The following is a 72,089-nucleotide window of genomic DNA, read 5'->3' on the forward strand; positions in this document are numbered from 1 at the left end:
CTACACTCGTCTTCTTATTTTTAATTTATTTCACGTATTTGTAGAGAGAAATGGCACTGTACATTTACATTTTCACATAACGGTAAGAAATCATCGTAATCTCCAGTCAGAACTGTGGTTTCCGAACCTTGTAGCCATGTTGTTTTTCCAGAAGAATTTTCCTGCAAATGAATAGTGCAGGCACAAGACAGAACAGTTGACCCACTCCTAATTAACCATCTTTCTTACACTTGACGGTAGATAATAAAAGAAAAAACATTTCTTTAATACAATTTAATCGAAAAGACTCACCAAATCTTAAACTGGTCGAACCATCCACTTACCTGCCCCTACTTACCCCTACTTGTTCTTCATACTATTTCAATCTTTTGTCACACCAAATAGTGATTACTTATTATTTTAACTCTTCATTCTTATGAAATTTTTCATGCATGGTTTAAGATCTTCCAAACAAACCAAACCATAAGCCTAAATAAATGATAAAGATTCTTTGACAGCGAAAATATTTGTACAGCTAGACTGTCGTACCACCGAGTCATTAACATGTTTCATCATTTCGGATTACACTACAAGCCTTGCAAATTATAACTTTCCTCTATTACACTCAAAACAACCTCATCCTCCATGGCCCCGCTGTTATGTCAGCTACCTCAGCAGTTACATTTTCCTGTTAAGTTTCACTCACAGACTCAACAATGCTGAATCAACCAAATCTATATGATCAACTTCAGAAAATGCTTACAAGCGCGGAAAATATGCATCCAATTTCAAGCTATAAACTAATTCACACCCTTTAGAGCATGAAAAATATGTGTTCTTATTCTTGCTTAAACATCCAGAGTTACACTTTCTAGATAACTTGGTGATGTAACGAAATTACTGTTCATAGTAAGATAAAACGGTAACTAATCTTTCCTTTATTGAGATCACAGTGTAGCATTGATATCCTTCACACTCTTTCCAACAACAACAAGAATCATGATGTGAATTTGGAACTGAATTTACGTGGGATAATAACAAAGAAGACAGAAGGAAAGCAATTACCTCACAGTGGTGGTAGGTTCTGTTGAGTGACAGAGAAAGAGGAGCAAGGGAGGGTGAGGAAGTCGTGTTGGAGAAGGGGAGCACGTGCAAATTGGTTCCATGGCGTTTAGGAGAGTCAAGAATTGCACACTTGCACGTGCCCTGCTTCTCCAACAAGGAGCTTCTCACCCAGTGAACGAAAATCACTGCACACCTTGAGTGAGTATGAAAGGGTGGTGGTGGAGGCTCGGTATTTATAAGTAGCAACTTGAGTGCATGTGTGTGTGTGTGTGTGAGAGAGAGAGAGAGAGGGGGGGGGGGGGGGGGGGGGAGACAGAAGAGGTTTATGTATGCAACGTGGCAGGAGCAACAAGGGAATGTGAAAGACATAAGAAGGTGATTCAATCCTACTTTGGACGTAACATAGCATTACATGTTTATAGTCGTACTTAATATTCATGTGACATGTGAATGAAAATTTTGAATTTGTACGAAAGAACTGACAACATTTTTCTGTGGAAAAGTAAAAGCTTTGTATTATTGCATGTTATGAAAAGATTAGTAGTAGTGATTATGACAGAAGTGAATGTGATTTGGAGTGGAGATGAAAATGAGGAAAAAGAAAAACAAGTGTGGCAGTGTATACACAGAAATTCAAAGAAGGGGATATCGAAGGAAAGGCCATTGGAGTGTTGTCTGCCTTGATTTCATAAAAAAGTGAGGAACCCCTTTGTTCATTTGAGGTTCACTGGAGCAGAGAGAGTGGTGGGGCCCACATGCATCCATAAGGGGCACCCCCATGTAGGGTTACCCTTTTGGTTTGCAAAGAAGGGAGATAGAGAAGAATAATGTATGAGTGCACGTAGGCTTTGCGTGTTGGCCGCAAGTTTTTGAGTATGGCATGGCATGGCATGTGTGAGTTTTAGAGAAAGTTCGGAGCTTCCCTAGCTTCGTATCATTCCCTACACCTAATAGACTCTTACCTTTTCTTCCCTAAGTTCTTAGCTCTTTAATTAACACACCCTACACTCCAACAATTTCAAAGCCTAACATTAACTACCCATCAAGGACATCAAATTCACAACTTATTCATTAGCCTCTGTGCCCGACTCACAAAACTCCTACTCAACTTCCTTATCTGATAATAACCTTGCATTCAGCAACAATCAGTCCTGATACTACTTCAAATTCTTCTTATACATTGTTTAGAGTCAAGTCGGACTCAATTTAAATACAATTTTCTTCTTTTTACATTTTGAGACGTTTTTCATTGACAAAATCGGCTTTTGATCTTTTGGGGGAAGAGTGTGTAATGAAACATTGCAAAGTCTAACGAATAGCATGCGAGAAGCTTGGCGTGCGGCAATGGTTTAAATCCTAGTTGAGTTTCTCCATAGGTCACACTTACGCAGTTCATCATTACTCTTTGGTGTTGGGTTGAGTGCAGGGTGAAATGAATTAATTATGCAGAATGGTTGAAGGGAAAAATGAAAGAGGATTTCTAAAATTTGCATGTACCATGTCTGATGCATTGAATAAGCAATGAAGTGGTTGTAGGGGGAGGGTGATGTATTGAATATGGATCGGAGCAGTTATGGGTTAAGAAATTGGCCATGCTTTTATCTATATATCTTGTGGGAGAAGAACATAGATTCTGGATGAGGTCATTATCAAATCTAAGGACTTTAATATTGGCGTGTGCACTCTGCACTTGGTATGTGGTAAATGCTTTATTTGGTGAGGCACTGCCACTGTTCAAAGGTTTTTGAAACTCAATCATGCTCCCGAGCTGCTAAAATTCTACTGCACTTGATGTATGTCTTTGACTATGCTTCGGAAAAAGGAACAGCAACATAACAAAACAAGCCATTCCTTCTTTACCCCTTATGTTTCGGACATCATCAAATGTTTCAACCTTTGCATTCACCACTCACGTGGGACTGAAACACCTTCTTTCAATAATTTGCAGGTATGGAACAAATACCTACACTACTACTCATCATAGGTAAGGTTTCATAGTTTTTTTTATCGTTTAAGGAGGGTTATGTATTAATAACTAAGATTTTGGTCTATCTTATCAGTTCCAAGACAGAACACAAAAACAAAACTCTTTCAGAAGGTTTCATTCTTACCAAAACCAACTAGGGAAAAACATCATAAATGAATAGAAACATATAAATAAGAAATGGGAATTTTTTCTGCATTCAGATTCTTCACTAATCAGGCAATTAGATGTATATTAAATACCCTTTTCTGGGAGTCTTTTCATTTTTGTTTTTCAATAGTAATTTTAGTTTAGATCAAATTTTTATGAACAAAACAAAATGATATAACTTTTTATATAAGCAAATGACTACGGAGAGTGCTATGGCAAACAAAGAGTGCAGTTTTTGTATATGAGATGATGGGAGGAACAGAAACTATTTATCTTTACACTCTCTTTGGATCAATGGAAGGAAAGGCGCAGTTGTGCGGAGAGAAAGATCGAAGAATGTGAAAAATAAAATAAAATAAACGTGAAAATTAAGAATAAAAAGTCACGTAACTCTCTTTTATGTGAGAGCAAAGATTTTCGTTTGATTATGTTTTTACGATAATTAATGATGTATTATTATAATATAATCAGTTATGTTGATTATATTTTTATATCTACATTATATATTAAGATATAATTGATTATATTTTTAAATTATGTGTTTTTTTTTATTAATATTCACATATTTATTTATTATAATAAAATAATAATTAATAGAATATTATAAAAAAATAGTCATCTCATCTAATATAAATTTTCCAATAAAATGTTAATCAATCTCATTTTCTCATCTTTATTTTCCTTTTCAATCCAAACATTTTCTCATTTAAAAAATTCAAAATAATTATTTCACTTTTTTTGCCAATATAGTAAATGAGTGTAAGCATATTAACACAAAGATAGACGCAGAATTTCTGGATAGAAGTACCAAACTTACCAAAATTTCCAAGTATCACACGATGTTATGTTTCACCCCAGCTAAACTAGTAAAGTTTTTCAAACAGGATTCAATAAAAAAAAAATCATGTTAAACTCTTAATTTTATTACTAATATTTTTATTTCTTTTAACAAAAAACACCCTAATTTAGTCCAATTTAGTTTCTCTTTTGAAACTTTAGTCCAATATAGTCCTCTAATTTTATAAATATTTAGATTTATTCCTTTTAACCAAATTTTGTTGAATTTATTTAACGTTTCAAACAATTTTCCATATAATAATTGAATTGTTAACATTGTTTGACATATTTTCGTTTCAATATTAACTAATAAATTATCATGAAATACGTTTGAAACATCAGATAAATTTAACAAAATTTGGTTAGAATAACTAAATTCACACATATCTAAAGTTGGAGAACTAAATTAGACTAAAGTTTTGAAGAGAGACTAATTCTAATTTTCACTAAAATTCAAGGGACAAAAAACATATTAAACCCTTGATTACGAGTCTGATTTCTCTGCTGAAGTTTATTGTGTTGTCCTTTACTGAACATTAAAAACATACTGTGTTGGTACTTTAAAGATAATTTTAGTATATTTTAAAATTGTAAAATTAATTATCATCCGTGTATTTTCCAAAGAAAACCAGTAAAAAATCCAATTACCTATGTGATTTTAATGCTTTGAATTACTCTCGTTCCCCCAACCCTATATGCATTAATGTCATTAAGAAAAATGTTCTTGAATTAAAAATGGTTCATGATTGTGGGCCATTTGGCCAACCAGGGGTCCATGCTGAAACTAATCATAAGGTATGAATTTCCTGAATACTAGACAATCAGGGTATGTAGCCAATGTAGTTGAATGTTCTCATTGGTACATTAAAAAGGTTTCTAATAAATTTTACAATATCAAAATCGATGTCCAATGTATTATAAAGATAAAGTAGATGAACAAGACAAAAGATTTAAAAGAGAATTCTAATTCTTATTCACTCTTCCAAACTCACACTATTTCTGATCAAATTGATTTTAGTAGTAGAACTTAACTGCAATTCCATTTAAAACATGTATCTTCTTGATGATAAAAAATTATTTTTTATACTGTAAGTTGCTTTTTTCCTTTTATATCAATTATTTATAGAATGATAGTGTATAAAATTATAAAAGTACTTCACATTAATATGCAAATTATAAGTGGAAAAATAGATTGCCGTGACAATTACGAGAGTTACAATCAACTTCACATCTTTAAATAATAAAATTAATAGATAATGAATTAAACAAAATAACTGTAACAAAGATTTGAGTAAACTAGAGAAAAAGTGGCATCCGAAAAATTGGAAAAAAGTTATTTGAGTGATGATGCTTATAATAACTAAATAATAAGATGATTATAAACATATCTTAATTAGAAAAAGACGAATGGGTTGTATATTTTATGTCAGGAGATAAAGAAAAAGTATAATGAAAATTTAATCGATGGATTTCTTATACGAATCATAAGGCAGGTCGTATATTTCAAAAAGTAATAAGGATTATGAACGGAAAATAAAAAAGTATTAATTAAATAATTAATAAACAAATGACATAATTGTGAGACCCTTAAAATAAAAGCCTCTTATTGTAGTAGGCAAAATTATAAATAGGTTTTCTGTTAAAAAAAGTTAGTATACACAGTTGTCCATCTTTTTAGAAAACGTATTTTATAATTTTTTTATCTTATCTTTAAAATATCTCACTCGTATCTTATTTGTTCTTCGATCAGAGTCTATTTTTAAAATTATCATAGAGAATTCTACAATTATACTTTGTTAAAATCGTGAATAGAGTAAGTTTCCTTCTACCTCCTTTTCTAGAGTTAAATATGTGTTTTTATGTTATCTAAGGTTTGTCGAGTTGCATGTAACACAACTATGATCCAAGAGATCATTTACATGTTGATGATTCCAATGGTGTACTTAGGTCATTAATCCAATCTCCCTATGTGTAGATAGGTTTTTTGTGGAAGGATGTTGTGGAGTAGTGTTGTGGAGCTTAAGAGTAGTCATTAAGGTGAGGGAAGCTATATTCTAATTACTTGCATGTTGTTTCCCATTAAATTGTTGGTTGTATCTTTGATTTTGTGATTTTTGAGTCAAGAAGTGAAATTTTCGTGTGAAATTGAGTGGTTTGGTTATATGTAAGATTTGTTGAGTATGGAAGTTGTAAAATGTGTTGAACTTGATGTTGGATATGCATCTTATAATAAATTGTGAATTTGATTCCCTTTTGGGATGAATTTAGTGTTTCAATCTATTTTGGGTATGGTATTGAGTTCCTTGGAGAATGTTGTGAACTATATTATGGCTGGTATTGTCTCAAATTGCAGGATTTTGATGTTTGCATTATGCAGACTTACTAGACGAGTTCCTTTCCCATTGAGCGACTACCTAATTTTGAATTTGGCCGAGAGATAGGAGAAGTCTACTCACTGGACAAGTAGACCCTCCTGAGTGAATGCTAAATTCAAGTTTGATAGAGAGTCAGAGGAATGAGAACTCGTTGAGTGAGCTTGTTCTCGTTAGGCAAATTTTCATGAAATTTATTCCAGTGCTGAGCTCGCGTGATGAGACCAATAGTCATTGAGCGAGTGAAACTCCAAGTGTTGAGTATGTGATCTCACTAGGTGAGTCTGTATTTTCTTGAAGTCTTCTATTGAGAAGGAATTTTCTAAGAATTTAGGAAGGAAATGTGATATTGGTTATAATGAGATGGTTATGAAGTAAATGGAATGGTATGTGATGTTAGAATATTGTGATTTGTTATATGATTGTGTCTTCCCTGAGGAGGAAGGGTATAATAAGTTAGTTCTAGTGTTATGCATTAACTAGGAATACCTTTTGAAGTTATCCTTATACTCTACTAGCATCACAAACTCATGTAGAGGGTGATGTTTAAGTGATGAAGAGTGAAGTAAGTTCCTAGTGCTGATTTTGAGGTCAAGGACCTCTTTTCTTTAAAGCTATAAAAAATTTGTCATCTTATATAGAAAAACCAGAATACAACACTTTAATAACTTTTCTCAATGTTACATTGCAATATAGAATATAAATGATAATTAATTATAACATGCGCCAAAATCTACTATAAATATAAGAACCCAAACTGGTAGGGATATTACCCAAATACCCATACTTAATTTCTTGACAGTTGTCCAAATAGATGGGTTTTAAGTCATTTCCATTTTTATTGTTCCGTTTATACCCATTATCTTATTTGACCAGTTGTCCTCACTCATGGTCTTTTCGTCATTGTATTGGTGGCATTGTTGCTTTACTAATGTACCCCCTGCTTTAGTTTTGAAGATGTGCATCTTTAATGGCAATTTTGTCTTTTCCAGAGTTTTGTGATATGACGCAGAAGTAGAGACTGCAGTTGATAGACGTACTTGGGCTCTCAATTCAAATGTATGAGAAAAGGGTTTCAAATGCAAATGGTTCATTCTCGCTCCTTTCCCCATTATTTCTTCTCTCTGTTTTGTGGCCTTGTACTTCCCTTTTTTTTCTTTCTTCTCTACCAGAATCTAGATGAAAAACTTGATGAACAACCATCTATACTTCCTAAAATTTACGAGGTTTCCAATCAAAGATTTAGAGGTCACGAAACGGTTTGATGTTTCTTAACCCCATTTCTTCCAACACTATCATGGTTTTTCGATTATTTGCTTTTTTATTATGGTTTTTCGATTGTGGTTTTACTTGGTGTTTATATTTTCGATTATAGTTTTACTTTGTGTTTACATTTTCGATTATGGTTTTATTTGGTGTTTATCGTCTTAGGGTTTGTGGTTTTGTTGGTATATTTTTTAGGGTTTTAATCTATTATATATTCTACATTCTTCTTCTGCTCCTATTTTACATATTTTGTTTTGTGTCTGTGACATTCTGTAAGTTTTTTGTTACATTTTTTGTGGTGCAGGGCTTTATTCATCCAAGAATGATACAATGGTATGGTGTAACCGAAAAAGATATTTTTTTTAGCATTTGAGGTTTTATTTTCTTAATTTTTCTTATGCTTTTAATTTTTATTGTCACTTTTAGTTGGTATGTGGTATATACTCACAATTTTGAAGGGTTTACAAATCACAAGCTGCGAAAATAAGTTCAGACATTCGCCATTGAAGCATTCGCAGTTGACAAGCTGAGATTATAAGGTTAAATGTTCTTTTAACCCCATTTACTTGAACCACTATCATGGTTTTTTTTATTATGATCTCTGGATTAGTTGTGATTTATGGTTGAAATGCTAAATAAATATTAGTTTTTGGTATTTTTGTTGTTACATTTGAGTTGGTGTTTTTCTACTTTTTGGTTTGTGGTCTTTTGATATGTATTTCATAGTTTAGGGTTTGTTAAGGTTCCTTAACATCATTTTTTTAACCTTTCGATCATTTGTGCTTTGTGGTTGTATGCTTGATAAAGCTTTTTTTTTTTTTTGTATTTTGGTTCTTATGATAGGAGTTGAATATTGATTACCTAAAACAAGTTAAATTGTTTTTTTATAATGTTTGTTATTGTGTCATTATTTGTTGGGATTCTGTTTGTGATTTTTTGGGATTTTGTTTTAAGTTGTGGCAAAAACTATATATCTTTAACTATTTTTGATTGAGAGATTGTTTTCTTACTGTACGAATCAGTTGATTATTCATTAAAAAGATGTTTTTATTTTTTTCTGATTATCAACTATATGTATTTTATTCTAACTTTTTATTCTTGCACTACTTTGCATTTGGTTGATTATAACTTTTTTAAAATAAGTTTATTTTATTTTAAGTATATGTCAATCAAATAGTTACGTTGTTGTTGTTACCTTTATTATGACTTTTATGGTAACATCTATATTAATAAAATTTTGTCATTCAAAGACATAATAATATCTCTATTATTAAGGGATATAACAAGATTGCTATTATTAAGATCTATAATAAGATTGTTATTATTTAGGATATAATCATATTCATATTATCCAAGAATATAATTAGATTCCAATGATTTAGGGATATTTTTGTTATACAATAATGATAATATATTAAATATGAAATAATAAATTTTGTGTTCCATACCAAGTTTTAGAGATTGATAAGATTTTGTAATTTGGAAACTATGATTTTGTATTTTGGAAACTATCATTATTACGAGTTGGTATTGTATTATTTTTCTAGGTTGTTTAAGTTTTTTTTTGTTTAAATTGTTTGTTCTAACTATCTTTGAGTGTATTTTTCAATTATTTTTGTTGTAGTTTGTTCTTCTGTTATTATATTCATAATATTTGGGTATTTGGTTATGTTTCTTGATTATTTATGTTTATTTACCATTTATCTTTTTTAGGGGTCTCTAAGTAGCAAGGGAGCCTACAATCATTAATTTGATTGTTAGAGAGTTAAAGCCATATTTTCATATGTTGGTGCAATCCTTTTGAAATATCGGTGCAAAAATGTTATCTTTACATTTGTAAGGTAACACTTCTAAGGCTTCATGTTTTATCCTGGTGAAAAAATAGTCGTGGGGTATACCTTAATGTATATGATTGTGACTTTTGAATTGTATTACTTACCTATTAAAGTATTTGTTGGATATGTTGTTGTAGATCCAACCATTACATCTCAATTCTTTTGCTATTAATAGTAGATTTATCGTGTGTGTTTGTATTATTTACAATTTTCTTTCAAATCATACATACAATGACAGTGTAGACCCCTCATCATGTGAAATTCATGACTGATTAGTGAGGATGTTGGAGTTGGATTTAATGTCTAAAAATTAAGGCTCTTCTTTCTAAGGTACAATTTTTTAGCCATCACATGGTTTACTAATTAGGCTTCAAATGATTGTAAATGGTATTTACATGAACTTGGTTTTTTTCTGCTATTATATGTATTAGGTTGTTTATCATTTTCGTAAGATTGGTTTATTCTTATCACACTATACTAAATTATGATATGTTTATTGTATAACACTTCTACAATTGTCTATTTCACGAGACCAATGCCATTTATAGCAATCTTCAGGTGTTATTCAGGGAAGGTGTACTAATTTTTGTATTTCATATTTTCATGAATAATAATTTTATTATCTTATGAATAACTGATATTTGCATTTCCATGTAAAACAATATAAATTAATGAAGACTATATTTTTGTCATTGATGCATTTTAGGCATTTGATGAATTCTATATTCAAAGACAGCAAAAGGTAAACGTCAAGAAGGTGAATGTAGAAATTTGTTCCAACAGTTTATTGATCAGGTGAGCTATTGTCACACTAAAGGTGTCTTCCACAGGGATCTCAAGCAGGGGCGGACCTTGCATGTGACTACAGGGAGCCCCCAAGCTTTTTAATTTTTATTTTTATATATATTTATTTGTTTTTAAATTTAAATTTATATATTTATGTATTATTTTTATAGTTATATATATATATATATTATTTATATATTTTTTAAAAATTAAATAAAAATTAATTTGATGGACCTTGATTAATAAAAGATTAAGGTTTTGTATCTGATTATAAAGTTTTTTTCAGAACAAACTATTAATAAAATATAAATGTAAAAAGAAAGATAGATTGAGAATTGGAGATGGGAGAACAAAGAGATCAAAGAACTCATATTCACAAGATCTCCTAAATTAGTATCTTGGTATCCTAGTATGATTTATGTAGGTTAGATTTATGATTCTTCCATGATATTTCTTCTAAATTAAGTTTTCCCTAAATTAGTATGGAAAATAACTTGATTTTAGGGATTATTTTTTGAAATTGACATGATCACTAATTATATTTTTCACAAATTAGTATAACCCTACATTATAAAATGTCGTGATTTTATGTTTTCTAGTGCATAGAATGAATTAGTTGAATAATCTTGAATTGGACTAGAAATTAGAATATCCATTTTGCGTGAATTCAATCAATTAGAAAGATTAAAAATTGAGAAGTGTGAATTGTAATATGAAAATGTTTTAAGTAAAAGAAATATTTTTTTTAATTAATAAACTGTATATAAAAAATTTAAATTGGCACCCCTAAATTTTTTGTCCAAGTTCCGCCACTGATCTCAAGGTTCTTTTTCTCCCTTTTCAAGTTCAAATTGCACCACATAGTTATCTTTGGTCTTGCGTTTGTTTTTCACACAGATGCTATTATGTCCTTGCAGCTTGAGAATGTACTGGTGGATCATGAAAAAAAACTTGAAAATAATTTATTTTGGACTTAGTGTTTTACCCCTAACATCTTAAGGTAAGATGTAATATGCTTTCAACTACTTTAGATAAACCATATGATTTTTCTTATTGGCTTCACCATGTGAAAATTTCTAGGCAGATAAATTGTTGCATACAACTTGTGGAAGTCATAATAAGGTCTATGATGTTGTAACATTAGATGCATGGTTATGTTGTGTTTTATTGTATACAATCCTGACTAGATGTTTACCTTTTATACGACAAAGATATGCTAAGTTTGTGAAGGTTTGTTCATGTTTGATGGTTTCTGATTAAAGTTTTGTAATAGGTTTGATGGTTTGTGGTTAAAGGTTTGTTCTTTTTTCACGATTTATGGTTAAAGGTTTGAGATGAGTTTCCTTAACAAATGCATTTGATTTCTCTATGTATCTCCAAACCTGAAAGAAACATTTTTTCTTTCTTTGGCATGATCTTGATCATTTGTTAAATTTTCATAATTTGCTTATTCTTATACTGATTTTGATCTGTATGACGTAGATCAGTGATGGATTTGTTGAAGGCAAAGATTTGGTTGTGTCTCTTATATCTCCTATGTATGGGAGAGGAGCATATGTGTACTTAAGGACATTGGTCCCAAGTAATAGTTTCATGTCAGATTAATGGAGGAAAGTTGAAGTTGTAATTGAGATTATATAGTATTTATTTCTTTTTTTCTCCTATACAGGGGTTTTATTTGCCAAATCAGCAAAAACTTATGTCATTCTTACAAGATGTGATCAAAATTGGATGGCTTTACTTGCCTCATATTCATGTTATGTTTTCTTTACTTGTATTGAATTTATTTGGATAAAAATTTATACAAAAAATAAATGTAAGAAGTTTCCGTCTAAATAATCTTGGAGTAGTAACATAAGAGAAATCTTACAAATTGGACAATCTTTACGAACTTCATTTATCTTATTTTCTTTTTCTACATGTGATTATATTAAGATATCTATTTCAATCTGATGAAGAGAAGACAAAACATTATCTCAATTTTATCAAGAACTAGTCTCTAAAATTTTTTAATTTTATTTAGGAAAAATGATATAATTCAACTTATTTTGAATAAATAAATTTTGAATGTGTTAACAATAATATATAGGTAGGATAAAGAAGTAAAAGACATGGTAATATTATTGTTCAAAAATATTTTAAAGAAAAATAATTTGACGCTATAAACATTCTGCATAAGAAAAATAAAAATGGAGATTGATGTTTTAGTTTAATAAAAGCAATTTGCTCTTTTAGTTCAAATTGGATTGATTGCAAAGATATTGTTCCTTCCACTTTTAGGAGCTCTTGTCATTCATATTGCCAAACTGATAAAACTATAATCGGTTATTCTATTTTAAATTTGTATAAATTTAACCTTTTCAAAATAATAATTATTTTATTTTAAAATATGATTGAGAATAATTTTAAAGGATTAAATATTTTTAAAATTAATACTTAAATAATTTATTTCTAAATATTTTTTTATTAATTGACTAATTAATTCTATTAATTGTTCAGTTATTTGTATTAATTATTTTTAATTTTTTAATTATGAATGAGTTGTTTTTTAATCATACCTTTTGAAATCTTTTAAATTTATTACAATTTTATTATTTTTATTTATAAGGTCAGTTTCAATATTTATTTATTTTTATAATTATGGTGGAGAGAAATTATCTTATTTATAGTAATTATATTTGATTTTGAAAAAAAAAATCAAAGAATCAATTTACATTCTCTTCCTTAATTCTATATTTATCATTACTATTGATATTATACTTTTATTTCATAATTATATTTCCTTTTGAGTATTTGTGTTCTATTATTAACGTTATTTTTACTATTATTAATTGTATTTATAATTATAATTAGCTGCTTTATTTTATTTTGTTTTATTTACTAATTTATTAATAGTACTATTTTACTACTCGATGGAGGATGATTTGTATTTATTGGAAGTTAAAAATATTTTTTACATTTTATTATTTTTATTTAAGAGGTTAGTAATAATATTTATATATATTTTTAATTACAATGGAGACAAATTATTTTAATAACAATTATATTATTGGTATTAATATTGATATTATTATTATTATTATTATTTTATAATAATAATAATAATAATTATTATTATTATAAGTAAGTGATCAACTCCTAATAATATAATATAATATATATTTTCAATTTAAAAGATATATCATCATAAATTTATATCGTAATTTTACGATTTATATATCTCACAATAAATAACAAGGTTATTTTTAAAATGATATAGATTAATATAAAAAATAATGTCACTTTAAATAATATAGATTAATATAGATTATCTCTTTTTTAAATTTTATACAACTATTATTATTTTTTAAATATTGTTTTAAGTTCAACCTTAATTTCATGTTTTATTTATTTTGTACGAGTTCCATAATACATAAGGTACCTATATTTTATATTAACAATAATTGATATTTTACGTAAAAGGTATAAATTTTAGTTATATAAGAATATTACTGATATTATATTATTATTATTTTACTATTAGTATTAATATGATTAGTATTGATAAATATTTAGTATAAGTAGAAATATTACTATTATTTTATTATTATTATTATCGTCATTATTAATGTTATTATTATTATAATTGTTTTGTATGAATTCCATAATTAATGTATAATATATTTACATTTTATTTTAACAATAACATGTTTATAGACATTTTATGTTATTTTATTTTGTTTAAAAAAATTATATATATATATATATATATATATATATATATCACGAGAGATATCGTCAATAGGCAATTTCGTAAACTGATGTTGTCTTTTTAAAAATTTTAAATTTAAATCATATTTATAGTCAGTTTGAAACTGACGGTAAATGAGATATTTAATTTTTGGTTAAATTATACTTTTAGTTTCCATTTTCGTAACAAAATTTGATTTTGGTCCCTTAATTGTTTTTTATCTCAATCTAGTTCTTATTTTGAGAAATTTGATCCAACCAAGTCCTTTCCGTTAGTGGTGTAGTAACAGTGTTAAATGAGGTGCCACGTGTCAGCTTATGGATTTTTTGAATTTTTTTTATTTTTTTGAATTTTTTTGAATTTTTTAAAATTTTTTAAGAAAATTAAAAATTTTGCCACCTATCAAGCTGACATCGTGCCACGTGGCAGTGACAGTGCCACGTGTCACTATTATGGGAGGTGTCATTTTCTCATTTTCAATTTGCTCCCTGTATTTTAATTTTTTTCTCAATTTAGTCCCAATTTTTGTAAAAATTGTGCAATTTTGTCCCTCTCCTAATTGAAACCAAATTTAATTTCTATATAAATATGCACAAATATTTCTATCAAAATTGATATTTCAAGTAAATATTTTTAACAAGATTAAGTTTATTTTAATTTATATTTTACATTAAAATTTATTTAAAATTGTTTTAAAATTGTTAATAGAAAATAATGATAATAAAAAAATTCATGAATTATATTGATATTTTATTACATTATACTTTAATATTGTTTTTTAATTGAATTTATATTTTAAATAATTGCATATTTTTAAAATGTGTAAAATTCAATAATTTCTATACAAATGTTTTATAGTATAAAAATAACAATTATATAATTTAAGAAAAATTAACTAGTTTATGTAACAATAAAAAACAAATAAATTTAAAATTTGAAAACAATTTTAAGTAAAATTTAATGTGAAACAAATTTAAATAAACTTGATTTTATTGAAAATATATAATAAAAATATCAATTTGAATAAAAAAATCAAATTTAATAAAAATATTTGTATAATATTTTATAATTTTTGTTTCAATTTGGAGGGGGACGAAATTGCATAATTTTTACAAAAATTGGGACTAAATTGAGACAAAAAATAAAATACAGGAACCAAATTGAGAATGAGAAAATGACACCTCCCAAATAGTGACACGTGGCACCGTCACTGCCACGTGGCACGATGTCAGCTTGACACATGGTAACATTTTTAATTTTTTTAAAAATTTTAAAAAAATTAATAAAAAATTCAAAAAAATAAAAATAAAAATTCAAAAAATCTAAAAGCTGACACGTGACACCCCATTTAACACCGTTACTCTATCACTAACGGAAAAGATTTGATTGTGTCGAATTTCCCAAAATAAGGACCAGATTAAAATAAAAATAATTAAGGGACCAAATTCAAATCTTATTACGAAAATGGGGACTAAAAGTATAATTTAACCTTAATTTTTCTTTTTTTTTACTTTATTTTTCTTGCCGCTAACCATTCCTCTGTCTTTCTATTTGAATACGACACACGCGAACTCATTTCTTCTCCCATGGCAGATAAGACGTTTCTTTCTCATTGCAAGTTTTCCACATTTTTAGTTTCTTTATCATTTCTTACTGCAGAATGCTCATTCTCTCCGCACATGAGCCATCATTTTGTTCTTCATGAAAATCCTTTCGTAAGTGTTTTCCCGTTTATAGTAACTAATTTTTTTCTTTGTTTGCTTTTCTTGTTACTGTAATTTTTTCATTTCATCTCGTTATAACCCTAACTTTTTGTTTTGAACCCTAACTTGAATTTATGTGTTTTGGTGATAAATCATTACCTGTTAGTATTGATTCATGGTTTCATACTCTTTTTTATTCTAGATTGTGTTATTTATGAGCCTAGAGAATGTAAAAACCTAGGTCCAAGTTAGTTGTGTTTGTATCGAATATTAGTTTCGATGTGAAGGTTTGTGTAGTTTAGCGATGAATGAGAGGGATACTTTGTTATGTGGCACCAGAATATGACAAAGAGAAGCAATATTAATGAAATAATGGGTACTTTTTTCTCTCCAAAGAAAACACTCGTCCAAGTACAAAGTGAAGGGAACCAGGGGGAGAGAAGGGAGGGAACAAAAAACTTGGTTGTGAGAATGAGGAGTAAGACGAGAAACCTTTATATAAGGGTTGGAAATGGTGAGGGATGTAGCGTGGTGGATTCTTTAGAATTTAAAAAGCAATATTACATTATTGTGATCATTATCATCATCAGAAGAGAAAATAATTCCATAAGCCAACACCTTGAAGTATACTTCTCTGTATAGAAATGTTAAGATGTTACCTCAAAAGTTTATACTTTAAAAGAAATGTTCTCATGGAGCTGATCATCTCTCTGTCTCATCTACCTTAGGTTGTTTCAAGTTCGAGGGAAGCTTTATGACTTGAATCAGGAACATCAGATGCGTCTTGGACAGAAATCAATCTTTCACATTGAAGGTATCATAGATTGCATTCTTAAAACATTGGATATGATTGAAAATTAAATATCTCATTTTAACTAGAGTGTCTACCAGTTGAGGACAATTTAAGTACAGTGGTTGCTATATGATATGTCTTTATACTTATGAGAGGGAACTGTCTGTTAATGTTGATGAACTTAGGAATGAAGCTCTGGAATATTCTAAAAAGTTAAACTTGAATGAGATGACCGTGTTACAATAGGATGTGTAATCCTATAAATTTAGGATACCATTTCTCTCTTTGCTTGTTAAATTTTTCTCAATTCTCTTGGTTAGTATGTTACTTTGACTTATAATTGCTCTACAACATCATATTGTTGTCTCTGATCTTGATTATTTTTGCTTTGCTTTGCACATTGCAGTTTGATATGTCATAAGGATAATAAGCAGATCGATTTATCCGGATTTCCTTGCTGATAGATGTTAATGGGGCGCGTAATGAAGCAATTTTCATGCCCAGTGATGGATCATAACCCGTTGAAACAGGAACACAACTAACAGATCATGAGGTTCTTGAAACTCATTATAGTCAATTGCAGTCTTTCCAACTTCTTGCATTTAAAAAGATGGAAAAGGTTAGAGCTTAGATATAATTTAATCTAAATGAACATAATATCCTAAAATCCTACTATAATATGTATTACTTTAATATCATGTCATTCTTCATTCTACCTTCCCTTAATTTCATGTTTGTGTACAAGATTTCTTAATTTTTTTTCTGGTTGTAGCTGCAGGAACTTGCTTTGACTAACATTGGTTCTATTCACAAACGTGCTAATTTGTCCAAGAAATTGTCTGTTCTTTCTGCAGAGGAGTTAATGCAAGCTAATTTTTAACTTATGCATGAATAATTTACTTACAAGGGTGTTGACTGTTGAGACTGGAATATGAGTCATTGACTTTTGTTCACCTTTTTGTGATTGAGGTTTATTCTTATGTAGTTATATTTTCTTTTCTAATGTTCTTTCCTCCCTTCTTTCTTTGATTTGTGTGCACTGCCTATAGGTATGTGCAAGTAGTGGTTGATGAGATTGTCTTCAATAATATTGATCCAATGAAGGTGGTTCAGCTTTTCCTCTAGCATTTTGCATATTTCTTATCCACCCATTCCTTTAATCTATTGTTTTGAATGGATTTTATAGCATCCAGGTAGCTGGGGTTTGAGTAAGCTCTTGAAAGAGTTCGTGACTATTGGTGGAAAGCTGTTGCATGGTAAGTTTGTTTGCTACAACTAAGCCCTTTCACGTAAACAAATATATCAACCTCTTTAACTTTCCGTGTTTGGCTAAATCAACTTTAACTTTTTCTAATGACACGCTCAAATGGTTTTTGGCATAATCTTTTGTAGGAATTAGTGATCACACTTTGCTAAATTCACTTGGGCTACTAAATGATGTGAGCTCAGTTGATATTGTAAACTTTTCCCTTCCAAATTTGCCAGTGCCTCCAAATGCCTTCACTAGCATAATGTAGGAATGGGAAGTATCAAACCACTTGTAATCTTCTTCGCAAGTATCTTGGAGATTTTTTAATTGCTTCATATTTAAATGTTGTTGAAGAGTCTGGTTATGATGAGAGACATGCAAAGGAAATTGAGGTAAGATATTCTATTCAACTATTTTTTCTTGTAATTGAACATTTTGTTGCCTGCCGTATATTTACTAATGTAAATAATAGCTACAATCGTGCAGAAATTTGTGACGTGCATAATATTCTATTCAACTATTAATAAAAAGAATTAATTCAGTTGATTTTGTTGAATTTTTAAAACAATGTACCAAATTTACTCTTATTATGGATAACTTTTAAAATTTCTTTCTCATTCGTTATTAATAAAACAACAAATTCTCAATATTTATTAGGGACAAAGATAGAAAAGAAATTTAATGCTTCATAGTTACATAAAATGCCTTGTAAAAGGAATTATCAATTTCTTTTAAACAATGCCTTAAACTTTTATATTAAGGATCAATGGGAGTATGTTCTATGTTAGGATTAACCATAAATAATGCCTTAAACTTTTTCTAGTGTTTCTCCAACATCTGATTTTTAACTTATGCATAATTTAAGCTTTTGGTAAAACCCCATATTCTTTGCCATATGAATTTTGTGCATGTCCATAAATTTTGGTTATTACAGCCCAATGAAAGTCCTAACATGGAGACTCAGTTGCTTGGTTAAATTCATGTACTAGACTTTCTGGCAGTTATAATTGTTGTTATTTTTTTTAAATGTTTAGATTTACTGGCGGTTATAACTGCCGCTAATTGTTTTTAAATGTTTAGATTTACTGGTGGTTATAACTACCACTAAATTTTTTAAATGTCCAGATTTATTGGTGGTTACAACGTTTTAAATTTTTTAGATTTACTGGTGGTTATAACTGCCACCAAATTTTTTATATTTTAATTCGTAGATTTACTGGTGGTTATAATTGCCACCAAATTTTTTTAATTCATAGATTTACTGGTGGTTACAATTGTCGCTAAGTATGTAATATAATTTTAAAACAAATTTAGAGGCGGTTAAAATCGATTTTAATAATTTTATTCCGACGGTTATAATAAACCGACTATATAAGGGTTTTATGGCGCTAAATTTTGTGACAATTAATTAAAATTTTAGTAGTGATATATATATATATATATATATATATATAAAAGGTTTAGAATAACATAAAATATATACAGATTACCACTAAAATAAAATGTAGGCACATTATGTGTTATGGATCTGAACAATAATAATAATAATAATAATAATAAATATTCATTAACAATATTAATAATTTAAGTAATAATAATAGTAATTATAATAGTACTACTAATACCAACAATAATAATAAATATTTATTAATAATAATCATATTAATAATAATAATAGTCAAAATTTATAATTAAACTTTTGAATTATATATAAAATTAAAATAAAATACAAATACAGAATCATTGTTTAGATAAAATGTGAAAAAATTTTGCATTATAGATTTCGTACAAACAAAAATACAAAACAAAGTTTATGTCAAAATTTGTTAATAGAAGTGTAGATATAAATACTTTAAACAATATTTAAAATAAATTGACCATATAGAATTATAAAAGTATGAAGTTAAATATAAATTATTTTAAGCAAAAGTCACAAACACACATATGGCCAATTTATTTTAAATATTGGTTAAAATTTTCATATCCATATTTCTGTCAACAAATTGTAATATAATCTTGGTTTTATATTTTTGTTTTATACGGGATTTATAATGCACAATATTTCTACATTTTATTTAGACAATGATTATGTATATGCATTTATTTTAATTTTATATATAATTCAAATGTTTAATTACAATTTTTGACTATTTTTATTATTAATATGATTAGTATTAATAAATATTTATTATTATTACTCTTATTACTTGTACTGTTATTATTGTTATTATATTATTATTATTTCAATTATGATTATTAATAAAGAATATTTAATATTATTATTATTACTGTTATTGTTGTTTTGTGGTAGATTCATAACACATCTACATTTTATTTTAGCGATAATCTGTGTAAATGCATTTTATGATATTCTAAACCTTTTAAATATATATATATATATATATATATATATATATATATATATATATCGATTAATATTGGTTCCATATGGTTAATTAATTTTAAATATTGGTTTAATTATTTATATTTTTATGATTCCATTCACAAATCTTGACATCCTCAATTCCGTTTGTTATTTTGATTTTGTATATAATCTGCAATACACCATATACCAACATCTTATTTTGATAATAATCCGTGTATACGTATTTTATTTTATATAATATATAATTCCCAAGTTTAACTATAAATTTTAATCATACAACAATATTGTTTTAATATTAAATATTATTATGATAATTATGAAGAGTAGAACTATTATTAATATAATCTAATATTATTATCATTTTATAAATATTATAAATATTATATATATATATATACAAAATTATAAAAATTAAATATAATAGAATAAATAAATTATTTAGTTCAAAATAATAATTATAATAATTATTTTAATCTAAGGTTAAAAGAAAACATAACAAAATTGACCAAAGCAATAATCTGTTTATACACATTTCATGTTATTTTATTCTTTTTTAATGAGAATTATATATATATATATATATATATATATATATTTATTTATTTATTTATTTATTTATGACTCTTGCTTATATAATTTATATTTAATTTGATATTTTTATGATTTCGTATCTCCAAGTTATTTTAAGTATGAGTTAAAGTTTTTATATCTATACTTCTCTTAACAAATTATGACATAAACTTGGTTTGATATTTTTATTTTATACAAAATTCCTAATGCACAATATTTTTACATTTTATTTAGACAATAATTATGTATATGCATTTTATTTTAATTTTATATTCAACTTAAAAGTTTAATTATAAATTTTGACTATATTTATTATTGATATGATTAGAATTAATAAATATTTATTATTATTGTCGTTAGTAATAGTACTGTTATTATTATTATTAATGAATATTTGGAATTATTATTGTTGTTTTGTACGGGATCCATATGTGCCTACATTTTATTTTAGCTATAATTCATGTATACACATTTTGTGTTATTCTAAACCTTTATATATATATATATATATATATATATATATATATATATATATATATATTTAACATCATCAACTTTTTTTTGTATTTTGATCTTGTACATAATGTATAATATACCAACATCTTATTTAAATATTTGTTAAAGTTTTTATGATTTATATTTAACTTCATATTCTTATGATCTTGACATAAACTTAATAAACATGGTTTTATATTTTTGTTTTGCACGGGATCAATTACATACAATATTCTTACATATATCTTTTTAATTTATACGTAACTCAAAAGTTGAATTATAAATTATTATTATTATTATTATTAATATGATTAGTATTAATTAATATTTATTATTATTATTATTATTATTTTGTACGGAATCCATAATACATAATACATTACGTGTCAACATTTTTTAGCTATAATCCGTGTATACACATTTTATTCATGATCAACAATATACCTACACTATTCTATTATTATTATTATTATTATTTAAATTAATATTACTGTTATTTTTATTAATATTAATAAATATTTTGTATTATTATTATTATTATATTATTATTATTGTTATTATATTATTATTATTTTGCATTATTAGTATTCTTAGTAATAATAATAATAAAATTATTATTTCTATTATTATTATTATTATTATTATTATTATTATTATTGTTTTATACGGAATTTATAATCAATATGCCTATATTTTATTTTAACTATAGCCTGTGTACACAGATTTGAAGTAATTCTAAATCTTTTAAATATATATATATATATATATATATATATATTTTATTAATCGTTCTATATGGCCAATTCATTTTAAATATTTATTTAAGTTTTTATGTTTGTGCTTCTCTTAACAAATTTTAATGCTTTTATATTTTTATTTTGTACGAGATCCATCATGAATAATATATCTACATTTTATTTTAACAATAATATGTGTATATACATTTTATTTTAATATAATATATAATTTAAAATTTTAATTATAAATTTTAATCATAGAACAGTATTGTTTTAATATTGGTATCATTAGTATTAATAGTAGACTTATTATTAGTATAATAAAAATATATTATCATTTTTTAAATATTATATATATATATATATTTATATTTATATAAATATAATTATAAATAATTGTAACACTTAAATATTATAATGTAAATAAATTATTTATTTAAAATTAAAAATAATTATAATAAATTTCTTAATCTAAGTTTAAAAGAAAACAGAAAAAAAAATCGACCCATGTCATAATTGTTGACAAAAAGGAGAAGATGAACATCTTCCTCCAATAAGGAGTTTTGATGATGATGATGACTTATGAAGAAGTATGGAAGACTTGATGATGATGCATGGAAAATGTTGAAGACTTAAAAGAATGCTTCGATTCAAGAGATTAATTGAAGACTTAAAAGTTTAGTTGTTTAAAGTGTTGTAATATGTGTACATTATTTAAGATAGTTAAAATAGTTGGTCAAGAGTCAAAAGGCAGAACCCAAACAACAGAGCACTGAGAGAAATTCTTATTTTTACAAAACGCACTGTGATAATCGATTATCACTTATGATAATCGATTATCATAAGTTATCTTTTAAATTTTTCAGAAACTGCTCTGAAATAATCGATTATTTCAGAGGATAATCGATTATCTGTACAAAACAATGTTTTTCAGAAACTGCTCTGGAATAATCGATTATCACTTATGATAATCGATTATCTATGGCAGTTGTGACTTAACCTTTCATATTCTTAACCTAATTTCTAAATAGGCTTCTATAAATAGAGTGGTAGGCTTCCATTGTAATATACAGAAGTTAGAGAAGTTTGAGTACTTGAGAACTCTCTGTGGAAAGGCTTTGAAAAACCTAGTGTGGGTAGAGCGATAACTTTCATCAAGTGGGATCTTGAGTGATTGAGTGCTGCTGCTGTTGCTAGGAGAAGCCGATCATCCTTTGTGGGATTCAAAGGAGGTGTTCATTCCTTGTGTGATTCAAGGAAGGTGTTTTCATCCCTTGTGGATTTCAAGGGAGGTGTCTTCATCTCTTGTGTGATTCAAGAGAGGTGTTTTCTAAACCCTAATCTTTCTTATCATTGATTATAAGTTTGGTTTATTTTAGTGATTTAGTTAATCTCTTTTTTAAAAGATTAACAACTGGACGTAGGGTCTTTTGATCCGAACCAGTATAAATACTTTGTGCAATTTTCTCTTCTCTGCTCTCTTTATTTTATTGTGTTTATTAGAAAATAAAGGAAAGAATTTTAATTGATCTTTGATATTAAAAGGAAAAATATTAAAAGCACAATTTTTATTAAGAACCCAATTCACCCTCCTCTTGATTTTTGACCATTGTTTAGTCATTCCGCTGCGCGATACCAACAATAATACCTTAGCAAAAACATTTTTTATTTAATGTTGGTCTACTAAATAATAATAACTAAAGAATAATAATTCAATTTTAACCATACAATAATAACTAATTAAAAATAATCTAAATACTAAAATATTTAAACATTTCAACTTCTACCTTCCCATCAATTAATATTATTCTTATTAATATAAAATAAATCGACAAAGTACTTTAAATGACTATTAAGATCAATATGATCTACTACATTAATTTTAATAAATCAATAATAAAAAATATTACTTATTTATAGTTAAATGATTATTATTATAAAATTATACACAAAATTTAAAAATTGTAACTTTATCATGTAATTCTTTACTTAAGTATTATATTTAAAATTTCACAATAGGTTTTAGAAAATATTTTTACACACTATATTCACAAATAAAATTTTACACAATCCAAAAAGTTTATTCTGACATCTAAAAAGACATTCTGCATCAACTGATACAGAGATATTTTATATTTTATTTTCAAAACAATAAATCAATACTAAAATGATAATTAAATAACAAAATTACTTAACAATCAAATATTAATTCATTAAATAATTATATATGAATATTATGTCTAAATAAAAAAAAAATCAAAAATCCGTGCGTATGCACGGGTCTAGTTATTTATTAAAACAAAACAAATGAATTTAGAATAATAAAAATATTAATTGACAGTGTAACTTTGTTGAACGTTCGCGGAAGTAGTTGCAATTAAAAGATGTTTACATATCTTAAAATGTTATTCATACGTTTATCTGTTTATTTGTTTTGTTAAATAATAATAATAATAAAAATAATAATCAAATATATAAGCTGATTGATAGTAACTCTATATTAACATGGTTCCCAGAAAGAAAAAAAAAATGGAGAAAAAATACACTATCAATTTCACCCTTTGAAAAACTACATATTAAATAAGTTTTGAAAATAAAAGCAATTATTAGTCTTTTAATTTTTAGCTTGCTTATGTAGTATCCTAAAAAAGGTCTTTTATAGGATTAAATTAATATCTTTTATTTATGTAGTGTTATTGATATAGTACAAAAATATGTTAACATAAAATGCCATATGTAGCATATAATATAAATGTGGCAGAAATATTGTATAGGTGAGGATAAAAAAATAGTAAGAGTAGAAAGTTCTTGCACATAGTAAAAGAAAAGAAAGTAGAAAGGAGCAAAGCATGTATTTTTATGACAGAAAAAGAGATGTACATCATCACCGAATAAATAGCGTATCATTATTTATAAAAAGAATACGACAGCTAAAACTAACAAAGAAATTGAAGAATCAAAACCAAATGTCGCTCTATTTAGTGATTTTATTTGTAGCCCTTACCTTTCTTAGTTTTGCCATCCTAATTTCCATTTGATTCTTTTGGCTTAAAATATTACTAAAGATAAGAACGAAACCAGCAATTATCCTTTGACTCACATGGTAAAAATATTTTACATCGATAATTATTGTTAGGAAATGATAAAATACACAAATAACATGGTAATAATTTAGCCGCTACCTTCTATTCTTAAAATTGAAATTTACGTGAACAATATATCGCATCCTAATCTGCTCCACATTATAAACAATGTATTCATTGTACAGTAGTTCGCTCTGCAATACAAAGTGATAGAGAATAAATAGGAAGTATAAAATCATGACAATCATCAACAAACTTCCCTGCTAATAAAAAACTAATTTTTTCATATTAAAATGCATACCTTGAGGCATAAATTTTTTTCAGGCTTTCCTAGGGGAACTACGAGCCCATCCTCAAGTTCCCGTGCTTTTGAGGGATCAGGAGCAGTAGCTCCTAATCCTTTTGTGCTGCAGTATGAGATTGCCAAGTATATAAATTAACTTGTAAAGCAAAATGTAGTACATTTATTGGGTGGGGTCAAATGGGATCTAGGATAGCTGGAAACTTGTTATGCTAACTGAACTTACATGAAGGCATAAATATTCATTTTATTTTGGTTAACTACATCAGCCAATTGATCAATATAGATTTTGTCATTGAATTACAATGAAAAATGTGTTACACACTATCATTGATTGAAATCCATGCCACACTCATTGAAAATAGTGGGTACCGCTACCTCTTTAGCTGCTCTTATAATCAATTTAGTTTATTTTAAACTAAATTTAACAAATAATAATGAATGTGCCTGTATGAAGAGAGTAATGAGAGTTGCAAAATTGGAGAACAAACCTCAGTTTTCCTTCAGGCAACTGATCAGCATCATAGCAGGCATTTAGAAGCCCAGCCATCTCTCCCAGTGCAACCTAAAAAATAAAGTAAATAAAGAATGTTTACTAGATAATTGGTTCAATATTGACATATTGGACAATAAAGAAGATAATATAAATCAAACTTTTTGAAGAGATGTTTATCAATGGTAAATAAGTATAATTAGTAATTAGGTGCATATATTTGTTTTTTACTCAACTGAGTATTTATTAAATAGAGTTATTGTGATCACTTTCATTAAATTGGCATTAACATTGTTCACATGTCAGTCCAATAAAAGCTTAACTAATAATTTTTATTCCTATAATTTTCTTATAACTCAATTATGTTCCTATATTTTTTTACACGAAGACAATGTGATCTTTTTTTAACCGCATTGTCCTCCATGGATCTTAGAAACAAATCCAAAAACCACAACTAGGTTAATGCGTCTATTTTCAACTAGGTTCATGTGTCCAAAAATTACAACTTGGATCTGAAATAGGTGATCTCAGTGAAATTGTGTCGCCAGAGAAGAGTTAGGGAGGAAGAAGAGGATTTCCACTCACATATGATCACCTCCTAACAATGTTAATGTTGATTTTACATAATTGACCACGTTATCTCTATTTAAATAATATAAGGACTCAATTGAATCAAAAATATTTATGGAAACAAATAAATCATAGGTCTAAATATAGAAACAAAATTACTAATTAAATCTAGATTGACATATGGTCACCTTCCAAACAATATTAACACCAATTTAACGGAAAATACCATCCTGACTCTATTTAACAAATATTGAGAATCAATTGAATAAAAAACAAATGTAGAGACTAAAACAAATATAAGAGCCAAATTACTAATTAAGCCATGAAAAATATATCGTAAGATTGATCTTCTAAATAGAATCTTGCATATATTCTCATTATATTCCAGAAACATAAGGTAACAAAAGTGAAAATTTCTCAAACTCGGGCTGTTATAATTGTCAAATAATGTTTGACATGTACCACCAATTGGTTAAATTGATAATTGGTGTTTCAGTCCTCATTTCTGAGAGCACATATATTAGTAATGTAGCAATGCTTTCATTAAACAAGAAACAACCTCACATAAAAGGAGCACCCCATCTTTAGCAGTACCCGTAGCATAGCAATAATTTGCACTTTTTGAGAACATGTCAGCAAAGTACACCCCCTTTCCAAACATGTAGCCAGTTACAGGTGCCTCGGGAGGGGCTATGCGTAAACCTGACAATGGTATCTCCATCTCAGACTCAGATAATGGTGCATCAAAAAATATAATATCTATACTCCATTTGCACATGCTCGCAAACCAAAAAACTACTGATAAAAGAAGAAACGACCTTGAGATAAAATTCCAGCCCAGTTTGTGAGCCGAGAACCATGCCACAAAAGCATCCTATTTTTTGTACTAGCGAACTGTCACAGTCAAAAAGCAATTTCCTCAATGCAAAAGGTCAAAATATATACGTTATATCATAAACCGAAACAAACTTTTAATTAAAAAAATATATTCCTAGTAGAACAAAATTTGAGAAAGATCCATAACTAATCATGCATTAGCCACAGTGTTACCTTTCTGTACCGTTCAGCCTCGCCTTCCCTTTGTGCCCTAAATATTTGAACAATTTCCACAGTATAGTTTGAATGTGTTTCTGCATGAGTATTCTTCATATACTCTTCAATCTGGTGACATCAAAAGGGACAAGATGATATTGTCAGGACCAAAGAACTAAAGCGCCAGCAACAGGTCAAATTTAAGGACTGAAGTAAGCAATATTGGAGCACGATTTTTATGCTTAGGAACAAAAAAATTTTTCATGTCAGATGGAAAGAATGATATCACCATTTAGAATTCACTTTTCCTTTCTTAGCATTTTTCTATCATAGTAATAACCTTTTAATTTTAAAACAAAACCCTAAATACGGCATAGTTGTTTACCATGGAGAATTCAGCGCAACCAAATTCCACAGGTACCAGTTCACAATGAAGGCGTTGATAATGAGCATACAGGGGATCTCCCTACAGCAAATCCAGAATTACAATAATGAGCCTAAACCGGTGGCTATTTAAAATTGAAGGAAATACTTACCACAATCAAAACAACAATGCATTTCATTCATTGGTGAAGTGGATATTATTATCAAAAGGGCACTTCCTGGATATACAGAACTGTGCTAAATAATACATTACATCTATAAATTCATTAAATGGATGCAAAACTACAAATACATATTTTCCAGAGAAAGCAAATCCATTTAGGTTGTTTGTGATAAATATTGGACACCGGTCCACCAAACCTAAAAATACAACTACAAAATATCTTGTTCAAAATGTGGTATCAAGGACAAATCAAATATATCCTAATGATACTTTGTAAATTAGTTTAATCTTTAATGTTAAAGAATTAGAATTTCCATCATAATTTCAGCACCCATTATAGCCCTTGAACTCTTTTGTTTGAATACTTGGAATTACCTAAGAAAATTCTTCTCAGCAGTACACATTTATGTTTTGATTCTGATTACAATATAATGATAAATAATAACTACTATTTTTTAGGAAAAAAGATGAGTCTATTATCTACGATAACTAAACTTCAGTTACAGCCTATATCATAAGCATCAAGCTTCATTACATATTTAATTTATCCTTGTAGCTTAAAGTGACACGGATATTGTAACTGTAATAACTAACATAAGCATCCCAGGAAAAACACTGAAAAGACTTAAAAAATTCCAGATATGGACATACCTGCACTTCTGCATCATCTTTCAAAAGCTTTGTGGCAACCTCAATCTCACTAAGAGCTTCAACCTTTGATTAAGGAGACAATTAATGTCAATGGTTAAACAAACAAAGTTATAAGTTTCTTTTTCTAGAAAAATTGTAAGAAGATGATGGAAGTTGATCATAAGAGGACAAGAGGAAGGTACCAATAATGTCATAAATGGAAGTACATAAATTATGTATATAACAATCCTTGTAAGAGAATCCACCATCCAAAATGTAAGAAAATAATTATCATAATCTATGGACAACCAAAATAACTAGATCAACAAATGCATCTGGGAAAAAAGGATTACCATTTCTAACTTGCGTTTTAACTTCTGAGGGGTGTCGATTACAAAAACAGCTGCCATATTCATATTTTCATATTAGTATTCCTCTAAAAAAAGAGAGTGCATAGCCACCAAGAGGATTTTTTTATGATTTAGCAACATTATGAAATAAACCTTTGCATGTGTTCTTTAGACGAATGAGAAGGAGAGAGACAGCTTACACATCTTTTTGAATCCAAAATCATGTGGAATTACAGTGTAGAATTCTCTGCAACAAGCAAATAAACCAATCATAAAATTAGTTTTCCAATATCTTTAAAGCAAGAAATTCCATCCTCAAATGACAGAAAATGATTTATAACATAGGTAAACAGCACACATCTCGTTCAAAAGTAAATAAAAAAGGCAAGCATCCAAAAGAAAAGTAAAGCATAGGACGAGGAAAATAAAAACGAACATCAAATTCCGTACCCACTTAATTGCTCCATCACTTTCCTGTCTCCTTTATCAATCACATTAGCAAGTCTTTTCAGAACTTCATAGCCCTTAATAGTTCACAAAATATACAGTTAACCTCTCAACAAGACAAGATATGAAAGTTGAAATGCTATAGCAGTTCGCAGAAAGATGAAAACAACCAAATCTCCATCCAAGAGAACTTTTGCACTATGATCAAGGCTAAATGACCATGTGTTTTGTAAGTTCTTTGTTTTTATTAGTTTCTAAAAAGCAAAAGAGAAGTGGATTGAAGTCAAAAGGATTTTTAATAAAAATATATGAAAATTGAGGCTCGTTGTACAAATGAATGAATCTTTCTATTCTCACACACAGGAACACAGACAATACATTGAATTACACAAATATAAAAGGAAAAATAACAAAAGCTCAATGATATTAACAAATATTTGGCCTACCTTTAAAATTGTTGATTTGCTAAGTTTTCCAAGGGGCAACTTGTTTGCATTGTACCCTAAAGTAAAGATCTCACAGTTAATGCACGTCAAGAATATCGAATGAGGCTATATCACAATTCTAGAATGAGGAATTCAAATGCATGATAATGACTGTTGACTACTGTCAATTGTTTAACACATCTAAGGAAAACATATCGTTGCTTTAAATTAATCAACAGAATATATCAAACATGCTTTTGAATCATATGGCGTAACTCATCCTACATGAGGGAAAAGAAGCAATAATTAACTAACCTATTTCCATCATTTGCTGATTCATCATGCTCACGTTGCAAATAAGAGATATAAATTTTGCAACGCGTGGTTCAAGTTTAGATTCCTGAGGCTGCTTTCCTAAAGCACGATCAGGATTTTCTGTAACCTAAAAACAAGATCCAAGTGTTTAAAATGTCGGATCGAATTATTTTCTCCTCCTTTTGCTCCCCATCCACCAGTAACACTCCAAGTAAAACAAAATACTAAGTAAAATTTACCATAGAATGAGAAAAAGGGAAATTTAGTCTATACAAATGTCTTTATGCAAAAGAGACGGTGAACTAACTTCACAATTAGTAGCAAGTGGACCCCATTTAATTGCAAAATGCACATCAAGTTATATGAAGCAAAAGAAAATACAGCAAGAGGAATAGAGTCGCATAACTCACAGTGGATTCATTTTCCTTGCCACTGTAGTCCATTTCCAGCCACGCATAACTTTTAGGATAGCTAACAAAACTATCCCTATCGGACCAAGCATTATTGGTCTTGGCTAAAAACTTTTGTTCAAACTCCTGAATGGCTCTCTCACATGATTTGTAAGGACCATGTATCTTGTCTTGGCCCTTTACACCTACCCTTCCCCATCTATTGTAAACAAGGAATTCACCGCCACTATCCGATTCTGAAAAAATAAATTGATATAGGCAGTCAGAAAAACCAGTGCAATAAACAGAAAAGGTTGCTTTTTAAGCATTATGCAAAGCAAGTCTTCTACAACTCAAGCAACAAATTTTCGTAACTAGTTGAGTTGGAGATAACTTATATCAAACTTTCATATCTCTCTCAAGTAATCATCTGATATTATAAAATGAAAGATAAAAAGCAACCCCACAATTGTGGGGGATAGAGAAGCTCCTCCAAACTATTGTTAGGCTTTGTTAGGATAAACTTTTTTGTTAGCACTTGCACTGGAAGAGAATAAGAAATAAAATGAACTGAACTGTTGCATAAGCTAAAATCAAATAACGTACTTAACTTTCATAAAAGCATTTTCATTTAACTTTTGAAAAGATAAGGTTCCTAAATAGATTTTAGTCCATGGAGAAACTCAATACATTTTACTTCTAATTTTGTTTTCCTGCAAAAATGCTTATAAAGAAGTTTAACAAAATTCGACAGCTATAAAGAACCACTAGTCTCAACCAGTTAACCAATGCAATAAATCAACGCATCAACAAAAAGCTATCATAAATCATCAATAGGCAGATGGAATTGAAATTAACCAAGAACTTGAATCACATAGAACTTGTTATTGTTGTCGCTGACATTTGTCTGATTCAACATGGCATCATAGACATCACCACCCTGCATTGTTCAAAAGCGTACCAAAACACGTGAGCCTTAAACACACTAAGAAACCACCGCCAATCAGCAAAATGATAGCACATGACAGACGACAATAACAACAAAATGGAACAACATGGCTAAGTTAATATTGCAATCAGGTTTAATTATGTTTTTAACGTCTGAAATTTGAATAAACCGCATTTGGCTCCGTAAATTAGAAAGACATATATTCTCACTTTTTTTTAAATACGTTTTTAATCCTGAAGCACGACAATGTTCACGGAAATAGTGATGCCAAAAATATGTTTTTACTCAAAAATTTTAGTGGATGTTAGAATAACTAAGCCTCGCAGTTGCTACTAAGCATACTAGTCGCAGAACGTGATAGCGCGTTTTCACAGAATCCGGAAGATACTGATCGAGAACTGCCACGCCCTTTTTGGTTGCCGTCACTATCTTCACCTCTTCCTCTTTTGCCTCCTCTGCAACCTCGATTTGTTGGGAGTGATTAGAATCCTGATTTTGAGAATCCCTAGCTCTCTTTCTAGTTCTACGAGGGGAACTAACATCAGCTTCACTCGTCGCATTTTGAGTTTCTTTGCGAAGAGCAGCTTCAAGTCTACGCAGCTGGAATTATGGAAGCATCAGAGATAGAGAAAGAAGAGAAAGAGTGAATGAGTGTGAATTTGGCTAGAGAGTACCAGAGTGGGTTTTGTTCCGGTGATGGAGAGTCCACGCTTGTGAAGCTCCGTTCGCAGCTCTTCCACCCTCATTTTACTTGACGCCATTTTAGAGGGAAATAGAATGGTTACCGTAATTTTACTCAGCTTTCAATTTTGAAGCTTCCCACCATGCTTGTAGCATACGACGCCGCTTTTATACCAGCGCTTGACAGGTGAGGTGTGCTTCGCACGCTGGAATAATATGTAAATAAAAATAAATTCAAGGCCTAAACTGCAATTCAGAAAGAAAATGTTGAAGTTCATGGTCCACGTGATTCTTTCTCGTCCAATTCAACAACTAAGGTTTGAGAAAGTTTTCTTTTTATTAGTACCTTAGAGAAACTGAAAAACAAATAATGAAAGAAATTTTTATTATTTTGTAATTAAAAGCATACTTAAAGAAAAACTCAAATCAACTTTAAAATTTGCGGGTGAAGTGTCAAATTTCAACTGATATGCTCTCCTACTTTTAAAATAAAATATTTTAATAACTTATAAGTGTACTTTAAGAAATTTAAAGTAATTACTTTTTAATATATGAGTGTTTTGTTTGGATTAAAAAATAAAGGGAGAAAATAAATAGAAAGAAAAGATAATTGTGGAAATGAGTTTTTTAAATAGATAGAAATAAGAAATATATATATATATATATTTACATGTTTGACGAATGAAAAAATATTTATTTTAAAAGTATTATTACGTTAATTTTAAAAATCAATATGTTATTTTTCAATAAAAAAGTATTTATTACTATTTTTATAATTTAACATAAAATATATGTTTGATTTTAATTGATATTGATACTCCCTCTAATCCTTTGTATTAAAAACAATAATGAATTCATAAAAAAAAATACAAGAGAAATGTGAGTTTGTTATTTCTGAAATAATAATGTCAGAAATTTTCACTTTGTTCCAAAATATCAATACAACGAAATTATTTAAATTAAAATTTAATGACATTCCATTTGTTTTAAAGGTTTTTTTCACCTAACATATTACTTAAATTGTTACTAGACTTTACGGTAAATTAAGGGTATAAAAAAAAGTTTAATTATATTTTTGTCTTTTTATTTTTAAAATTCTAACCATCGTGTAAAACTAAATATCATCGAAACACAGAGAAGTATTTTAATCACGGAAACAAATTTCGTCAGAAGTACTTTTAACTGAATATCAAAACGGACTTGTAGATTCTGAGTGTAAAAACCTTTGGGCTTTTCAAGGTCCCGGTCAGGCTATTATTACCTGCACCCTCCTACATACTAACTACACCCCCACAATATTAATTGCATCACACCACTGTTACTACCATTTCAACAACTCCACCATCGCACCGCGCCGTAAAGGAAGAAGAAGAGAGGAAGAACTTGCGTAAGAAGAAGAAAGAAAATACAGAAAAAAATAAGCTTATTCCAAAATGTTTTTTCCATAACACATTCATTTGTTTTGTGAAGCTTTTTCAAAATACATTTAATATGCGAATATTTTGAAAAATTCATTAGGAAAACATTTTCTGAGTTTTGAAAATCTTTTTTCGAAAATTTCATTTTCAAAAATTTATTCCGCAGCACAATTTAAATATTCCGAAACTTTATTTTGGAAATCATGTTCTAAAAATGTCGTTCTGGAAGTATTGTTACGAAAATTTCAAAAAACTTCCAAAATATATGATCCAATTTTCTAGAGTGTAAAACAGTCATTTCACAAGTTTGAAGGGATGCGCAAATAAACTGAGGGGTGCAGGAAATAAAAGCCTCCCGGTGATCTTTTTGATCTCCGTGTATTTTTTTTTCTTACTCTATGCTATACTTAGGAGAATAACTTTAAATTTTTATACTTCTTGAAAGTTGTTATTAGGAATGTATAAAAACGTTTGAGTTACGTTTTCCAGAAGCATTTTAAAACAAATATATTTCAAAATGTACTGGTATTACGTACATCCTTAAGCGTTGCTGCATGAGCTATTGAATTCTAGAAAATATTTACATCAAGCTACAGATTTATAGAAAATTAGGTTTGATAGTGGTCGTTCGAATAATAACCACATAAAAAATTAAATATTAAATATGATTTTGATATCTTAATTTTTAGTAAAAATTTAAATTAGTTTCTTTTAGAGCAATTTAGCTCCTGCATTCTAGAAATATGTAGATTTAATTCTTTTAAGTTTATTTGGCACTTCAAACGTAGTTTAGATATGTCTTTCAGTTAACGTTAAAACGGACATGTGTCAAATGGTATGAATAACTCAAATGTCATCATGAGACACATCTCAAACGTCAAATAAATTTAACAAAATTTGGTTAAAAAGACTAAATGCACGTATTTCTAAAGTTGAAAGACTAAATTAAGTTAAAGTTTCAAAGATAGTCTAATTTCAATTTTTACTGAAAGTTAAAAAATCAAAACATATTTAATCCTAAAAAAATATTTATAATATAAAAATTGAGTGTAAGTTAAAAGATATGAATAAACATTTATTTAATGATGATGTTTTTATATAGGTTTTTAGTCTTCAAATAATACTAATAATAAAAAATATATTTAAATAGATTAATTAATTTTTTGTTTTGATAATCATTAATTTCTAAGATATTATTATATATTTTTATTAGTAAGTATAGGAATAAATTTTGCAACCCTACCACCTTAAGCTCTATTGATTTTATTTTTAAAAAAAATTTGCTCAACGATCCAAATCTCTAGGAGCCATTTTTACAAGACTCGATACCAAACTTGGCCAGCAACTTAGCCACCCTCTAAATTTTGTTTAAAAGAATTTTACCAAATGAGCGTTTTACTAACCCAACAACTTAAACCCATAGGTGCCTTTTTTCACAAGGTTTGTTCAATAAGTAAAACAACTTGAGTTCTCTTAATTTTGAAATTTATAATTTTGCTTAACAAATAATTAACTCGTCCAACAAGTATGTTTAATTTTGGAAACTCAATAGAGATATTAGTGATTCAAAGTGGTTCCAACTAAGTCAATCAAGTGCTTTCTCTAAGCAAAAATGATTTATTTAGTATAGAATAACCTTTTATTGAACCAATTTGATTCATTGGTATGGCAATTACGCTCATACTCACACAAACCATTTTGTCACTCAAATATCGAATCTTATTCAGATTTAAATAGTCAATAATATCACCATTATATGTATCTCATTATAGATATCATTTACACAACTAAATCATCCAATTATACCATAATTAACAACAAAATACATATATTTCCTTATCTAGACTAAGCTTCTGACTTAAATAACTTTCAAAGACTCCAACTCTCACATAATATTATACATATACAAAAAATAAAATTGAGATAATCTAAATACATCCTAGCTATCATAAATAAATAAATATTTATCTTAAACCCTTTTAAGTCACATAGGACAACTCTATAAGTGATACATGTAAAACTTATAAAATTGAATCAAAAAAAGGGTTAAAGATGAACTTATTTAAAATAAATTTTTCATGGACAAAAAATGCTCTATTGTATTTTAGAATCTCAATGAAAGTCGCTAATATTCAAAATGTCGAACAAAATAATCAGAAAACAAACACATACTTATCTTGAATTCTTTTAAGCCACATGCAACAACTATATTACACATACATACAAAATTCTAAAACTTAACTCAAGATAAAATATAAAAAGAAAAAATAAAGATGAATTTCCTCAAAATAAATTTTTGATATACGAAGATTACTCTATTATATATCAAAATCACAATAATGATCTCTAATCTTTAAAATGTAGAATAATAAAACGAAACTCAACCAATTAATTTTTATCTATTTATAAACTTTGCATAATAATAATAAATTATTTAACCCAGTTTATAAAGATCCACCTCAATTCTTAACTAACTTTTAAATCCTTAATAAACTATTATGATTAATTTTTTTTTGGTAAAATCGGTCAATTGTACACTATGGAGAGAGTGTTGAACATTTCTCAGTAAAATAAGTTGAAAAGGCTGTACAAGTCAAAAGGAACAAAAAAATTCCATATGGAGCTTTTAGAAAGATAGTTTACAGTTACGAAAACAAAATATTACGAAATACATTTTAAATTATTTTGAAAAGATAACTCCGTAATAATAAGTGTTTCGAATTAAAATAATCTAAAATTAATTTTAAATTATGCAATTCAAAATATATTTCGAAAAATTCATTCAAAAATTCATTTTTATAATTTTTCCAAAAAAGTGTAATTCAATATCTTTTAGTGTATTTTGGATTACATTTTTTCATAAGTGTAAACATTTTAAAACATTATTTTTATCATTACATTATAAAGAGAAGAAAACATAGAGTGCAAAAAGTCATTGTAATTATTTTTCATTTTCTTTCTTTAGAATGGGCCTAATAGAATTGTAGGTTATATTGACTGTGCCCTACCGTGGAAGGAGTACGGCTAATGGCGGGCTATGGAATAGAACAACAAAAATTAAAAATCACTTTAATACTTTCATATTTAAATTAATTTTTCTCCGTATAAATTATTTTACTAAATATAAATTATTCTGGCTTTACTTGAGTTTGGAACTGCTAATAAACCAATTCAATTATCTATATAACAATTTTAAAACAAAAAAATAAAAAAATGGACAACATACGCAACAGACGCAACTAACGTAGGTGTCTACTTTAAATTAAACATATTTTTTTTGGGATTAACGGCTAAGGTGACGTTTAGTATTAATATTTTAATTAAATTAACTTTTTGGTGATCTTATTATAAGAAAAAAATATCATATTTATTTAAAAAAAAAATCCTTGTTGATTCGTGTTGCATGTTGTAATGGATAAGAATGCATGGAGGAAATATAACCCAACTATTTAGCTGACTTGTTTTCCGCTCTGTTTTTTTTTTTTTGCCTACATTTATGTTCTATTGGCATCTAAATGTCACACCTCATTTTTTTTAAATGTAAATGCAACCCAATACATCTCAAGAACTAATTAACAATTAACAAAAATTGTTAAATATAATAGCAGAGTTAAAGTTTATTGTAAAATTGATACAAATAATTTTATATTATGAATGAATAAAAATTATATCATAATTTTTAATTTAATTCTGCAAGTCAACTATTAGTATATTTTTATTAATTGCAATGTCTCTATGGTATGCATATTCTTAGTCTATAGCTTAGGAAAAATAAAGTGCATTAATTAAAAGGAAGACATGCAAGTGGAGAAGATAGTGAAAGTGGAGAACACTATGGCTCTTGACTTTACCCAAAGGTTAAGGCTCTTACACAACATGAGCCTCCCCTTTCCGTACGCTTACAAATTCTCATGTCATACTTCTTCGGTCATATTTGTGTTTCTCTTCAAATGTTTAAATGTCTTCCCAGGATAGATTAGATATTAATTATTGACCCAATTATACATTGATCAGTCAATTTTAGTAGCTAATATTAGTATAAATTTAAAATTATAATTTACAAATTAATTATAATTTTTATTATAATAGTAACTATTTTAATGAATGATAATTTTTAATTTATAATATTAAATTAGTTACTATGAACAATTATAATATTTAATTTTTTTTAGTAAAACAATAACCGATGTTATTTGAGTGAAGAGATTTTGTGTTCATGTTAAAAGATCTTTTAGAAACTTTAACATAATATTAATTTTTTATTTCTTGAGTGAATTAGTGTCGTTTAAGTGATAAAAGTTTTGAAAATAAAATTAATGTGATTATTATTTTGCTTAAACCTCAAACTAGAGTTTGAACAATGAAATCCATCAATTGAACATTTGAGCTATAATTCTTTGTATCTATGCTATCGGCCATCATTTAAGAGATAACTTGATGCTTAAATGACATATGCAAAACCAACAAAAATTAGCTTATTCATAAACAAATTTCTCAATCCAAAGCCCACTCTTTAATGTATTATAACAAGATTTAAATATATTTTTATATTAATTTAAGTATACAACAAGTCCATATGCCTAATTTAACTTAACTATTGAGACCAAAATTTCACGTTCAAGCACAAAGTCTGCCTTACTGACCAACCAATCCAAACATCTTAATTTGCAAACTCAATGACTTCAACAAATATGTGTGAGTTTAAATTTCAAACTGGACAAAGATGAAAAAGTTGAACATCTTATAATAAGATTCATAAATATATTGTCTTAACGTTTTATGTTGTAGATATCTTTATGAGGGCAAATCCTTCTCAAGAGAGTCATTGTATTAAAAAATTTCCTGATAGGGTTCATGTAAGTGTGTCTCATTGTTAAAATAAAATGGCGACATAAGAAGATTACTATTGAGGTACTTGTGGTTGGGAATGCTTGCAAGATAAAGTGCACCAATGTGGAAGGGACTCACTATTGAGAGGAAGATTGTTGGAAATTAAAGTGTGAGTTTATGTCCACATTGATAGAGACGATAAAGTTGAGCAGCTTATAAGAAATAAGACTTGTAAATCTATTGTTTTAAAATTTTGGGTTGGAGGTGGAGTCATTCCCTTATGTGGATTAGGCTTAGGTTCCATTGATGTTGTATCTCCCAAATAAAACTCTTTCAAAAGAATCATCAATAATACACCACTAAATACATTAAATAGTTGTTTCTCTTACCTAACAATTGTTTATTTCCCACCAACAATAAAAATGAAAAACATACTTTAAAGAAAAAGAGAAACTTATTATAAATTATTTTCAAACATTGAATTTCATATATTTATTGGGTGAAATAATAACTTAAATTTAACAAATATTTTTTTTTTATTTTTTATACTATTTTTTTTCCATTTTTAAGCTTTTATTCTTATGACTTTTGATATATCTTCATTCCTAGTTATTTGACTAATTCAAAATTTAAAAAAATGCATATAAATTATAATTTATAAAAATTATTTTACTTTTATTTCTAAAACTAGTTTAAGGACTCAAAAAATAGTTAAAAGTAGAAGTGGTCTCTTAAGTAAAACTTAAATACTTTATTATTAAAATGTTGAACTTATAAATATAAAAATTGATTATGTAGGTTTCATTTTACAAATACCATTATCTCCCTAAAAATATTTTCTTTTCTTCCTCTAGCTTCTCCCGCAGTTTTTAACAATTTGTTCATCCTTTTGAATCACGGGAATCTTAACCTAAAGTAGAACAATCCTAACCGACAAAATCTTTTTTTGGGTAAGTTCATCTTTATCTTTTGTCTCAATCATTTTTTTTAAGTTATACATGCATGTGCAAAGAAGTGTTGCATGTGACTTAAAAGAGTTAAAGATAAATCTTTGTTATTTGTTCATATTGAGTTTTTTGCATACATGTATAATAAATTGTGAGGGTGGAACCTCTTGAAGCTCTCTAGAGTCAAGAGGCTTAGTCTAAATAAGAAAAACTAACTACTTTATGTAATTACTTTAGCTTAAATGATATGGTGGTAGTTGTCACATGGTCATTGTATTTGATGTGAGAAATGTAAATTGTGTTGATTTATTTTGGAAAAATTGATTGTTAATGAATTTTTAACATAGAGACTGAGCTTATGCATATTATGTTTTACCATTACCAAAAAAATGTTATTTTACTAAGATTTTAATTTCAATTTGTGGGGGTTTTAACCCTTTGCAAATTAATTTGTGGGGTTTTTTAAACCTCTATAGTTACATTCACTATAATCTATTTACAAAGGTTTATGACGACCTCTAGTATTTGATTTATATTGTGGAGTTTTTTTTTTTGTGAAAGATTTTAACCTCTTATATTGATGACTATTATTTAACATATCGCTCAAATAGTGTGGTCTATTTGAGCAAATTATTATGGTAATAACTTTTAGTGCTTAGTCGTTGGGAGAATCGATCTTCCCGTTAAGCAAAATTGTTTGAATGATTCAGAGAGCTCAAAGGGGATTGGTTGTTGAGCTAGTCAAGTCTCATTGGGCGAGTATACCTTTAGTTAAGTGAGGATGCTCACTGGGCAAGTCTTAATTTTAAAAACTACCATAGTTGATTGCTAAGTGAGCTTGTGTACTCGTAGAGTGAGCATGAAAGATTTTGAATACGAAAATAAGTTTTTTAGACCTCAAGTTTGTGGTTAAATATGTTGAGTTGTGGGAAGTGATATAATTAATGAATTGTTTTCTTGTAATGATGAATTAAATTGATTTTGGAAATATAAATGTGAGTGTATGGTCGAGTAGAGTCATGAATTTAGCCTAAATACTATGTTGAAAAATTATAAGTGGTGTATTGAATAAGGATTCCAAGAATGAGGTTATCTTGGTTCTATTAATATTGGACTCACATAGAGAAAGGTATTAGGTGGACAAAGTTTATGGAAATTTCTATAGCCTAACTTGCAATGTGAAAAAAAAAATTGTTTGATATGTCATAAGGAATTTTATCATGTCATATCTAGAGGACTTAGTTTCTTGACATGTAATTCTCTTTGTGTGAAGGTAGTATGATAGGTGTAAAACCTAAAAGTTTAATTTAACACAATTTAACACACAAATCTTCCAAAAGTAAAGCCAAATATTTGTGATGATGTGATGTCTATATAGTTGGTGATATAAGATGTATCCATTTGGGTTTATATATGCATGATTCTTGATTATTTGTAATTTTGAATTTGATTATATTTATGAATGATATTCAATCGATGAATGAATGCGACGAAAAATTGTGTTGGTTATATAAGTGTTGTTGATGTTCAAGGTAAGATATTTGAAGGCCACTAGCTTACCTTCTTCTTTTGTCCATATTGTTTTCAACTTAAATGATGGTATATTACATGAGAGCAGAAAATATTTTTGATAAAAGTGCTCATAAGTGATAGACTTATAATTAATTTTACCATATGTAATAAAAAAAATATTATGCTCCATAAGATTCTGTTATGAAAAATTGTCAAAAAAATCATATTTACCATCTCTTTATATATTTGATTAATAATATAAATACTTTAATCATATACTATTAGCTCACAAAGACTAAACTGTTATTATTTAATAAAAAATAACATCGATCATAATATATATATATATATATATATATATATATATATATATATATATATATATATATAACATTTTAAATAATTATATTTGAAATATAATAAATTTAATAAATATATATGCACTCAAGATTGCAGATTTTTTAACAGTTTTTAATTTTATACATAAATATTGCAAACAATGTAATTGATGCAACTATAATTACAATGACCAACACACTCACTGATAAAAATTTGAAAATATAATAAAAGTTTGTTGATAATAAAGTTGGTAATATGATAAAACAAATTATGCTTATGGACACTTTTCGATTTTGTACAAGTTAAAACATCTATCACTGTAATTTTGTTATTTGCATTATAATATTTATCACTTCAAGTAGAATATTCGATATATAAAAAATATCAATTTATCTGATAAAAAAGGAAATATATATATATATATATATATATATATATATATATATATATATATATATTAATGTATGATGTTTCTCACAATAAAAACTAAAAATTTGAATATAAAATATTCATATCAAAAGATGACTTTAAAAATTATAAGAAATCAAAATTCTAAAAGAATATACAAAATATAATGGAATATGTATATGTAAGGCCTGTTAATATTATTCCTTATCTTCATGCCCTAAATTAAAGTGTTGTCCTTGTAAGTGGGCCTAAAGGCTGGCCCAGTAGATAAAACCCTTCTCAGTTGTCCTAAGTCACATTTTCCTTTCATTTCAGAGAACCTAAACTGCAGCCGTCAACCCCCTCCGCTAGGGTTTTGCTTCCACTGTCACGTTAAGCTAAGAGAACTCGTGCTCCATGTAAGTATCTCTTCTAGCCGTACTAGTTTCCTTTTTACCATCTTTTCGTGATTTCGGTTGAAAGCCTCTGTTAACGTCAGTTGTCTGGTTCTGTTCCACCCCTATTTCAGCCCATAGTCCATCCTTAGAGTTGTTGCGCTCATGGTCGTGCCGTCGGGGTCTTAGCTAAACTTTTCCAGGTACGGGGAAGCTAGAGTTTTCGAGTCTTGAATGATTTTCTGGCTAGTTTTGATGTTTGTTGGGTATTGCATGAACTATATGTCTGTGATGAATGTGTGAACGATCTTGGACTGTTGCTTGGGTATGGATATGTGACTGTTGTAGGAAAGGCAGTGGCGAGATCTGTCAATCTCGCCCAGGCTAAGGTAACTCGCCCAGGCGAGACCTGCAGGAGCAACCAGGGTTTTGCGAACCCTCGCCCAGGCGGGGGACTCTGGTTTTGAGCGATGCCAGTCTCGCTCAGGCGAGAGCCACTCGTCTAAGCGAGGAGGAGTGAAGGCCTGGAATGCTGTTGTGGTCTAGCCAAGGCGAGGGATGCCACTATTGGGCGAGAGGTTGTCTCGCCCAGGCGAGTCAGGACTCGTCTAAGCGAGCCTGCGAGGAAATCCCAGCATTTGTCGCGATCTCGCCCAAGCGAGGGTCTATCGCCGAAGCGAGAATACCCCTCTCGCCTGAGCGCGATATGTTGCAGGTTGGATGACTCTCTTAAATTGGTAATTAGATTGTTGGTTATGATGTGTTTTGCATGAGGTATGAATTTTGTGAATTGAAAGGCATGGTATGATCTGTGTTATAAATTGTATAAATGATTATGCATGTTGGGAGGAGATTATATGTGGGGAAATTGTGAGCTTGGCATGATTTCTACATGAATTGTACATGAGAAGTTGGATACATATGTATGTGCATGTGGTCACAAACCTGGCATGAACAACAATGGATCTTGATGGTTGGTAAACCTTTGGTATGGTTTTGGTATGAGGAGAAACACCTTACTCATGATTGGGAATAACGAGTTGGTAATGATTCAACATATGAGAAATGAGGATTTGGTTATGGATTTTGGTTTGAAATCTTATGTGCAACGTATGTGTAAATTCTTGGCTGTTTATGTATGTTGGTCCATGTTAGTGCGTAATTCCTTGGGGGTCTCTAGGTGAGACTTTCAGGGTTGTGCTTCAGTGGTCGGGACGTAATTCCATGGCCCCTGTTAGTGGGTGTCCATGGTGGTGCCCCATCTGTATAACTAGGTAAGGATTCAAGGTAAGGTTGCATCCTGACACTCGAAGGAGTCAGTTAGTCTCACCTAGAGCGGACTGACTCCTGTGGTGAGAGTAGCAGGAGGCCTAAAATTCATTAAGGGCTAACCTTGTGGTGAGGGAAAATCGATTCATTATAACACTTGTAACACATAGCTCGGATGTGAGCAGCTCGGGGCTGAGCAGAGGTATCCACCATAGGTGCAAGCATCCGCTGAATCTGACCAGGTTATACGTATCCGGATGAGTCGAGTCGAGTCGTTGTGTATTGATTGAAAAGTCATAACATGCTTGTTGTTGTATGGGTACTGGATGGTGAAAATATATTTGACTGTATGATGAAAATGTTGTCGGCTCTAGCTTACCCTGTTTGTTGTATGGTTGTACTGTATGTGGCTGTTCTTTCTTGCAATGATCATCAATTTGATTGATAGGAGCAGATGGGCGAGGTTCTCGTGGTCAGCAAGAAAATGACGATTCCGCTGCTTAGCCATCTGGGCTGGATTCTATTTTTCGTCATGGTTCTTTAGGGCTATGGCCCATCTATTATTTTATGCTTTGATACTCTATTCTCATTGTTAGACTTATATCTAGTTTCCCGTTGGTATCGTGGTGTGCCCAGGTTGTAGGGGTTGTGTTAAGGACCCCAGGAGTATACTACAGTACTATCTTTGTGTTTCCTTTAATTTCGTTTAATAATTAAATGGGACGTTACAGTATATATAGTCATTAATTTGATATAATTTTTAAATCTTACATATATATATATATATATATATATATATATATATATATTACTAATCGATTTCAGTAAAATTTATTTTTTATACATCTTATAAGTTTTTGATCAGTCAACTAACTAAAAGTCTCATAAGTTAGAAATCATAAAACGAGATTTAAAAAAAATGTAATATAAAAATGAAATGGGTATTCTTTAAATATAGATCAGCATATCATATAATAAGTATATAAAAAATGAGATTTAAAAAAATTAGTAATTATTATAATGTTTTAAGTACACACTTAATTGTTTAAAGTAGCCCTCGTCAACGACCACAAATTTACTATTTTATAGTAGTCTTAATTGTGCAATTAGGAGGAAGAAAAAAAAAGTCCATATGTAATACATGATTTTATAAAATGACATAAATAAAATAAATAAAATTGTATAAATTATTACATTATACTGATATTATTTTTCTGTGTCAAACTCTATTAACGAAAGAATATTTTCAATTGTTTTGAACCTTCGTTGATATCATAACACTATACCTGCAAATCTGAACTTCCACTGATACTGTAACATCATCAAGTATTTATATTTTCCGTTAATGTTATAATACTATCCACGATTTCAAATCTCCTATACATTAACAAAATATTAAAAAAATACTTTAATATTAACTTAATCCACATGAACTTAAATAAATATTAACAATAAAAAAATTAACATTTGTTTGACCAATACTATATTTAATAAATTAAAGAGTATTAACTCAATCTATATATATATATATATATATATATATATATTATTTTATGAAATAAATCATACATTTAACATTGATTTAATCGATATAAAAGTTTATATCTATAAAATAAAATTTATATACACATACTCTTTATAAGACTACCTAACTAGTTTCTTTTATATAAAAAATAATAATCTTTTTTTATGTTTCGGTATAGGGACCAAACACCTATTTCTAACACTCAAATTAGACTTAAGTTCTTTTATCCAGTGTTTTCCTCTGCTGGCTGTTCAGTTTTTTTTCTTGTTCGATTCCTTTGCTGCTTCTCGCTCGGTTGATCGGACGATTGGGGTACTTGTCTAAAAATGTTTCGATGCTTAAGTCAGTTTGAGTCCGATCGGGATATAGCAATAAATGTTGTAATAAATGCGAGTCAAAAGTTCTTACCAACTTACCTTGGATCTATTTATAGTTTTTGATATGACCGGAGGACCGCGTGTCCTGACGGATGTCTTCGTAAATGAGGATGTCTCCACATATATGGGGACAAAGTTCAATTGAAAATGAACGCGGGGCTGTTTGGTCGTGAGTTCCCTTAAAACACTCGGAAGAGATTGTCACATCTACGTTCCAAGGAAAGGTCTGCCTGTAGCGGATAGCCTGTAACCACTTATCCTTGGTCCCCCTAACAGATGGTCCGACGATAAGCTATACGGTACATTTAAAAAAATCTAATAACAGTTTTACGAAAGTAGATATTTTTATTGATTCTGAAAAACAAAATAGGTAAAGTCAGCTTAACATATATAGTGATTATGAAGCAATTAACTCACATTCTAAGAACTTGTCAACATGTTGGAAGATTCCATGAACTACCATAGGCTTCGTCCGAAATAACACTAACCAACAAGTTGGCAAAGTTGTAAAGTTCAAATCGAAGAAGAGTCAAAAAATACCAATTCCGGGCTTCGCCGCTAAGCCTCGTGATCTACGCGGTAAGCTGGGTCTCCTATACTATGTTGTTATCAACAATAAAATTAATCTTTGAAAACATAAAATTTATTTATCTTCTTTGTTTTCTATTTTTTCTTAAAATTGTATATACCTTTTTAAATACCATGCTGTAACAAAGAACACGACATTAAGATTCTTTTGACGAAACATGCCCCACAGTCTCTTTCAAAATTTCCACTAACATTGCCACGTGGATGGTCTGATGTCACACAAACATGCGAAAAACGGTCACTATAATCAATGATGTGGAGAACACTGGATCCATAAAGTATTTTACCACTGGCGGACGCCGACTTTTCCTCGCATAATTATTAGTTCATGCCAATCATCGTTCCATACAATATTAATGAATAAATTTAAAACTTTTGTAACATTTTAATTAAACTGGTATATTTAACTAAAGTTTCGCGATAGTGAAACTGTGATGAGATTAATATAGTTTTGTTTTGTTTTTATCCTTTGTTTTCGTATATTTACACGACTGTCGTTTGAGGATTGAAACATTGGATCGGACAAATACATTGTACATACCATATGGATATAATTTTGGGTATTATTTTTAGGAAAATGAATTGGGAGGTGAAAAAGAAAGGCGGGTATAGAATTAAATGGCTCTACAAAGGAACGAACGGGTGTGGAGTGAAAGAGAGGATTTTTCTAAGGAGGCTGGTATCTTGCGTAAGGATGCAAGGAATTTTCTTTTTCCCAACGCGTCCCTTCTTCTTCGTCTATATATACTCGACCACTTCTCTCTGCTACTTCATAACAAAATAACTTGCCTTCAGGAACGTTCTAGACCACAGAGGTTTCTCTTGTCTTCTGTGGAGAGCTTGTGTTCTCTTCTTCATTCGCATCCGAGGAACAAGCTTTCGTCAACTCAATCACCCATGGCTCGCTCTTTCGCTAACGTTAAGGTTCTCTCTGCTCTTGTCGCCGACGGATTCTCCAACACTCTCACCAGGTACACCAATTGTTTCTCTTTTTTTTTTTTTTTTTTATTTCTTTTCAATAACTTCTTGTGCTATATTTCAAAAGCCGCAGTTTGTGGTGGGAGGGAATTTATTTCACAGCCTTTATTACGAAAGGGGGAATCTTGGAGTAAGGGGTGGTGAAGTGAGGGATAAAGAATCGGTAAAGTGGTGATTAATGTTGATTATTATTTTTCTTTTGTGGGAACAGGCGTGGGTTTGCGGCGGCGGCGACACAAAGCGCAACCAGAGGAGGTGCCTCCATCGGCGGCAATATGGTCCCAAAATCAGGGGAAGAGAAGGTGAGAGGTGGTGAAAAGGTTTCGTGGGTGCCAGACCCTGTTACTGGTTACTACAGACCAGAGAACACCAACGAGATTGATGTTGCTGACCTGCGAGCTATGGTTTTGGGCAAAAAATTCAACCACTAATTTCAACTTCAACACAGAACCTCTTTGGTCACTTGGACGTTAGATGTATCTCGAAGTTCACGGAACCTTCGGGGATTATTTACTATAAAGCAATCATCTACATCAGTTTTTGTATTTTTCTCTACAGAATTAATAAGATCACTTTGTTAGCGCCATTCATCTCCGGTTGAAAACTCGTAACTATGCTTTTTGCTGTATTCTCACTGGAAAATAACATTGTAACTTTCTAAGCAAACCTCTCAAATCTTCTTTGTCCAATTTTTTTCTTTTTTTTTTCACACAAGTATGCTATTTTCTTCCATATTTGTTTGCTATATGGTAGATTTTTTTTGTGTGTGTGTAAATTTAAGGAGATTATTAGTTTGAGGTGATATAAAAATATCTTCTTAATTTGTTTTAAGAGATTTGTGAGGATTTATGATAAGAAAAAAAAAGTGAGGTGAGAATTTGTTTCTTTAAAAAATATGTATTTAAGGATAATTTATATTACACTAAAAATGACTTACCAACTTTGATAAAATTAAATCAATTATATATATTGACATAATTCTTTTACACATTCATTAATTTTCCATCATACTAAATCATCTTACTTTTCTATTCACTTTGTTTTTAAATCACTACAATTAATCCTTCACTTTTTAAAATTTAATTAAACAAAGATTAAATAAATCTTGTGAATCAATCCTAATCCACTAGGTTGAGTTAAATAAGGAAAAGGAAAAGCATATTTAAGAAAGCAAGCTGGTGAAACAAAATAGCTCTTTATTCAAGAAAAGTGAAAGAGAAACATAATGAAAGGAAAAAAAATTCTAGACATCTGGTTTTAATTATTTTAATAAAATTATTGAAAAGAATAATTAAATTTCACAAGTTAAATGATTATATAATACTGATGCTATTGTGTGTACGCATTTTTTTAAATATGCGTAATATTATAATATTGTATTAGTAAGTGATGATATTGAAATGTTATTAAGTTAATATATAAAATAAAATTATATTTATTAAAAATAAAATGAGAAAATAATAATTGATAAAATAAAGAAAAAAAAAGAAGTATAAATAAATGGTTTTATAAAAAACTTGTAAAACTAATAGTTAATTTTTAAAAATTTAATAATAATTATATTTTAAAGAGTAAAATTGATATTTTGAAATGTAGAAAAAAAAAAGAAATTAGGAATCAAGGAAATTTTTTATATATTGTTATAGATAATTATATATTATTATAGATAATTGAACGGTTAAAAAATATTACAACTTTAATAATATTGATATATTTGAGATTTCAATATCATTCCATAGAAATATTGTACCCGTCTTATCTTAACTGGTAAAATGTTTAGACATCAATTTGGGTACTTAATGAATCGTGTAACAATAAGGTGAATAAACTTTTAAACACAACCTTTACCCCGAAATCGACTTAAGGCCGAGAAGGTATACTGTCATATCAAGAAATTTGAGATTATAAAGTATATTTTTCAATCACAATCAAGTATTTCAAATAAAGGGAAAAATAAGATTTAGAACCTTAAACCTTATAAAGTTGATCAGAGATCGATTTATAAGAATAGATAAATTAAACAAATTTTTTAATCTGAAAAATATTAGAAAAAAGAAATTATTTGTTAATGAAAATCATAGAGGAAGTGCACGTACCTTTTCTGTTGCAAGTTATGTCGAAGTTACTGATCCGTGAGACTCGTGATGATACATTGCAGAGGCAGAAGGACCATTAAACATGCAAAATTTGAAGCCACAAGTACCTAAAGATTAACACCACATATTTCCTCAACTTTTTCCTCTTTTCAGGCACTGCCACGGGCGAGGCAGAAAGTTGAGAGGATGAAATTTTAAACATTAAAAAATTGGAACATTGAATGGAAAATAGCAACGGTGGAATCGGTGAATGCACAGAAAGAGGGAATGATAGAGGGCGGTGCTCCACTTTGAGGCAACATAATTGGGCAGCCACAGTGGGCAGTGGATGTAGTTGCCGCACCAAGTTCGCTCACCGTCCAATCATTTTCCTAGTTTTATAAACACAAACCAATAATCATTACTGCACACCAATCTCTTTGTACCAAACATAACCAACATACCACCTTATTTTATTGTTTTCTTATAATAAACCACTTCTAATTGAGTGTTAGTTACTCCTACCAATGTTTTATATTCTTCTCTCAAATATATAAATATTATTCTCTCTTCTTACTTTTTATCTGATATTCCGCTCCTCTTTATTTAATCTTTAAAAAAGAAATACATTTTGAGATCTCACTCCAAATCCTGTTATTCTTGTTTTAATCTATATTTACTTTTAGGTCCTCTGTTTATCAGAAAAGAAATAGAGGAAATTTAAATAGTTTGGGTGTGTGGATATGATTTGTGGGAACCATATTGTTGGACATGTACGCGGTGTGATTTACATGGAAATAAATAACTGATATATATATATATATATATATTTTTTTTTTTTTCTTTCAAATTTATTATTAATTTGGGTGTCCAATGAGTAACGTTGTTATTACATACACAACAGCTAATCATAGTCTTTTGTTGATTATTTTATTTCATGAATGTGAATTTATTATTTCTTCTAGGACATCGTCCAAGTAGAGAAACATTACATTATAAATGTCCAACTTTAAAGAATGTTTCAAATATTTGAAACGAGAAGAAAAAAAGATTTTTACTTCTAATTTCTTTAAGCCTCTGCTGATCCTTTAAAAGTTCCACTAACAAATTGATGGAAATATATATTTAATGAATTACAAGATTCCTTTAAGTAAACATAGTTTTTTTTTTTTTTTAATGATTAGTAATATTGTTTTTGCATTTAAATTATTGCAATTTGTCTAGTGAATTTATTTGTCTGAGTGACATGAGAGGCAGAAGCAAGAAACATTATATTATAGTTGTGCATCACTAAAATTGACTTCATATGGGATTGTTTGACACTTGTACAAAATACTTTATTTATAGATTTTATAGTTATTTTATTTCGATATTTAATAAATTTATTTAATGTGAGTTTTTAATTTATTTGTTTCTAATTCGATTTTATTTAAAGAGATAACTAAATTTATTTAATGTCAGTACATTTTTTAAATTTTAAATCAATTTAATTTTTTTATATTTAAAAATACGTGTATTTAGCTTTTTTAATCAAATTTTTTTAAAATTTTGACGTTTCAAACATGTTTTTCAGTTAATGTTAACGTAAATATGTATTAAATGGTGTAACCAATTTAAATACTATTATGGAATACATTCGAGACATCAAATAAATTTAATAAGATTTGATTAAAAAAATTAAATTTACTCATTTCTAAAGTTGAGAACTAAATTAGACCAAAGTTTCGAAAATGAAGTAATCCTAATTTTCACTAAAAGTTAAAAGATAAAAAACATATTAATTATTATTTAAAAGAGTCAATGTGATTGTTTAAGTTAATTTGTCGTTCGTCACTATTTAGAAAGTGATCATGTATAAGTAATAATTTATTTCACCAATCTTTTAAACCACATTTTTACTAGAAAGAGCTGCGGTGAGTAAGAATGGAGACTAAAAGACCGAAGAAGTTCTAAGCCCACACAGGATCATATTCTAAATAATGTTAACACCAATTTAATAAAAATGATTTTTTTTTTAAATGAAGTGGAGACTGAATTAAAGAAAAAAGAAATTGAGAATTACATTAAATAAACCCTTCAAATATTAGGAAAAGAATATATTAACTTTATTTCTAATTTTTTCAATACTAACTTCTTTAAAACTTCATTATTTTTATCTTTTAAATGGTTTCATTAAGAAATTAATGAGTTTGATCACATAGTTATCATAAGTCACTCACAAGGTCGTCTTTTAAATAAGGGTTAACTATGTTTTACGTCCTCAAACTATTGAGCGTTTTTGGTTTTGGTCCCTCCTTCAAACTTTAATCTATTTTGGTCCCTCATCTTCTGAAACTCGTGGAATTGGTCCCTATTTTAGCACGCCGTTAGATTTTTTTTTGAGCTAGCAAACGGAGTTCCATGTCACCCGTTATTTTAAGGGTCAATTAAGCTACAGTGAAACGTGGCAAAATAAAAGTTAATTACTTTATTTTACTCATAAGCTTCTTATACAGGATTTGAACCCTAATATTGCGATTGGAGGATTGGAACGGGATTGGAACAGTGGTAATGTGCTAAAGAGTGTGACTGAAGAGGAAGATTGGTTCGTGTTGGGGAAACTAAGGCAACAACAATCGTCTGGAGTCAGTTATGAAGAGTAGTAGCAAAGGTTTCAATTTTACGCAGAGGAAGATTGGTTCGAAATGTCGCAGAGTTGTGGCTCGTCTTCGGAAATAGCATCAAAAGTATGTGGGTGTGGGGAAAGATTGTTGCTCCTAAAGGCAACTACTGTGAAGAATAAGGGCAGATTGTTTTGGAGATGTAGAAACTGGGCTGTAAGTATATCAATTTCCATCACTTTTGCTTGTTATTTATGTACGAAAATGCTATAATATTTTCGTTTTGCAGTCCAATTCACACTGCAACTATTTTGAGTGGGTTAAAGAAGATGAATATGAATTCGAAGGTAAAGAATCTGAAATTGAAGCGAACAGCGGAAAAATAGTAGAGGAAGATGAAGTTTGCTTAGATAGGGACAAAGTTATCCTGGAATTGACAAAGAGAAATGAGAAGTTGAAGAAGAAATTGCAAACAGAGAGAAGATTAGGGAAATTCCTGCAATTTTTATTTCTTATGTCGTGGGCATTTACAGTTTTATTTGTGGTTATGTTCTTGTTGAAGGTGAATTGTAATTAGGTTAGGTATGGAGTTGTGAGCTGTGGCAGTGAAGGTTTTTATGTTTTAGGGGTTGTTTTAGATAGGTATTGTATTCGTGGGAATTTGCTATTAATGAAAGAATTGGTGTTCCATTTTACTTCGTTTAATTGGTGTTCTATTACCCTTGTGGTATTAGCAATCTGTTGGCCATTTTTTTATCCGTTTTGGTAGCTTTATTTACATACTGGTTAGTTTTAAATATGCCTTAAACAAACATATAATTATTTACATATTGGTTACTTCTTTACTAATTTGAAATTTTTGACAGTTTGAACCAAACATATATTTTGAATTGATGAAAATGTGGTCCCTGCATCATATGAATTAAACAACTGCTAAGTCATTACAAAAAGACATATAAAGTGGACATTGATCAAAATGTGGTCCATGCATCAAAAGTGGTGCCTATAACAAAAGATGGTCCACCACATGCCTACCCACCGCTATGGTGTTCCATTAGTGGGGGACAATAATCCATTCATGTACACAAAAAAAACAAAGTTTTCACTTAATCCAACAAACCAACTACAAAGTTACAATGAATCAAATCACGTGGGTTGTCCAGTGGGTGCAGTGCTACTTGCTTGGGACCCTATAACTTGTGGAGTTGAGTTTGTTGTTATTGTAGTTGCTCGTTGCCTGCTCGTGGCAGCCAAAGATGATGATCTCTCCCTCCTACGAGGCATCTGCCTTCTTGCTTGTGCAGAATTGCTACATCCAGCTTCAGTTGCTACTGCTGCAGGGATGTTCCTCTGTGTGTTCCTTTGTGTGTTACTCTGTGAAATGGGTATTGTAATTATTTTGAATATTGTATAACATAATAAAGATAGAAAACTGGATTAAATGTTACCTGTTTGGTTGTTCTGGTTGTGTTTCTCTTTCTGCAGGTCCTGATATTATGGCCAAACTGATTATATCTTGTACACTTCATGGCAATATTTTTCTTACTTATTTTTGAGTGACTAACATGTTCATCTGCTTCCCTCCTACGTAGTTTCTTGGGTCGTCCTGGTGGTGTTTTGTAGATAGGTGGTAGCAGCTCTTGGAAATCACTTTTAGACCACATTTGTTGTCCATTTATGGGGGTTATTTCAGGTCCATAACAAGCCAGATATGCATTTTTCTTGTAATAGGGATGAACATAATCCTCAGGATTTTCTATCTTGTAGTGAATTGCAGTCACTGCATGCCTACATGGAATCCCAACCAAATCCCAGAAATAACAACTACAACTATGTTCAATTAGGTCGACAATAAATTTTTCCATGGTGAACCCCTGAGTCACTTCAAACTTTGCCCCCCTGCCCAGACTGGAATCCAATTTGCACTTTTTTCAATTTCCTTATCTAGTCTTTTTTGAGGTTTAGGCATCACATTTGCAGTATATAAGCTACATTTGTGTCTTAGGGATGCAAACCTTCCCATGATGTATGATCTAATCCACTCCATCATAGTTATGATAGGTTTATCTCTAGCAATCAGAATTGAACTATTGAAGGATTCAGATAAATTATTCATCAACACATCACCACCAACCTTGCTCACCATTATTAGAAAGCCACATTTCTTTTTACAAACAGCCCTTACTTCTTCGTGGCACATTATCCATGCCAAACCCATCATCATCATCAGCAACCCTTTCTTCTTCACTCTCATCAAGTCTATCTTGAACCTCTTCTTCCCTACCATCTTCTCCTCTCACCTCTTCTCCCCTCACCTCTTCTCCCCTCAGTTCCTGTCCCCTAACCTCTTCTTCCCTCACCTCTTCTCCCCTGAGTTCCTGTCCCCTAACCTCTTCTCCCCCAACCTCTTCTTCCCTAACTTCTTCCATAACCTCTTCTTCCCTAACCTCTTCTTCCCTAACTTCTTCCATAACCTCTTCTTCCCTAACCTCTTCTTCGTCCCCCATTACCACTTTATCAGCAATCACTTCCTCGACAACCTCTGGCTGTACAACCTGTTCTTGTCCCGCCTCTTCGCCCACTCCTTCAATACACTTAATAATTTCTGGGATACTAGGAAGATGCTCCACGTACAGTTCAACTTCTTCTTCATTATCATCTGCATACTTAGCTAGGTTCAATGCTTCCTTATCATCATTCAGTAGCCTCAGATTGTTGTATTGGCTTTCGGATGAACCCTTCCACCATAGTCTAACTTCACCACCGTACTTGAATTCTTTGACTATACCCAATGCTTCGAAATACGACCAACGATCAGGATCAATGCACTTAACAACATGTATTTCTCCACCAACATACTTCACACCCCTCTTCTTTTCAAACCTTCCCATATGATACAAAACGAGATCAAAACTCATCTCGAACCCTACATTGCAAACCAAGAGTAAAATCACTTCGATTAAAACCAAATGGAACTACACAGAGAAAAGAAAAAACGAAACCAAAAAATAACCACTTACCTCGTCGAAGAAATACGCGACACGAACCCACCAATCTGTCTTCGAGTTGCAAACCAAAACCCCCAATTTTGTTTTCGAAATCAAAACCCTATTCCAATTCGCAGTCACACTTTAAAGCTTCTTTTCCAAAAGATCAGTTCCACTACCACTATCATGCAAGGCAACCTGGGTATCAGAAGGGTCGTTTCCAATCTTTTGTACACTTTCTGATTAACAAAACCAAAGCTTCACACTCACTCAAGTTTACTTTTCGTCGTCCACGTTTGCACTGTAGCTCAAATCTGTCTTAAGGATAACGTGTGACCTGGAACTCCGTCTGCCAGCTCAATAAAAAACTAACGACGTGCTAAAATAGGGACCAATTCCACAAGTTTCAGAAGATGGAGGACCAAAATAAATTAAAGTTTGAAGGAGGGACCAAAACCAAAAACGCTCAATAGTTTGAGAACGTAAAACATAGTTAACCCTTTAAATAATGTCAACGCCAGTTTTATTAAATAAGTGAAGACCGAAAAAAGAATAAAAAAAATTAAGAATTACATTAAACAAACCCTTTAAATATTAAGAAAAAAATGTATTAACCATTGTCGCAACCGGGATCGCGACGGGACGACGAACCAAAAAAGAAAACGGGTTTGAAAAAAGATTTGGAGTCGCCACCATAGTTATTCTGGAAAACTATGGAAAACCATAAAAATAAAACAAGTCTGCGAAAAACCAGATTTTGGATCCGGGAGTCGATTACGCGTAGGGAAGGTGTTAGCACCCTACAGCGCCCGCCCAAGGGCGGTACCTTTAATTAAAAATGCGAAGTTGATGTGGTTTACAAAATATTAATTTTCCCCAAAAATAAATAAGACAAAAATGCTAAAAAGGAACAAATATATATTTTTTTAAATTTTTTGGGCCCGACAAGGATTGACCTTGGTCCTACGTATTCTCATTAAAAATGAGAAATCAGGGTTACGTAGTTCTTTAAAAGATATTTGAAAAAAAACAATTGAGAAAAAGATTTGATTTTTTAGAGGTGAACCTGACAAGGACTGGCCTTGCTCCTACGTATCTCACGGTGGAGAATCAAGGATCACGTAGTTCTTAAAAAAGACTCTTTGATTGAAAATGTTGATATTTTTGTATTTTGAAAATTTTATATTTTTTTGGTATTTTTGAATTACTTGAAAGTATGGGTCACACGACGCGAGCGGTCGGACAGACACTAAAAGATAAAGAAAACTATTTTCGATATTTTAGAAAATAAGTGTCACACGGTGCGAGCGACCGGACAAACACAATAAAGTGAAAGAATAATTTTTCATTTTTTTCATTTTTCTATTTTTTGGTAATTTTTAATAATTTTCAAACATTTGGTTTTTTAGGAATAGGAAAAAGTAAAAAAAAACGAAAATAAATAAATAAAACAAAATAAAACAAAATCAAAATAAATAAATAAATAAACAAAAAGAAATAATTTAATTAAGAAAGATGAAAATGGAAAACAAAATATGGAGATACATGAGTGATTGATGGGAGGTGCATGAAGTTAAAGAGGTGTGTGTATTGAAAGATGGAGTGTAACAAGTAAAGTCTAAAATAGGAGTAAAAAGTATGTACAGGGGTGCAGGATTAGTAATTGTGCGGGTGCGCAAGGAACAAAGGTTGGCCAACCCAAGGAAACTCGCGGGTGTGTAGTTAATATTGGGGGTGCGCGAGAAAAACCACGCAGACCCATTTTAATACAGAGGAGGGTGAAAGTGTCAAAAATTGGGGCTGCAAGGAGTGGAGTGGGCTGAGACTTGATCACGTGTGACGAATGTGAGTAACCTAAACCTAGCAGCTCCTGAAACAAAAGGCAAGCCTCCTCTCTCTCTCTCGACACCCAGGGCACCTCCTCCCCTTCTCGCGAGCAGCCGCCGCATCCGTTGAACCTCCGCCTAGCTGCACCTCTGGAGCTCGCCGCCGCTCAACCAGAGGTCATTGCCGGCGCCACTGCGATGTTCTTAACCGAGACCGCCACCGACGCGGACGACAAACTCGCTGTTTCTTCTCGCGAGACAGACCACTTCTTCCAGCTCCAACGTCTCGACCTCGCAAGCTTCTCGGTCCGTCGGAGCCACCGGCGACGGCGCCAATCGCTACCAGAAGCGTCGCCGGCCTCCGCTGCGTCTCTCGTTCTTCTTCTCGCATGAACCACGCTAAGTCTGGAACCCACACCGCGAGCCTCGCTGTCGTTCCCCCAACCGCGACTGAAACCGCTGCTGCTCAGTCCGTTCGAAGTCCGACTCGCCGGCGGCGAGGCCGCCGGCGAGGGTTTCTCTCCTCTCGGTTTTCTGCTTCTAACTTCTCTGTCTCGATTGGATGTGGCTCATTGTGGGAAAATGAAACAGGAATATTTGGCACTGGAATGGGGGTTCTGGAATGGTTTGAATGGAGATTTTTTGTTCTTTGATTGAATGATAAAGATGATAACAAATGGAAGAGTGCGGGATAGTGACGACGATTTTGTGCTACTAAAGAGTGATGGAGCATAATGGGGATGCCAATGGTTTTACGAATGGGGATCAAGAGTGAAGGTTATGATTGGAGCTTCTGGAGAAGCTTGGTGTGTGTTGTCTGCTGTTCTTAACGTGTGGGTTCTGGTTTTGTGTAGGTGAAGGATTAAGATGAGGATGAGGGTGGCTCATGTGGGTTTGAGCGTGAGAAAACGACGATGAAGAAATGAGGGTCTCACTCTGAATGAGTCTGTTTGTTTTATTCCTTGCAGGGAAGGATGCAAATGGGATTAGGTGATGGGTTGAGATGGAAGGTTTAATGGCTGAATGCAGTGCTCTGGGAAGGGTTAAAGATGGAAGCCTAAGTGATGAGACGATTCCTGAAAGACGACGGTTTTAAGATTTTCCTGTTTTTTTTTCTTTTATGCAGGTTTGCTAAGGAAGAAAGATGAAGAAGATGGCTATGAAGATTGCATGACAACGGAGGTTAACGCACGATCATGCAGTGTGGTTTTGCTGGCTGTGTATGCTGTGAGGTTGAGGTGGTAGACTTAGAATGGGAATGTTGCGGGATTTGAATGAAAAAAAATGAGCTTTTGGTGTGTTAATGATGGTTGAGGAGCTTGGTATTTGGCTATGGCTGACTATGTGCTGATGAGTGGTGCGATGGTTCTATATTTTCAGTTATTTCGTGCAGGTCGGGTGAATAGTGATAAGCAAATAGTAACGAGGACGACAAAATCTCAAACCAGTAAAATATAACAAATCCAGCGGAATACAAGATCACATTCATTCAAGCAACCAACATAACACAAGATCATATTCATCCAAACGTTCACGTTCAATTGGTGCTTACCTCTTGTAGTCTCCCCGTGTTTTCATATTCATCCAAACGTTCACGTTCAATTGGTGCTTACCTCTTGTAGTCTCCCCGTGTTTGTAGGGGTGTGATCAATGGACTCTCCCCCTGTTCTTGTTCTTCCTTTCCGACGATCCGAGGGTGCTCTCTTCCCTTTTTGTTATCTGTTATGAAATGCGAAACTGTGTATTCTCGCCCCGTTGCTCTCTTGCTCTTTGTGATATTGTATCCTCTCTTTTTTTCAGCTGAGAACCTCCTTTTGTTCACGGTCCAAAGAGGTAAAAGGGTGGGAAGTGGCGGTTGCTTCCCTTGCCCCAATCTGCAGAGTCTTCCATCAGTCCATTCATCCTCCTTCAGTCACCATATAGTTTCCTTTTTTGTGGCAACTGCAGCTCAGCCAGTGCACCCTCAGGGTGCCAAAAAGGGAAAGAGCTAGGCATGCAGGCAATTAAATGCTCCGCCACTTCTTTGTATATTTTTTTTGTTTTCTTTATTTTTATTATTTTTTTTGTTTTCACGTCTTCTTTACTCTTTTTTTTTAAATATGTTTTTTTCTTTTTACCTTTTTTTTCTTTTCTCGTTTTCTCTCTTTTTTTCTTTCTTTTTTTTTTGTTTTGTTTTTTCTTTTCACCCTTTTTTTCGTTTTCTTTTTTTCTTTTCTTTTTTAATCCGTTTTTTTTAAATAATAATAATAATAATAATAATAATAGTAAATAAATAAAATAAAAATAAATATGAAGAAAACTAAAAACAAAGAAAAAAGAAAAAAAAAGAAAACCAAAATAAAATAAAATAAATAAACAAATAAAAATAAAATGAGATAAAAGGACATAATAAAATCAAAGCAAACCAAGATAAGTAAGAAAATAATAATAATAATAATATAAATAAACAAGTAAAAATAATAATAACAAAAAGTAATAAATAAATAAATAGATAAACAAAAAGTATATATTATAATCCGGACAAAATTGGGTGTTGACAACCATTTCTAACCTTTTTTAAAAAAATTAAGAATTACATTAAACAAACCCTTTAAATATTAGGAAAGAAAATGTATTAACCATTTCTAACTTTTCTTAATACTAACTTCTTTAAAACTTCATTGTTTTTATCTTTTAAATGGTTTCATTAAGAAAGTAATGAGCTTGATCACGTATTTATTTTAAGTCACTCACATGTTCATCTTCTAAATAATGTCAACACTAATTTAATAAAAATGACTTTTATTAAAAAAGTGAAGACTGAAACAAGAATTAAAAAAATTTAAAATTACATTAAATAAAACCTTCATTAGAAAAAAAAATGTTAACCTTATTTCTAACTTTTTTTAATACTAACTTCTTTAAAACTTTATTTATTTTTATCTTTTAAATGGTTTCATTAAAAAATTGATGAGTTTGATCACATATTTAATCAATTACAAAACTCCTTTTAGGTAAATATGCTCTTTTATTGTTTTAATATATTCTTTTTTATTTGAATTGTCGTAATTTAACTTATATTTGTACTTTTATCTTTTATCTTTATTTTTTTATAATACATTTAATTTATAATTTATTTTTTTCTAAATATTTTTAGTATTTTTGGCCTTTCTATTACTTTATAACTTGTAACATTTTAAAAAATACTACAAATTAAGTCACTCACACAGGGTTATTTTATAAACGGTGTCAACACCAATTTAATAAAAATGATTTCTTTTAAATAAAGTGGAAATTGAATTAAGGATAAAAAGGACTGAGAACTACATTAAATAAATCCTTCTTAGAAAAAAAATCTGTTAACCTTATTTCTAACTCTTTAATACTAACTTCTTTAAAACTTCATTGTTTTTATCTTTTAAACTGTTTCATTAAGAAATTTATGAATTTGATCACTTATTTAATCAATTACAAAACTACTTTTAGGTTAATATGTTTTTTTGATTGTTTTAAATTTTTTTGATTTTAATTGTTGTAATTTAACTTATATTTGTACTTTTTTCTTTCTTTTTATTTTAAATTTAATATATAAGTTATTTTTTCTAAATATTTGTAGTACTTTTGGTCTTTCTATTAGCTTATAACTTGTAAGACTCTAAAAAAAAATACTATAATTGAGAAACAATTTTTTTAAGAGATATTTTATTATTTTATTAATTAAAAGGATTAAGTATAAATAGATATAATTTAAATCAAGTTTCATTTTATAAAAAATATTATCTCTCTAGAAAATGAACATTTTCTTTTCGTTTAACATCTCTCTAAAATTCTAAAACCCATATGCTGCTTGTTTGAAAATTGAAGTACGTCATAAAACTTCTAGAGGTGATGTCTACCTTTCTATCCGATCAATTTATTCAATAGAGCACATTCATCATTTGCTCTCTTTAAAGTCTTTTGTTAATTTCGGTTGCATGTGTGGTGTTTAGGGTTGCATGTGTTGTTAAGAGTTCTAGATGAAGCTTTGTTCAGTTAGGATTGTTAGGGCATAATTAAATCGTTTATATGAGTTTTTCTTGTGCAGATATGCTTCCTTTGTGAATAAGAGAACTCAGAGGCATAAGAGATTGTGTGTAATTACTCATAGTCATGTAAAGAAAGCTAGATATTTATAAAATTTGTGTCATTGTTGAATGGAATTGATGATGATATTATGATCGTGAGTAGTTGAATTGTGTACGCGCTAATGTTTTTCTTATGATTAATAGTTGTGAATGTTAAAATTTCTAATTGGCAAGTGAAGTAATTGATATATGCTTGAGATTGACGAAAGGTATAAGGATATGTATATTTGGATCAAGTAACTTCAAATTAACTATTTTGAATTGGTATATTCTGTTTTGGCCTGTGAAAAGAAAGAAAAATACCTATTAAGGCCAATTGAACATATTTAGATAATTGTTACAAGCTTTGAATTATGCAAATTTATTGAATGAGTGTTTCACTCACTGAACAAGAGCATAATTTATGAAGTCAGAGAGGCTAGGGAGACCTCACTCGATTGGCGAGTGATCCTCTTGCTAAGCAATAATATTTTGATAAAAGTAAGAGAAGCATGTGTGATGTCACTAAGTGGGTGATATCAGATTGGCTAAGCGGATTTTTAAAATTACTCTTAGTGATCTTATTCTCTAAAGCAAGCGAGACACTCATTAAGGATTTCAATAAAAGAGTTTTGAGTTCAGAAAATCATGGTTCGTTGGGTGAGCTTGAGACTCACTGGACAAATTTTTAATGATTTGCTCACGGTACTTTCTCGTTGGGCAAACCATGATGTCATTGAGCGAGAAAGTGTTTTTCAACTGAAATGTTTTATTGGTTGAGAAAGAGTGAATTGTGAAAATACTTTAGAACATGTTTATATGATGGTGAATTATTGAAAAGAGAGGTACAATGTATAAATGGTATGAATGAGTGAGATTTAATAGCTTTAAGATATAAATGTGATGATGGTTTTTGATGAGGAACATGATGTATTTGCTTGTGATGTGATGAAAGTAAATGGCTTTGTAGGGAGAAAGTATTTCACTTAGTTGAACTTAAGGTGTATTGAATAGGATTCTTTTAAAAGATTATCTAGATCATACTAAATATTATGACTCACAAAAGGAAGATATTTAGGTAATGAGAGTCGATGAAGTTTCTTATGACATAATTAGTTTGAAAGAGAACCTTTCTTGTGAGTCATAGTGAGCTAATCATGTCATATGAAATGAACATAGGTCATATTTATGGGGTTGGGTAGAACCCAAGTACTAAAAGTCAAAATATATCAGAATTCATTGACAAATACATAATCTTTGAGTCCAACTCAATACACAAATCTTTTGAAATTAAAAATTTATAGTTGGTCTAGCTAGTTGTACACACTGAATGAATTGTTCGAGACTCGTTGTTTATATAAATACTTTGAACTGTTTATAAGTTTTAAACCTTTTTAAATATATTAACTTAACCATGTTTGTGGTTGTGTCTACTATGATCGTATAATTTACATAAGAGTAAGAGATAAAGCAGGTGAGGATCATAGTAATGAGATTGCATAGAAATTGTGTAGATAGTAAAAGGTATATATGTATATTTTCTTTTATATTTTACGTAGTTCCTCTCCCTTTTGGTTAAGTCTTATGTTTTTTAAAAACTTTGTTATGTAAATTAATAAAGAATACGGTAGACTATACTTATGTAATTAATTTGTTTAATACTAATTATGAAATGCTCTGCTGGTACTATTTAGCTTGTATCAATTATTTTCTATTTGTATCAAGTTATCTTATGGTGAACTGATATTGTTCTACGTATTTAAGTTCTTTTAAGTAATTACTTGCATTGCATCAAGTTATTATTTAAGACAGAATTAATTAATTTAAATTTAGAGACTTTGCGAAACAACTTACTTTAGTTTTTGTTGCTTTGAAATATACTTTTTTTTTACTAAAATTTAAGAATAATTTTTATTCTCATTTTAATTTAAATTTTATTTCAATTTTAATTTATACTTTAAATTTTTATTACATATTATATTTTACAAAATTATGGACAACCACATATTGATATAATTTATGATAAGGCTATAAGAGGATACCTGATATGCAAGGGCCAAACTTTTAAGTTGACAAAGGGTTATATGGATTTAAATATTTTGTAATATTTAGCCAAATACACTTTTTAATAGGATAAAAATTTAGTTATTTTGTCACCAATACATAATTTTTCCGTTAACTTTGACAGACTTGAATTTTATTTCTCCTTACTTTCAACTTTTTTTTAATTCAAACAATCTTATTTTTCATTTTATTTATTTATCATTCTTTTCTTCTCATTTTCAACTCCTTAATGCAAATATAGACTAAAGAAAAAAATATAAAAGGAAATTGTTTGTACTGAAAATAACAATGAAAAATGTAACTTTTCGCGAATTCTATATATTTTACTATTCACTTAGCTATAAAAAGAAAAAAAAAAGTAAATAAAATGAATATTTTTCAACATAATCTTCTTTTACAGTAACTATATTAATAAATTTTATAAGGATTACTTAATTTTAATTAATTTTTCCTACTTTTATGTGTTTTCATTAAAGTCTATTATTACTATTGATTTCTGGCTCAAATAGCCATTGTGGTGTGCGGTCCTAAGAGACATTGATTTGTTAGGCTTTCGAATTTTGTGGTCTCTGATCTTAAAAAAAAAAAAAAATCTTTCTTAAGAATGAAAATGACATTCTTGTGCAAGAGTTATTTGAAGGAGAGACACAAGAAAAGATTAAACTCAAATGAATAAAATCATACAAAAGACCTACACATTATTTTGAACTCATTTATTCTGGTAGACAATTTTTGTGTTCAGATTTAGGCAACCACAATTTTATGTGTTTTTGATTCATGTGATGTGGTGTGTTGTGTTCCTGAGCGTTTTGCCCCAACACACGTAGAACCATTTTCTATCAGGCGTTAGCTTTTTGCTGCCAATCATAAATTTTTCTTAGAGGGTTTTTAGATCTTTAAAATATTGCAACAAAATATTCATGATATTTGTTTCATAGGATGTGTGGTGCAGCTTTTTAAAATCTAAAAATCATTTTAAAGTTTAGAATAGAAGTTTTAAAATTCAGAGAAAGTTGGGCTTTAATCTTTTGTACTATGTATGTTTTTTAGATGAAATCATATTCACTTTAGGGATTTATATTTCGATGACTTAGTAATACCTTGGTTTCAGTAAGATAGGATATGTTTACTATTATACTATTAAGGCTTATTATCTTTCGAACAAGATAAATGTATATGAAATCCCTGACACTTTGGTGTAACTAAATTATCTAATTTATATTTGGTTAAATTAGTTTTGTTTGAATTTTGGTTAAAATAGTTCAAATAGGTTTTTATTTTTTTATTTTTAATTATGTTATTTTTTTTAAATTAATACAATTAAGACATTTTCCTTAGTATTGTATCAAAAGCGGTATAGACATGTCACATGTCAATTCATAATTTTAATTTTTTAGTCAATATGTGAGTTCAGTGTTATATTGGGTGGCATTATTAGTGTGACGTGACACTAATAATAACATGTGTATTTAATTCAATCTATATATTTAATATTTGATTAATTCAATCCTATTTTATTAAAAAGTGAAATAATGTTATTTCTTTTTAAATTAGAATAAAATATATTTATTTTGCATAAATGTTATAATAATAATTTTATTAAAATTAACATTTTTATCAAATATTTCTTCAATTATTTTTTAACCAACTATAACATATTATTGAATTCCATTTTAGAAATTACTTTTAATCTTAATGCTTTTAGTTCTTTATTTAATGTTTAGTTCTTGAAATTATATTGTTGAATTTCTTTCTCAAAATTCGAAAATATATAGCTATTTTATGTCTAAAATCTGAACTTTATAATTAATAAAATACTTGTTTAAAAGTAATTTATTTAAATGGAATCCAATAATATAATTAGAGTTAATTTTAAAATACAGATTAAATATATTTTTAATCCATTATTACTGCAAGAAAAATATTTATTAAAGTGGGCCAAAAGTCAACCCAAAGTATTAAAAGTGAACTTTAAAAGATAATTAACATCACTTTTGCGTCCTCCAAAATACCTACATCACGACCATAGATGCAGATCCATTACGCAATTAAAGTGGGTCAAGCCCACGATAAAGCCGACGCAAACAAAAAATAATAACATTAATTCAATATAGTAATCGCTTAACACACTAACTATTTTAAAGCAATGTTTGTATGGCCCACAATAAAATATACATAAAATTATTATTTAACCACAACATAAAACTAGTATAATAAAATCAAGTAAAATCTATATTGTGACAACTTAAGTAGAACCTGTTAAACCAATAATGCAACCAAATAAAAGGAGCGATAAGAATTGCTACTTTTTCAACCAAACACAATCAAATAAGAAAATACAACATGCACTAGGTCTTTTTGCACTTAATTGAGTATATTACATGGATACTACATTATAACTATTGTGGAGAAAAATATACATATACCGGATATAACAATTTAGAGCATATATATATATATATATATATATATATATATATATATATATATATATATATATATATATATATATATATATATATATATATATATATATATATATATATATATATATATATATATATATATATATATATATATATATATATATATATATATATACTTCTATTAAGTGTAAAAATCCAAAAATTAATAAACTTATAGCAATTACAAAGTCATGCTCGGTGTTTGATTTACCCATATTTTTAGAAAGTGCTAACAACAAAAAAGAATTGAAAGTCACCAATTAATGAACAAATTTACCTTTTCTCAAGAAGTTCAAAAAGGGAAAGATTTTTAATACCAATGCTAGAAAAGAAAATTCACCTTATCATTCAACCTATGATGCACCGATACTTCAACTTATGTCACGTATCCGTGTCTGACATGTATCTGTATCTGATACTTTAGGATACCTTATCGATATTTATCAGTGAAGTATCTAATTTACAAAGTCGTAGTACAGTACAAGAAAATCTTTGAATAATGATCAATTTTAGTAATAAAAATAATTAGTCACTATATAGTAACCAATTTAAGTATCAATTTAAAAACTAAAAATTATTGACAACTAAAATAATTTCAAAAAATTATAATTAGTATATAAATTGATAATTAAAATAATTTTTATTATGAATTGATTTCTAAATTGGTCACTAACATTAGTTACCAAGATTTTGACTACCAAAATAATTGGTTTCTAAATTGGTTACTAACATTAGCAACCAAGGTTTTGACTACCAAAATAATTAGTCTATAAATTGGTCTTTAATTAGGAAATTGGTCTCTAACATATTTTTGGTTACTAAAATTGATCATTATTTAAGAGTTTTCCTACAATAGTACTTTTATGATGACAATAATTTATATTTTTATGTTGATAACTTTAGTACATACAGTTTTAATTTGGATTAACACAATAACAATCATATATTTACTATGTTTTTAAGAATTATTGTACCCAATTTTTAATATTCATATATCGCGTATCTATCACGTATCATGTCCTATTACTTTCAAAATAAACGTATCGACGTATCGGATACGTGTCGTATCCGATACACGCATCGTATCCATGCATCATAACATTCAAAACATGCATAACATATATCATAGGAAAATCCTGAAACACAAGTCAATTGTAAGTATTGGTTCAACATTGAATAGAATGACTTAGGCACCCAATACAATTATCACTGCACAATGGATAATCTTTTGTCCTTGTCACAATTTGATACATTTGGTCTCCAACTTTAAAAATGAATTAATATAGTCATTTTAACCTAATTATGTTAAATTCTTTTGACATCTCAAACTATTTTCTAGCTGATATTGAAGTAAAAACGTGTTAAATGGTATAATAATTCAAATACTAATATTAAACATGTCAAAAAAATTTAACGTAATTAGATTAAGAGAACTATATCCATTTACTTTTAAAGTTTGATGATCAAAATATATCAAACTTTAAAAAAATAAAATTCAATTTAAATAAATTTTGAGAAGTAAAAACATATTTAACCATTAAATTAATAACCAAATAAATATACCGTCATCTCTATGTGTTTGCCGATTAAGAAAGATATTCCCTCCAAGCTGTGTTTAGTCTTCAGTTGCATCGATTGGAAGCACACAATTGGGGTCAATGTTTTATAACTTAATTGGATGCAGTATCATTGATGTTGTAATGTTGTTTTCCAATGAAAATTATTATTTCACTTAGATAATCTTTATAATAAATCATTCTTTAAATATCATTGTAGACTAATACGATAAAATTTGAACTTTTATTAAAAATCAGTTTCGACGAAATTTACAGTATTCCGTGTTAGTATTATCCAAAAAAAAAATGTGTAAAAGATCTTTATATTTTCATCAAATCAAAACCAATCATATAAAATAAATCTATCAGTTTTTATACAATTAACTAAAAAAGCATGAAAACTATGACGTTGCTATGTATGTTATTATTTTTAAATTTGTTTTTTCCCTTTAAAAAGTAAAAACACTGTTTGATTAAAATAATACTTTTTTTAAAAATTGTTTTCAAAATTAATAAAACTTTTAGTCTTTAAAATCTTAAAACCAAACCACCCTGAGGTTTGTTTTACTTGTCAATTCCAAATTATTTTCTTGCACATTTACATTCACTTTCCTCATTTTTACGTTCTAAACTTTATTTTATAAAATATTTTTTAAAAACAAAGAAAAACAAAAACAATACTGATGTATAGAAAGAGAGAATTAAGTTACTTAAATTTCAAGATTTCCAAAACAGAAGTGATTTATTTCTCCCATTGAATTTTATATGTCGTATAGTTAGGAAGAACAGTTTTCCTGCAGTAGGACCGATCTCAATCGGATCCATTTAACATGGTAGCTTAAATGAGTTAATTTCTTCCTACACCCCTTAATTACTAACTACACCTCCATAATACTAGGAAAAGACTTAAACATCTTTTATCACTGCACCACCGCCACCCTCTATCATAAAAGAGGAGGTTAAATCATTTTATTGGTCTTCATCTTTTAGAGAAATTTCAAATTGGTATTTTTTTTTATTTGTCTTAATTTAGTTTTTATTTTGGTAAATTTGTTGTAATCAGGTCTTTTTTGTTAATAATGCACTAACCGCATTAAAAATGTGTCATGTGTCCGTTCGTATTTTTATATTTTATTTTTTTCTAACTTTTTTTTTTAATTTTCAATTTCTTAGCAACTCTTCAGAATTAGAATATTTTCCCCCATCAAGCATATTAGTCCATTCAAAGACTATTTTCAATTCCTTCGCAAAAAGAGTTTCCTTAGACGTAAAAGTAGTAGGAATTGCCTCCTCATAACTACAATAAGAGGAATCTAAGTGTTGTATGTAACATCCTGTCAGGATATTACAAATTTATAATAAAATAAAGAAAATAAATAAATAACCGAGCATTTAATAATACCTCATTTTCCCAAAACGTGGGAAAATTAAAAATTTATTAAATGAGCAAATAAAGTTCATAACCGTCCGTTGTGAAAACTAAAAGAACAATGTTATAAAATCACCTAAGGGTTTACAACTATTTCCAAAAGCAATAAAGAAAACATAAGAAATCCCCGAGTCGAACCCCTCTCTGTGACTAAGCTTCACCTGAGTCACCTGCATCAACAACATCTGCTCCTGTGTACCGCGTACACGATCATCGCCAAACATACGCAGATAGGGTGAGCTTAACAGATAAAACATACATAATGTTACAGACATATATATCTACATTCACACATATCACTGTACATAACTTAACATCCCACATGGTTCTATACTTTAATTCCTACCATTTGACCCCCCAATCAGAACATTCGTGTTCTACATCGTCTAATGATTACTTCAAGGTGACTTGCTGCCATACCTATCGGCCACAACAGATAGAGCACGTCCGGGAAAACATGCTACGGATCATACACCGTAACGCTAGGTAGAGTTCCCATATACGAACATAGTTTGTATCATCCCAAGACTACCAAACTTGTCAGCCAACAACTGAGGAGGGCAATCTATCTGGACCCATCCGTACTGGCCATAACCAGCAAACTCACACCGACAACACTCGCCAACCCGAGCCACAACTCAAGGGTTCCTCGTGTTCATCCGCTATCCCGAGCCACAACTCAAGAGATGCTATTCCGAGCCACAACTCAAGGAATACCACGTGCTTAACCCCTATCCCGAGCCATAACTCAAGGGATATGTTCCGAGCCACAACTCAAGGACCTCCAGCAAACCCACCTTTAAAGCACCGCTAGACGCCTTGTAGATCATAATTTCTCAATCAAAAGCCCAAGCTGCAGCAGTACAAGTCGCCTGGCAAGGGACACGTGCCGCTAGGCACTGCCAGCTCCCAGACCGCCTGGCGGGTGTCGCGTACCGCCAGGCGCACAACGCCTCAAAATCCATCTCGTCGCAGGTACCGCCTGGCGGTACTACCCTCACCACCAGGCGCCCGCCACCCAGTTACCCTCTGTTGACCAGCTATCGCCTGGCGGACCCACTCGCGCCGCCAGGCACTGTATCAGTACAACAACATTCCATTTGAATTTCCTATCACAAATTTCCAAGGTTCAAAGATTCTGGCTCCCAATGCACTCCTCACTGAATGGATCACAACCATTCTCATGGACTTGGCTAGTCCCAATGTACCTGTATTACTTGGAATACTTAAAACTATTTACCCAATCTAGGTTCACGTATCCTTATTACGATTCAGTATAATACACTCCTTTCTCTAAACAATACCCATGATCTTACGATACTTGTTCTTATTTCCTTCCTCTTTATAGCATACTTAATTATACAAGTTTGTCTTGCTATCTTTTATACTTGTTTCCACCAAACGCAGATTTGCATCTCACCTTCCAATTAGACCTCTCGAAATCAAATATTGCACTCTCACTGTTTTAGGACTCATACCAGAACCTCCATTTCGTTTATTCCTTGTTATTCTAACGTACTCAACCTTCACATATCCTATCCAACATCTAGATAATTTCATTTCATAAACTCTCAATTCCTAAGACTCCAAACTTCATCTAAATGCAATCATTATCACCCCAAACTCCCTCGGACCCTTGACTCCCACTCAGTCACAAAAAAAATGTCACCTCTGCACTGTTGCCGCCGTCGCCTGGTGGCAAGCTCCGCGCCGTCGGGCGGTGCATTAGTTCTGGACATTTCCAGATCCCTACACTACACCAACTAGACTCCAAATTTCACCCAGTTCTCACAATCTCGCATATAAAGAAAAATCCCTTATATGACTGTACCTACCCATAAATTTTTCCTTTCATAATTTCCCCACAAATGAAGTTTACAATACCAGATTCTCCAATTTTTTTTTCATCTAAAAACCTAGTTGCACTGTTTCATTCACTTAAACCTCAATTACACGACAATCAACAATATTTCTAACATGTGATCATAATTCAATGATTATTACAGATTTTTTTTCGATTGGAAATCGTCAAGAACCCCAAAAACAAAAAAAATCAAGCCCTTACGCTCGTGTCGCCTGGCGGCTGGATTAGCCCCGCCAGGCCCTTCATCCCAAATCCAGAAACTGGTGTCAACCCCCAAGCGTCGCCTGGCGGCTGGGAGTGTGCCGCCAGGCGGTTCCCTTCCCAGAACACCAAAACAGCACAAAAATAGATGAGTCGCCTAGCGGTGGTTCATCACCCTCCAGGCGGTTTCTGGAAATTTTTCAGAAATGCAGAATTTCGTGATTTTAACAACATATAGGCATCTAGATTATCATACATCACATGATATTATTATTCAAAGCAAAACAGTGGAGTCCAGCTCCCCTAACCTGATCTCCTTTGCTACACTTGAAATCCTCAAGCTCTTTCCTTTGGTCACCAATGGCCACTCTTGAATTTCCTCAACCCAGCCTCAAAATTCACTTACGCCAGTCCCCTCACACTCACTTTTCATCTCTGTTTTCTAGGTCTATGTTCAGCCTTGCAAAACCTTGCCTAAACCCTCATTCTTGCCTTTTAAACTAGTGCTTTAGGCTAACCCAAGAATCAAAAACGAAAATGCACCTTATTATCTTTTAATGGCCATTCATTTCTCATTATGAATGGTGATTACAGCCACCCAGTAGGTTTCTTTTACCCCTTCCAATTCCTCCCAAAGTTAACATTAGCAAAAGAAAATAAAGTTTAATTTGAGTTTCCCAAGACTTGAACCCATAACCATGCAATTGCCAAACCAATATCAAACCATCATGCCAATTCATATTTCATGCTAACACTCATAATTCAATTATCATATCATTCCATAACATGACTTCACAGATTTAAATAATAAAACAATAACACAAGTTAACATACATAGGACTCGAACCCAAGTCCTCCCACACAATCAAAGTACTCTCAACCACTTGAGCTAGTACTTTTCCACGTCATACTCTTCATAATTTAATGTCATAATTATTTTCCCACATGCATTTATTAATTATTTATTTATTTAATTAATTAAATCCTACGGGTCTTACATTGTAAACCTTGCAAACTATCAATAATGGGAGTGACATCCTCCAAAGAAGGCATATCAGTCAAAGAATCAGAATTCACTAGCAAACGATCACCAATAGAAACATTTGTATTCTAAACAAATAGAAAGTCATGCACATCACATAACATTAACATGATTTGGCTGAGGTTGTGATTGAGCAGCAAACGATACCATCAAGATTACACCATAATATGTTGAACTATAGGCTCCACTACAAGCTCCCCTACAACATCCACAATAGGGTCCATCATAGGACTCACATGATCCACCACAAGCACCATATCCTCCACTACAGACTCCACCACAAACTCTATAACAGGACCCACAATAGCTTCCACATGTTATAACCAAACCTAAAGAGCCTTTATTCCCATCTTTGGAACCTACCACATTAGGACAATAAAGTTGTTTTATTTGTGTCAATTATTTTCGCCTCACCATAAATTACATTGGCATCTTGTTGTAATCGTCTACAATTGGATAGATCATGACCAATCATTTTACAATTTGAACAAAAAAAAACATCTTTTCATATTCCACATCAGTCATAAACGTAAATCTTGACTTTTCCACCAAAATTTGATTAGGCAAATCATATAACAAATCAACATCAATCTAGACACATGCAAAGAAACCTTGAGACTTATTATTAATGTAATTATCTAAAGGTAAGGTTGTGTCAATGCCACGCACAATTTAAAAAATCATCTTTAACTGCCAATATTCCAAAGAAAGGCCATGTAAAAATCTTTAGTCAAAGAAAAAATACGAAGGATTTAAGGAGACAAATTCCAAACTCTAACCATCAAAACCTTTCTCATATCCTCAAGCGAGGAAAAAGCAAATTCATAAAGCCCTTATCCAAGAGGAATTGTCTTCTATTGACCCAAATGCTTCTGGCCCACATCAAGCTTCTTATAAAGATCGAAATGCATGATAGGTTTATCCTCTTTTGTTAACAAAATACACCCGTGCAAATGATTTTTGCACTCTTGCATACCAACAAGATAAACTTCTTCAACCATATGTACCAAGACAACATCTTCCTTTATTGAAGGAGAAGGTAATTGTGATAAAGGATTATTATAAACATTATGAAGAACCTGGGCAAATGTATGTGTTTGTGCCCACACATTTGAAGAAGATTTAGATCTTTGGGACTTTATATCCCTTAGGTTGCTTACAAGATCAAAAGGAGAGCCCTGTTC

At 30.0% G+C, this 72,089-nt stretch overlaps 5 protein-coding genes and 1 long non-coding RNA gene across 15 annotated transcripts in view; 3 read left to right on the forward strand and 3 right to left on the reverse strand.

Moving 5' to 3' along the window:
• The first annotated feature begins 7,954 nt into the window (after nt 1-7,954).
• Nucleotides 7,955-9,812, forward strand: LOC114189672. Its single transcript, XR_003605716.1, has 3 exons — nt 7,955-7,986; nt 8,080-8,192; nt 9,367-9,812. It is a non-coding gene; the product is annotated as an uncharacterized LOC114189672 (long non-coding RNA).
• Nucleotides 9,813-15,565: 5,753 nt separating this feature from the next.
• On the forward strand, nt 15,566-18,244 carry LOC114190826 (protein translocase subunit SECA2, chloroplastic-like). 7 transcript variants are annotated; one of them, XR_003605858.1, is made up of 6 exons: nt 15,566-15,719; nt 16,436-16,521; nt 16,907-17,469; nt 17,550-17,604; nt 17,687-17,756; nt 17,893-18,244. XR_003605858.1 is itself a non-coding variant. In XM_028079877.1 (6 exons), the coding sequence occupies exons 3-6, from the start codon at nt 17,049-17,051 to the stop codon at nt 18,015-18,017; spliced, it is 255 nt and encodes an 84-aa protein (XP_027935678.1). In that variant the 5' UTR covers nt 15,566-15,719; nt 16,436-16,521; nt 16,907-17,048; the 3' UTR covers nt 18,018-18,244. The 7 variants fall into 7 exon arrangements, 1 of the variants encoding a protein (XP_027935678.1); XM_028079877.1 differs by having other exon boundaries at nt 16,907-17,053; XR_003605857.1 differs by having other exon boundaries at nt 17,550-17,756.
• Nucleotides 18,245-25,003: 6,759 nt separating this feature from the next.
• LOC114190667 (poly [ADP-ribose] polymerase 2) lies at nt 25,004-32,302 on the reverse strand. The gene is made up of 17 exons (XM_028079642.1): nt 32,143-32,302; nt 31,811-32,068; nt 31,378-31,459; nt 30,541-30,776; nt 30,131-30,257; nt 29,837-29,892; nt 29,394-29,467; nt 29,144-29,190; nt 28,947-28,996; nt 28,615-28,677; nt 27,802-27,882; nt 27,435-27,545; nt 27,203-27,278; nt 26,944-27,086; nt 25,813-25,886; nt 25,322-25,427; nt 25,004-25,214 (listed from the first exon to the last, which is right to left on the reverse strand). Exons 1-17 carry the CDS (start codon nt 32,227-32,229, stop codon nt 25,116-25,118), a joined length of 1,770 nt encoding a protein of 589 aa, XP_027935443.1. The 5' UTR covers nt 32,230-32,302; the 3' UTR covers nt 25,004-25,115.
• A 14,037-nt stretch (nt 32,303-46,339) lies between these two features.
• On the forward strand, nt 46,340-47,375 carry LOC114190398 (indole-3-acetic acid-induced protein ARG2-like). The gene is made up of 2 exons (XM_028079265.1): nt 46,340-46,707; nt 46,926-47,375. The coding sequence occupies exons 1-2, from the start codon at nt 46,355-46,357 to the stop codon at nt 47,143-47,145; spliced, it is 573 nt and encodes a 190-aa protein (XP_027935066.1). The 5' UTR covers nt 46,340-46,354; the 3' UTR covers nt 47,146-47,375.
• Nucleotides 47,376-52,429: 5,054 nt separating this feature from the next.
• Nucleotides 52,430-53,675, reverse strand: LOC114189723. The gene is made up of 2 exons (XM_028078383.1): nt 52,838-53,675; nt 52,430-52,763 (listed from the first exon to the last, which is right to left on the reverse strand). Exons 1-2 carry the CDS (start codon nt 53,252-53,254, stop codon nt 52,536-52,538), a joined length of 645 nt encoding a protein of 214 aa, XP_027934184.1. The 5' UTR covers nt 53,255-53,675; the 3' UTR covers nt 52,430-52,535.
• A 14,145-nt stretch (nt 53,676-67,820) lies between these two features.
• The window catches only part of LOC114190738 (keratin-associated protein 5-3-like), an 8,616-nt gene continuing 4,347 nt past the window's right edge, over nt 67,821-72,089 (reverse strand). For 2 of the 4 annotated variants that reach the window (XM_028079736.1, XM_028079737.1), the window contains one exon: nt 70,780-71,264. In XM_028079736.1, the coding sequence (XP_027935537.1) occupies nt 70,999-71,264 (266 nt within the window). In that variant the 3' untranslated portion in view covers nt 70,780-70,998. Of the gene's footprint in view, nt 67,990-70,779; nt 71,265-72,089 lie in introns of those variants that run through there. The other 2 variants (XM_028079735.1, XM_028079734.1) reach the window with 2 other exon arrangements.

Source organism: Vigna unguiculata, chromosome 7 (genome assembly GCF_004118075.2).
Source record: "Vigna unguiculata cultivar IT97K-499-35 chromosome 7, ASM411807v1, whole genome shotgun sequence".
Lineage (NCBI taxonomy): Eukaryota > Viridiplantae > Streptophyta > Magnoliopsida > Fabales > Fabaceae > Vigna > Vigna unguiculata.

Excerpts from the sequence above, each read along its gene's own strand:
- LOC114190826 (XM_028079877.1), top strand. Across the intron at positions 17,605-17,686 it reads ATAATATTGATCCAATGAAG|CATCCAGGTAGCTGGGGTTT; the intron begins GTGGTTCAGCTT and ends TGGATTTTATAG. Across the intron at positions 17,757-17,892 it reads TGGTGGAAAGCTGTTGCATG|GAATTAGTGATCACACTTTG; the intron begins GTAAGTTTGTTT and ends AATCTTTTGTAG.
- LOC114190667 (XM_028079642.1), bottom strand. The coding sequence starts at position 32,229 with ATGGCGTCAAGTAAAATGAGGGTGGAAGAGCTGCGAACGGAGCTTCAC. Across the intron at positions 28,678-28,946 it reads TAAAACGCAAGTTAGAAATG|GTTGAAGCTCTTAGTGAGAT; the intron begins GTAATCCTTTTT and ends CCTTAATCAAAG. Across the intron at positions 25,215-25,321 it reads AAAAAAATTTATGCCTCAAG|AGCGAACTACTGTACAATGA; the intron begins GTATGCATTTTA and ends TTTGTATTGCAG.
- LOC114190398 (XM_028079265.1), top strand. The coding sequence starts at position 46,355 with ATGGCTCTACAAAGGAACGAACGGGTGTGGAGTGAAAGAGAGGATTTT. Across the intron at positions 46,708-46,925 it reads TTCTCCAACACTCTCACCAG|GCGTGGGTTTGCGGCGGCGG; the intron begins GTACACCAATTG and ends TTGTGGGAACAG.
- LOC114189723 (XM_028078383.1), bottom strand. The coding sequence starts at position 53,254 with ATGGAAAAATTTATTGTCGACCTAATTGAACATAGTTGTAGTTGTTAT. Across the intron at positions 52,764-52,837 it reads CAACCAGAACAACCAAACAG|AGTAACACACAAAGGAACAC; the intron begins GTAACATTTAAT and ends CCCATTTCACAG.